Source organism: Lathyrus oleraceus, chromosome 3 (assembly GCF_024323335.1).
Source record: "Lathyrus oleraceus cultivar Zhongwan6 chromosome 3, CAAS_Psat_ZW6_1.0, whole genome shotgun sequence".
NCBI classification, from domain to species: Eukaryota; Viridiplantae; Streptophyta; class Magnoliopsida; order Fabales; family Fabaceae; genus Lathyrus; species Lathyrus oleraceus.
This window is the reverse complement of record NC_066581.1, coordinates 116,252,504-116,324,592: the sequence shown is the minus strand read 5'-3', so window position 1 is coordinate 116,324,592 and position 72,089 is coordinate 116,252,504. Positions and strand designations below refer to the sequence as shown.

The 72,089-nt window shown below is 37.4% G+C and overlaps 1 protein-coding gene across 1 annotated transcript; it reads left to right on the top strand.

The window, feature by feature from the left end:
• Positions 1-18,566: 18,566 nt before the first annotated feature.
• On the top strand, positions 18,567-19,178 carry LOC127129970 (uncharacterized). The gene has a single exon (XM_051059062.1). It carries the CDS (start codon positions 18,567-18,569, stop codon positions 19,176-19,178), a length of 612 nt encoding a protein of 203 aa, XP_050915019.1.
• The last annotated feature ends 52,911 nt before the right edge of the window (positions 19,179-72,089 follow it).

Genomic DNA, 72,089 nt, shown 5'->3' with positions numbered 1-72,089 from the left:
ATTTTGTTTGTGTATACTTTGCTTGTTTGTGTGGTCTTTGACCATTAATGTACATAATAATAATAATAAAAACCCTAAAAACGTTTGAGTGGACTGTTGGCTTGATCTTGGACAAATGGACTTAGAATTTAGGCAACCTTCATATGCTAATGGACTTGGCCAATGCCAACTTGTTGAAGAACCAAGTGCTTGAAATTTGAAATTCATCTGATACATCTCTAAAGATCTCTCTAGGATTCATCTGCAACATGATCATTGTGAAGTTGTTATTTTGAACCTGGGACTTGTGGAATTCATCTGTTACATGGGTTATTTTGGAAGAAGATCATGGAATGGATAAGCTTGGATGAGGTCATCTTTATTTGATGCCTTTTTCTTCAAGATAATATAATTGTTCATTTGTGTGTTACTTGATTCTAAAAGTCCAAGGGAATTCTGGGTTTCTATTGGCATTCTTGTCTATTGGATTGCTACCCATTTGGCCAGATCTTTTCAACTCTAAACTTTTAATTTTGTACATAGGGTAGTCTCTTCAGCTTCTCCCCTTTTCTTTAATTTCAAAATCTCTCCCTCCATTTTTTTAAAATCTTATTTGTATGAACTATTTTTGTTCTAAACTTTGACCACTTTTGCAAAAAGATAGAAATGTTGGCCTTATGCCATTGCATTTTCAAAATTCTTTTCTTAAATCAAACTTGTGAATAAACTTAACTATACTTGACTTAAAATTTCAAAAAACCAAAAAGAACTAACTCATTCAAATCATTTTAGGCCTTTGTGCCTTTAAAACTTAAATTTTATTAAAATCAATGCATCCACTTTGAAATTTGTATCACGAACTACGAGGTTTTGATCCCTCATTTTTATGTTGGTACGTAGGCACAAGTCCGAAGGTCTTGTCAAACACAAAAAATATAATTAATGAATTCTTTTCTCATCCCCCCATTCTATTTGTTTGTAAACATCACTTTGTACAAAATACATATGCACACAAAAAGGGCTCTCTAGGAGTACCTAGGACACTTTGGGTGCTAACACCTTCCCTCTATGTAACCAACCCCCTTAACTGTGATCTCTGACTTTTATTAGTTTTTATTTGAAAACTTCTTACTTTTTGGGTTTTGTTCGTACTTTTTCCCTTGGAAACAATAAAAGCACGGTGGCGACTCTTGTTATTTGATCTCTAGCTTGTCAATAACTTGATGGTCATGAATTTCCCGCTACACTTTGCTATGGAGGTACTTCATCCCCATACAAGTTCGGTGTCTATCCTCTCAATGGTAGAAATGTTGGCCCCTTAAGCAGACAGATTTTAACCTTTCTCCCTTCCCCACTGAGTTATTTCCTCGTGGATGATCATTATTTTAGTTTCCTCCCCAGTTGATTACCTGGATGGAATTACTCCCCTTGAGCTATATCCTCATTGGATTGAGTCTTGATTGACCTTTTATTTCTAGATCTTACCTAGATAGATGCTTTTGGTCCCCTGAGAGTCTATTAACCAGTAACTAGGAATATTCTTCTCATGTTTTTCACTTTTGCCCAATACCCGACAAGAGCAACTTTTTCTCCCCAGCGGATTCGTTTTCACGTTTCCCCAGGAAGTATATCCTTGATATGTTCATCCTAACCGATGATGGATATTTTCTTCCCTTGCTTGGGTCTATCCTTGATATGTCCATCCTAACCGATGACGAATATTCCCATCCTTGGTATTCTACCCAGTAAAAAGGTAGTTATAATCCCTATTTTGTTCCCCAGAGGGCTAATTCTTGATATGTTCATCCTAATCGATGAAGGATTTCCTCCTCTTTACGGTCTTCTACCCAGTAACCGGTAGTTGTAAATCCTGCTCTTCCCCTCAACAGAGTCTATCCTTGATATGTTCATCCTAACCGGTGACGTATTTTCTCTTTGATGGTCTTCTATCCAGTATTCGAAAGATCTAATTCCTACTTTTTGTTCAGTTGGTTTATCCTTGATATGTTCATCTTAACCAATGACGGGTATCCTCCTTAACAATTCCCAGGCAGAACTATCCTTGATATGTTCATCTTAACCGATGACGGATATTCTCATCTCTGGTCTTCTTCCCAGTAACTGGTAGTTGAAAATCCTATTTCTACAGTTTTCCCCAACAAGGTTATTCTTACCCAGTAACCGGTAATGAATATTCCCTTCTGGTAGTTCCCAGCGAGTCATCCTTGATATGTTCATCCTAACCGGTGACGGGTGTCCTCTCTGTCAGACTTTTATTATCTCCTTACCCAGTGACAGGTAGTGGATAATATATTTTTGCTCCTCCTGCGTTGAAGTTTATTTCTTCCCCAGTTGAGTTGAGTGCGAATTTCCTTAGTGAAATCACTTTTCCCTGCATTGATTCAAGAACTTCAGTTTTATCCTTATACTTCTGCGGATCTTAGGTCTCTCTGATTTCTTTTCCTTTGTGGCAACATTTCCCCATAGAGAATTTGCTTTTTACATTCATATCATATGCATCATGAGGTCTCTTAGGGACCAAAATTTTTTTATATATGTTATTATTTAAGCTCATTCTACTGAGTCGACACAAAGATTTTAACTTTCACCTCCTCAATTAGAATGTCCTTAAATAGGGGCAGCTATAAGACCCCAATTTTGACCCTAAGATCCCTCATGCAATTTCATCATATGCATTAGCATTGGGATTATACTTTTGCATCCTCCTTACCCCTCTTTCATTGGGTTTGTTTTAGGAGAGATCGCCAAGCACCATGTGATTGTTTCATACTTGTATTTTAGTATCTCACTAACCAAAATACCAAAAATATATCTTTGTATTTGCCTAACTCTTTTGTAGGTAGGGCATGATCATCAAAATTCATCAAGTTCACCCCTAGGGTTTGAGGTCCACATGGCTAAAAGCACAACCAAGGATTGATCCACAAATGGTTATATGCATCATATATGATTCCCCATGATCCCTACATGTTATATTGATCAAGTTTTCTTCAAGAGTTTGGAGGAAATTTGCCTTGGAAACCCTAGTTTTACTGGGTATCTTGAGTAACTTCTCCAACAAGTTATCTCACCAATTGATCAAATTTCTCAAGGTACACTTCAAAATTCATCATCTTATGCATATATGATCTACCACTATCCTAAAAAGCCAAGAGAATTGAAGGTTAGCAAGTTGGTTGATGGTGGTTGGCCAGATGAATTCATTTGATCAAAATTGGGTCTCCCTAGACCCTATCTCCTACAATTTTCACCATATGAAAATTATTCCAAGATAAAAGTTACTCTAAATGACATTCCAAACAACTATTATGTTGAGACCTAGAGCTAGTTTTGCTTGGAAAATCACTTTCTATCTTGAACCATTATAGGTCATTTTGTCTAAACCTAATTTGAAAGTCAACTTCCCAAGGACATAACTTACTCAATTTTTATGAGATGAAATATTTCCAAGTTTCAAAATCAAATTCAAGATGTCTACTTCAACTTTGATGTTTGGAGTGAGAGCTAATTCAACTTTTGTGAGCATGTGATATGAGGATACATTATAGGATATTTTTGACCTATACCATTGAACAAGTGATTTTCCTCAACTTCAAAAATGCATAACTCTATCATTCTAAATCCAAATAAGATGAAATTTGTGACACTTTTGAAGGTATTTAAAAGATATACAACTTTTATGAAGACAATTTTCTCATTTGAAGCTCACATAAAAAGTTAAGCAAGGTAGAATATTGAGATATATGACTTGACACTTAGAAAACATTTCAACATGTTGAAATTTCCAAACTTCCACCTCAAAATTCACCACGATCAAAGTTCCAAATGAAAAAGTGTCCAACATCAAAGTTGTTCCCCTTGATCTAAGATTTCCAAAGAAGCCAAGTTAATGCATTTTGGATAAAGTTTGCTAGGGCTACGCATGGCTTTAACAGCTATGCATGATTGGAAGAAATTAAATGCCAAAAATCACATTTCACATTGCCTTGACATCCAAGCCTCATTTGAAATTCAGAATGATTTTACATGGATCAAATTGGATTGCTTCATGGGCCTGTACACGCCCATGCAAGCTTGTGCATGAAATGTCCAAATTTAGCAATTTTTCAAGTGTACAAATATCAGTCCCAATTGCTATAAATACAGGCCCTTGGAGCTCAATTCAAACACACCTTGCGCGCCAGCTTTGCCCCCAAATTGAAACCCTCACCATTCAAAGGAAAACCTAAGAATTTTCAATTTGAAAATTGAGTTTGAATCTCACTGTTTGGAGATTCAGAAACTCAATGATCCAAATCTTTGTACCATTGCCAAACCTCTCCTGCAAGCTTCTCAAGTGTGATCAGTTCAAGGTTGAAGCAAGCAAGATCCATTTATACACAGCATTGAAGGTAAATTTCAGAAAACTTCTTCTCTTCGATTCTCACTCAATTCTCATCAATTCTCTTGGATCTTTGGTTGTCTGAAGTCCCACCAATGTAGGCAAGAAGATTGAGTTGCTTTGAGGTCAAATCGAAGCAACTCAGTTGTCACACCTCAAAATTCAACTCCTCATATATTTTTATATATTTGGAGTTAGTTGAAATTGAGGTCAGATTCATGCTCTACGCCATTTTTCTTTCAGATCATGTCCTCTTTTTTTATTTTGGTGATGGTTGAGGGTGGACCAGTCGGGTGAGGTCCACCGGAGAAGAAGACTGGAGCTCTGGCTCCGGCGGTGTGTTGGCACGTCTCCAGACCACAGGATCCATTTGAAATATTTTAATCTTAGGTGTTGGTTTTGATTACTACGCGTGTAGCACGCTTACTAAGTTCCACTATGGAACGCGCGTTTCCATCCACTTGATCTGCCACCTCAATTAATGAGGGAGATCAAGTGGCTCGCGTTTTTTTGATTTTTTGATTTTTGTTTTAATTCATTTGATTTTCATTTATTCATATTAATATTAATATTGATCCAAAAAATATGAGAGTTTCACCAAAAAAAATCCTCTTTCATATTCTGAATTAAAATTACTTTTTTTGATCATTATTAATATTTTTCATAATTTATTTGATTTTTTGATTATTTTTAATTGTTTAAAAATACTTTTATTTATGTCTTTAAAAATTCTGAAATTTTTTCTCCAAGGTCCTTTGACCTTGTTTGACCTATGAAAAATCTCATGGCCATTTCTTTGGTGTTTTGATGAGGTTTTAGGAATTTCACAAACCATATTTAATTTAAATGCTTTATTTTAGTATTTTTAAATTGAATAAATGTCAAATAATTGTGTTGACCTCTTGTGATGGTTTGTGTAAGTTTGACTTGTATTGTTGGGCCTTGGTCAAGGTTGATTTGACTTTGCTAGGTTAATATCATTGGATTTAGGGGATTGATGGAATGTATATTCCATCTCCCAAAATGAATGAATGATATTAACTTGGTAAAAGTCCTCCTTTGACCAATTTGAGTTATGATCCATTCCCCTCCCTCTTCATCTAATTCGCCTTCTTTATGCATCCATTTCATTTGGCCTGTGATATCTCTAAATCCTAAGGCTAGTTGATTGCAAAATCAACATAAGTATGGATGAGATTAGGCCACCTCTTTTGCATATTCTTTTTGTGTGTGGTATGTTTCATGAGCATAGTCCATTATACTATGTCTCTAACATGCATTAACACCAAAACTCTATTGCCTTGCCTCAAATAGTTGTGACTTCTACATAAGTCCAATTACAATTGCTTAACATAGCGCTAAATTTTTTACACAAAAGGCATAGCATTCTAGTTATTGAGATTGTAAGTCTCCCCTCTTTCATGGTATTGTGTGGAAACTTGGCCTTTTTTCCTTCCTTTGGAAGATGTCTTAGCTCAAGGATCTATGCTTGTGATAAGTGGGTTGAGTGTTCTCCAAAGAATGACTTAAAATAAAAAAAGCAAAACAATACTAACTTCTAACTCATTAGCAACTAACATTTAATTTCAAGTCATTTACTTTAATGCCATTTAATTTCAAGTCTATATTCATTTGTCATTATTCATACCATTCTAATTGTTTATGTTAATGCCATTTTCACTTTGTCCATTTGGACCATATTGTGTGATATATCTTGCTTGTGTATATTTTGTTTGTTTGTGTGGTCTTTGACCATTAATGTACATAATAATAACAAAAACCCTAAAAAACTTTTGTGTGAATTGTTGACTTGATCTTGGACAATTAGACTTAGAATTTAGGAAACATTCCTATGATAAAGGACTTGGCCAATGCCAACTTTTGTGAAACCAAGTGCTTGCAATTTGAAACTTCATCCGATACATCTTTGAAGATCCCTTTGAGTTCATCTGCAACATGATCATTGTGAAGCTGTTATTTTGAACCTGTGACTTATGGAATTCATCTGCTACATGGGCAAATTTGAAGGAGATCATGGAGTGGCTAAGGCTTGGATGGGGCTATCTTTATTTGATGCCTTGCTCTTCAAGATAATATTGTATGCATTTGTTTGTGGCTTGATTCTAATATCCAAGGGAATTTGGGGTTTCTATAAGACATTCTTGTCTATTGGATTGATACCCATTGGTCAGATCTTTTCAACTATTAACTTTTAATTTTGTGCTTAGGATTAGTCTCTTCATCGCCTCCCCATCTCTTTAATTTCAAAATATCTCCCTCTTTTTAAAAATTCTTCTTTGCTTGAACTAGTTTTGTTCTAAAACTTTGACCACTTTGCAAACTAGAAACTTTGGCCTTATGCCATTGCATTTTCAAACTTCTTTTCTTAATCAAACTTGTAAATAGACTTAATTATACTTGACCTAAACTTTCAAAAAAAGCCCAAAAGAACTAACTCATTCAAACCATTTTTACGCCTTTGTGCCTTTCAAACTTAATTTTTGTTAAAAACAATGCATCCACTTTGAAATTTATATCACGAACTACGAGGTTTTGATCCCTCATTTTTTATGTTGGTACGTAGTCACAAGACCGAAGGTCTTGTCAAACACAAAAATATAATTAATGAATTCTTTTCTCACCCCCCCCCCCCATTCTATTTGTTTGTAAACATCACTTTGTACACAATACATATGCACACAAAAAAGGGCTCCATAGGAGTACCTAGGACACTTTGGATGCTAACATCTTCTCTCTATATAACCAACCCCCTTACCTGTAATCTCTGACATTTTATTAGTTTTGATTTGAAAACTTCTTACTTTTGGGTTTTGTTCATACTTTTCCCTTTTCCCTTGGGTATAATTTGCGCGGTGGCGACTCTGGTTTTATTGATGTCTAGCTTATCCATAGCTTGATTATCATGAATTTACCACTACATTACTCCATTCTTTTACATGATTCATTGGGTATAATTTGCATGAATCTTTGTTAAAAATATGTGTTTTTTTTAACTCTTTTCACTGAGTAAATCGATTTACCCATGAAACAGTAGCACTGTTTTTTTGTAAATGGCACATCTGGTACTGAGTAAATCGATTTACCCATAATGTAAATCGATTTACCCATAAAATAGTGGCATTTTTTTGTGTTTGGCATATTTTGAACTGGGTAAATCCATTTACCCATGATTTAAATCGATTTACCCCTGAAACTTTTCTCTTTTTGTGCTTTCTGGCCGTATGGTAATCGATTTACCTATGAGGTAAATCGATTTACCCCTGCGTGTTTAGATTTTTTTTCTTTTCTTTTACTTTGGTTTGTCCAATCACATCCCTTCTCTCACCCATTTAACAAATTTTTTTTTCTCAAAACCTCACTTTAACCTAGCAGCCAGAATCTGCCTCCTTGGTGCTCTCACCTCAAAAATTTCATCTTCTCCAAATCACCCAAAACCTTCATTTTAGCTTATCTCCATCATCTCCTAACCTTTACTCATGGCATCAAAACTAAAAGGGAAAGCTGGAACTGCTGGAAAAGGGAAAGAAAAAGCCTCATCATCATCCATGGATGTTCAACATTGCTTCAAAGACCACACCCGAGAGGAATTAGAGAGGTATCAAAAGTATTATCAAAAGAAGATAGTTCAAACTCCAAAATACGGTGATCTCTCTTCCTTTCCTAAAGAATGCTTTAATTTTTAAGATAAATTAATTTCTCTAGGTTTAGGGGCTCTTATCACTTCTTCTTGACCTTATTATCCAGATTTAGTGAGAATGTTTTACTGTAACATGTGCATTGAGAATGGAAAATTTGTTACACATGTTAGAGGGAAAAAGATTGCCTTGACCCCTAAGAGACTTGGTCAAATTTTGGACATTCCCTCGGGTGGTCACATGTTATATGATCCGGAGGATGAAGTATGAAATGATTATAATAAAAGAGAATTTTATTTTGGATCGAGTAGGATATCGAAAGGAGAATTTCATGAAAAAAGGGTTGAATCACGTGGTGGGGAAGAACCACCAAAGGATTTTTGGAGTGCTGGAAGTTTTTTCATCAATGATAGATTGCTTCATTATTTCTTGGCTTATGTTATACTTCCTAGAAATTCAAATCATTGCACTGTTACCGATATGGAAATGCAAGCATTATATGTTATTAAGAATGACGTTACGCTTAATTGGTCACGTCTCATTCTTCACCATATGATGACTCACACCAACAAGCTTACTCTCTTCCTTATGCTTGGTTCATCACTCGTATTATGGAGTATTTTAATGTTGATTTTGATGATGTTGAGTATTGTCTTATGGATACAAGAAGTCACAAGATCTCTATCAAGAATGTCGACAAGCGGATAGGCTATTGGTATATAATCCGGAAACTAAGACAGTTATGTTTATTGGTGGCAATAATGAAGAAAATGAAGAGATTCCTCAATAAGGAGACAGTGGTGAAGATGTTCCTCCTCCAAATGTTCCTCCTCCAAGCGGTTTAAGTAATCAAGATCTCTTTAAATTCATGACAACTCAATTTGCCAACCTTAACACCTCCATCAATGACCAATGGATTTCGGCAAATAATAAAATTGCGCTAAATCATGAAGCCACCACCAATCGCATATACATTCTTTAAACTGACATGAATCAACACTTATCTTATCTCTACTCACATCTCAATATCCCTCCATATGATCCGAATAACCCAGCTGCTCCCGCTCCTATATATACGCCCATTCAACAATAATTTCCATACCAAGGCAACAACTATAACAACACCAACAATAATATGGATCAACCTTAGTGTTTTTTTCTTTATGTGTATTGTTCTGGTTATAGGTTGCTAATAGCACATTTGGTTTCATTATGTTTAATTATGTTTATTATTTGAACTATTTTGGTGTAAGGTACTTGGTACCACAACTTTGTTTGTTTTCATTATTTATGATTTCAATTTTGGAATGCATTTGAGGTTGTTTTATAAGTTATGCCGTATATTCTATTTTATCTTTGTCATGTTATTATCTTTCACCCATCTTTCCCTTCTTTTTGATAATGTCAAAGGGGGAGAAAGGTGTTATCAATTATGCTTGTATGCTTGTGAATTTCCTAAGGTACAAATGATACATATCTAATTCAAGATGATCAAGTCAACATGATCATAAGCTTCTCAAATTTAGGGGGAGTTATACATCTTAGGGGGAGAATTTTTCTTTTCCGAAAATTGCAACGCATTAAAGAGGATTATTTGTCATCATTTAAAAGAGGGAGAATGTGAAGTCAAGCTTCTCTATGATGAATGTATTTTGATGAAGACAAAACTCGAAACAACAAGAAGACAAAGATTTTACTCAATGATAAAGCATCTTGATTCAAGAAGTTAAGCTTTTCATTTCAAGAAGGTATAATGAGAATACTTACCTTCACTAAAGTCTTATATGCTCAAGTATTCATTCGTTTATTGCATAACTTTTCATAGTGCATGGAAAATGTCATAGAATCAAATTTCTCATTTTCAAACTGGGTGAATCGATTTACCTATAAGGGAAATCGATTTACCACTGAAGCTTACATATTTTTTAAATGCAAAGATTAATTTTTTCACTTAGGTAAATCGATTTACCACTTAGGGAAATCGATTTACCACTTGAGCATTACTTTTCTAGAAGCAAAATTTTAAGTTTTTGAACTAGGTAAATCAATTTACTTCTTAGGGAAATCGATTTACCATTGAAAGTTTTTGAAAAATTTTAAACATTGCAACAGGGAAATCGATTTACCCATTATGTAAATCGATTTACCACTGTGCGTTTCTGAAAAATCAGTGGCTTTTCAAACACCTCTTCATGCACCACTTTATGGAATCTTTTCAATTCATCTTTGACAATTGTTCATGATTCTTTCAGAACATTACCATATTTCATTTGAGGTGTTATGCACATATAAATTCATGATTTTTCAAATTCAAACTTCACCTCTTCCAATCAATCTCTTTGAGTTTTCAGAATTCACACTTATTGTTACAAACCTTCATTCAAGATATTTTCTGCATATTTTCATATCATTCAAACCAAAAAATACTTTAGCAATCTAACATCTTTGTGTTTGTGAATTATTGTCATTGGAAGAAAAGATCAAGTAAATTGATATATCACTTAGTGTGATCATTATACTACATACTTTACATTCAAAAACCATTGTTGTAATCCATATCTTATTTTTCAGAATTATTAAAAATAAGATCATTTGTTTTGTAAACACCTTGCTGTCCAGGATTGTTGGAAGCAAGAGAAGTTGAGTTTGAGAGGATTGTTATCATATCAACTTGGTGAATCACAAGAGGTTGTTCTTGGTGATTGTGTTTGTCTTGTACAAGTCATAACAGATAGTGAAATCTCTTTCATGTTGAAAGGGGACTAGAGTGCTCTCGATCTGTAAGGGGAACCAGGATATCTCTTCGTGTTCTTTACCTTTCCGCACTTTACCGTTCATCGCTTAACATAACCAGAAAAGAAAGAACAAAGTTTTTCATAAACCGAAAAAAGTTTTCAAAGATCCTAATTCACCCCCCCCCCCCCTCTTAGGCACTACTTAACTAACAGATTTTGCAGTCGATCCTGCAAGTAAACCTTAATAGGAGGCTAGAGATTGTTCGCGTAAAAACACGTGCGAACAAATTGGCACACCCGGTGGGACCCGTTATGTTAAGTATATGCAACTACGCAGTGGTAAAATGCTAACACCACATCCAAATCCAAACGAAGAACCATCTTCGGGAGGAAGTACAGTTGTGTCGCAAATAACTGATGTTGGTTCTGACACTGTGTCTGCAGTTTCGACTGCACATAGTGGACCAATATTGACACCATGTCATCCTGAGACTCTAAGGCCGACGATGATGGGAAGTTCAGGTCAATATATGCACAGTTTCACAGTGCTCATGCGTCGAACCTTAGGAATGCCAACCGAATTTATGGTAAGCATACATAATAGCAGTTCGACGTTTGGTAGCAGTTCGACATTTTGTGAAAATGCATTATCACCATTCTCACCATACCATGGGTTAGGACCTTTGGAAAACTAATTCAATCAACCCCCAGGTTTAGGTTTTCATCTCAGTCGATCCCAACTTTCACATCGAGCTCTATCGCAGTCATGAGACAGCAAATGGACGAAAGTAATCATGAAATGATCCATATGCTGACTCAGCAAATGGGTACCATACTTAGACCATTAATTCAAGATTCGAATCAGAGTTACCAATAACTGACAACTCAAATGACCCGAATAGGGGATTTCCTAAGGGCCTAGAGCATAAGTTCGACAGACTCCCCCACCTCGACCTCGACCGAAAACCCCAGTCCGACATGAGGAATTGTTCGATGAAATGATTGGCCAAGAACACCAGGTGGTCGAACCAATACCCATGGTGGCCCAACGGCCTCCCGTTGTGTTAGTCAGTAGAAATCAAGATCTCGACCATACGGTCAGGCTGGTTGGACAAGATGCAATGGTTGGGGAACAAAATTTAGAGGCCATTGTCGAACGAATCATGGTTCGAAATGGGGTAAACACATGCCTTCAAAGGCCTACGTATTCGTCTACATTACCAGACTTTGTTTTACAAACAGAATTACTTAGGGGATGGAAGGTTCCAAAATTCACCAAGTTCGTCGGAGATATTGTAGAGTCCATTGTCGAACATGTTGCCAAATATCAAACTGAAGCTGGTGACATAGCAAACAATAAGGACTTGAATGTGTTCACTTGGTTTCCCAAGTTCCCTCACAAAGAATGTGTTCACTTGGTTTACGATGCTACCTCCACAATTCGTCCATATGTGGACGCAATTAGAGAGATTGTTCCATGAACAGTTTTACATGGGACAGTCAAAAATAAGTTTGAAAGAACTGGCCAATGTCAAATGAAAGATCGTTGAGACAGTCGATCAATATCTCAACAGGTTTAGACTTTTAAAAGCAATATGCTTTACTCAAGTCCCTAAGCTCAAATTAGACAAAATAACTGCAAGTAGTTTAGACTATTCTATCAGGAAAAAGTTAGACACACAATATCTTAGGGATATGGCAAATGGCTGATAGAGTTTGACAGATTGAACACTTGAAAGCTAAAAAAACCAAAAACTGGTAGATACCATAAGAAAGAGAAAGTGTCTTATGTAGCAGATGACAAATACTCTTCTGATGATGAATAACTTTTCTATGAAAGTGAGGTTAATGTGGTTGTGCTCAAGCCAGAACCTCCTTACACGTGTAAATTATTGAAACCATCAAACAGGAAAAGTCCCGTCGAAATGGAGAAAACAGATAAATATGTTGCTAAAACTTACACTTTCTATGTGTCTAAATGTGACGAGATATTGGATTTGTTAGCTAAAGATGGTCAAATTATTATTCCTCAAGGCTTAAAAGATCCTCCATTAGAGCAGAAAAAGAAAAGGGGATTATGTAAGTTTCATAATTTTCTTGGTCATAAAACATCTCAATGTGTTCTTTTCAGGGATTTGGTGCATAAAGCTTTAAAGGAGGGCAGACTTCAATTTGGCGAAAGCCAAAGATGTAGGTAGACACAGATCCTTTGAAGGTCGAAGAAGCCTTATATTTCGAGCTTTTCGAATGCATGATGGTTGAGACTACTGATGGTCTCAATGAGTCTTTGGCTACTGAATCTTTTGAATGCATGATGGTTGAAACTACTTATGGTTTCAAAAAAAAGACTAAAGATGAATTAGAGCAGTTTATCCTCAAGCTAGAGAAGACTTGACTGATTTTCAGGAGAAAAGCAGAGTGAGTGGTCGAAGGTGATGCTATGTCTCAGGTACAATGCTATTTTTGATGAGAAAGTCGCTGAAAAACATGAAGCTGACAAGAAGAAGGAACTTGAAGAGGAAAAACCCAACATACCAAGGTTTGTGTTCGACAAAAGTGGGGCACCTCGTCGAAATGAAGAGTACAGAAGGCAATTCCAACAGCCTCGACCAAAGACCTTTCGTCCTTCGTCAGATATCCCACAAGAGAAATGGGTGGAACCTGTGAATCAAAAGGGGAGAAAAAGGCCAAAGTGGAAAGTGCTTGATTTGGAGAAAGAAGCAAATTTTGTGGTTTTTGTCATACCCCAATTTTGTCCAGGCATTTTAAAATTTTTGTAAATTTGATTTCATTTTCAATTTGCATCATATGCACAGCATGACATGCATTTCATCATGAATAATTCCTAAAATATCGGTCAGAATAAATTATTGAAAATACAGACAAATTGGTTAAACCATTTCTCAAGAACGTGTAAAATCAATGGGTAAAAAGTTTCAAAATCAAACTTGCGGACGCCAGTATTATTAATATACGATTCGCGTAGTTTAATCTGGTTTGCTCGTTATATTTTTTGACGACTTTTTCAGTTGCATTTTGACCCGCCTGAGCCTTTTAACCAGTGAAAATTTATTTCAAAATAAAAAGAAATGTTGTATTTTTTTCATTAAGTATATTTCGTGCTGATCATTTTAGTGCATCCAATTTATTTTTTCGAGCAAATTTTCGCCCGACTTTTATTCATTTTTAGTCGTTTTAATTTTGTTCTTTTGTCAAAATAATCAGGATATTTAAATAGAATTTTCCGTATTCTCATTTTATTTTTTATCATGTGTATTTAAAAAAGGATGCGAATTTTATTTGATTTGATGATTTAAATTGTTTTATGTCCATTAAATCATCTAGAAAGAACATGATAGAGAGTTTAAATTAATCAGTTTCCTTATTATTTATTCAATCATGATCATTTTCCATGTGCATTTTTATTGTCCAATGAATTAAATTTAAAGTGAATTAATAAAAAAGGAAGAAGGTGATATTGGGTTTGAATTGTATCCTCAATGTCTCTCATAGCAATAGATAAGGAAAATTGAAGAAATAATTTATCCTGCAAATAGGCAAAGGACACGCGGATCTCTCTCTCATTTTGGATAAAACTTGATTTCCTCTCACCAACAAAGGACACGCGTCCTGACTCCTCAAAGGAGGACTTCATTCCCAACGGCCATAGGGGGACCACCACTAAGGAGAATACTCTCTCTGTACGCTGGCAACGGAAAAAAGGGGGGAATGAAAAAGGAAATAAAAGGCCTCTCATCATGACTCTCTAAAAAACCGAAAAATAATAAAAGAAAAAGAGAGAAGAGTCTCCAAAAGGACTTTCTCTCTCACACACACACATTGAAGAAACGGTTTCCTTTTCACACAATCTCCATCGCCCTTCGTCACTCACGTCCTCTTCTCCGCCTCAACTCCACCCATCATCTCTCTCTGACGCATACATCCAACTCTCCGCCGGCGAAACACCATAACCTTTCCGCGTCAATATCACCCCTTCATTTCCTTCACCCACTCACCACCTTCCATCGCCGTCTCCACAACACTATCCCTCAACCAAATCGACACCGACGAGAACGCTCCACCATCACCTTCAACAAAACACCAGTCTCCGCCAGAATTCCGCCATAACTGCCGACACTCTAAACCCCCTAAACATCTCACTCAAACTCCTTCTGTAAAACCACCACCACGACAACACCGTCGTTAAACCACGCTCCCTACTTCTTTTTCAAAACCCACCACAAACCTCCACCGCCGCGGAACCCCAAAACCCAACTCCGCCTCTCACCGACCCCTCTTTCGATATCGACCGATATCACTACCTACTACTTCATCACCTTAAATCACTGCTTTCAAAACCATCTTTGGACCTTCTTCTCCCTCGTGGCCGCCACCAAAACAACAACGATGCGATAAATATGTGAAGAAAAAGAAGAAGAAAGAAATTCAAGACCGGAGAATATGAATCTACGCCGCTGAGAACCAAACGCGCCTACGTCTACGTCCGCCGTCGAGCCCCTCTGGTCACGTTATTCTTGCATCACCGTCATTATCCATGTTTGGTTGGTCTTCTTGTCTTATTTCTTTCTATACTTGATGTTCTAATGCATTTATTAATTTGTACGAAGAAGAGTAATGTATCTATGATGGCGTGTATGGTTCGTTTTCCTTTCCTGTATTTTAGTTTGTTCATGTTTTGATGCAACCTTATTTGTAAATGAGAGGAATATAAACAAATATAAATCTTTGATTTTGTGAGAGAGTTTGTTTATGAATTCTCATGTGAGAAGAGAGTTTTTGTTGTTGTGTGTTGTAAAAGAAGGAAAGGAATAAGCAATAAGTGTTGTTCTGCTTTACTCGGTTCACATTTTCGGTTGGTAGATAAATCAGTCTACTTCAACCTCTCTTTTCTTTAATAAGTTACTTTTTAATTGATTTTAAATTTTATTTTTGATATTCTGAAAATAGGCTTTGATTGAAGCTATCAATGTTAGATTACTGATTGAACTTTGGCCCATTAGCCTTTAGGCTTTATATACCGTAATGAACTTTGTAGTCTACGTGCCTAATGTTGATTGAATATCGCATATTTTGCATTGTGTTATGTCGGATTAAACTAACGGTTTCAAACATTGACTTTATGTCGATATACCGCCAAATTTCAGTATATCAATAGAATATTTCACCGCATTTCGATCCACATACAACACTCTAATTTCGTTGCCGCTATGTACAAACCGGTTTATGAGCACATCGTCGCCGATTTAGTTCGATCAATTATATCAACATCATCTCTTAATTATAACAAATTAATTAATTAAATTTTGTCTAATCAGTTAATTATCATTAATTAATTAATTATAATTAACTTGATTTATTTAATTTTAATTAAATAATTTTTATAATTAATCCTAATTAATTTAATTAATCGATTCAATCGAACTTTAATCAATTAATTTTGATAATTAAAAATTGATCGATTTCTTTCATTATCACCATTTTATAATCATTTCATCCTCACATCATTTCCAAACTAGACCAATTTAAATCATTTTTCAAATGAGTATAACTTCCAAAGAACATTTGTTTATAACTCAAACTTGGGATGAAAAAGAATATGGGAAGCGTTCGCTTCACTATTTCTCAAGGACTCGAACGATTGGCGCACGCCACATTGCTCGAATTCTTGTCACCCGGTTAAAACCGTACCAAATTCAAATTACTTTTCCAAATCAAATATAATTTCTAAAGACTTTATTTTTATAATCTAAAATTTGGATGAAAAAGATGGTAGGCGTTCGCCTCACCATCTCTCGAATAATTGAATGATTGGCGTCTGCCACATTGCTCAAATTATCGACTTTCAATTAAAACATTAATCGCATAATATTCAAAACATTTCTGCCAAATTAATATAATTTCTAAATATTTTTACAACTTAAGCTTTGGATGAAGAGAATGGGAGGCGTTCACTTCACCATCTCTCGAATATCGGAAACAATTGGCGCTCGCCATATTGCTCCAATTTTCGTCTTCCGATTAAAATACTTTAAATAAATTTGGATAAAGGAATAGGTGGCGCACGCCTCATTATTTCTAGAATAAGCAAGTGGGAGGCGCACGCCTCACCACCGCGCATATTTGATTTCCACAAACATCTTTAAAATAATAACTTAAACGAAAAAGGGAGTAGAAGGCGTTCGCCTTGTTATTCCTTAAAAGAATTGAACGATTGGTATGCACCACATTGCTCAATCTTTTGTCGTTCTTATAAAAAATATCAAACATATTAAATCTAATATCTCGCCCCCGCGCGATCAAAACCAATCAAGCAAAACATCTAACATATTAATTCAACTTGTCACCCCCGTGTGACCAAAACTCTTTTAAAAAAGAACATTGTTTAATCATTTCTAATGCGCACAACAAACTAGCGCTTAAGCCTCTGCCGAGAGTAGAGAAGCCAATGTTTAGCCTTTAGAATGTGATCTACACAGTCGTTCATAAAAGACACCAACCAAATTGTAGTTCCCCGAACTACAAATGCTCTGATTTCCTTATTGCACCATAAAGATACGTAGGCACGAGATTACGACATCTTGGCGAGCATACTAATAAAAACCTCACATTTCCCCTTCTGAGGTTACCATTCATCTCTCTTCTATATTTTAATCACTCGAAGAAAACAAGTAACATTCAACTAACATTCGAATAGCAAATTAGACCAAAAGGTTCCCGTTGAGGACAACGGACGTGAGGGGTGCTAATGTCTTCCCCTTGCGTAATCGACTCCCGAACCTGAATATGGTTGCGACGACCATTATTCTATTTTTCTAAAGGTTTTGTCGATATTTTCCTATTCCTTCATTGGAATAAATAAAGTTCGGTGGAGACTCTGTTCGAACTAAAAAAAAAATCGCGACCATCGCGAGGGATCGTGTTTTTCGAGATGCGACAGATGGTGACTCTGCGGGGGACCTTGCTCATAGCAAGAGAGAGTCAAGCCTAATTTAGTCCAATTTGCTATGAATGTTAAAATGATATTCCTTTCTTCCGCGTTGCTTCTCTGTATCTTATTATGTTGCTTGTATGTAATTTGTTGGGATACTATGATATGGGGCTTGATGTATGCTGTGAGATAAGCTTCATACCCAAGCTTTGAGAAGAACTTAGAACCCGAAGTTGTGTAGTATTGAACCGAGGGGTATACACCTCGTTGGAACAATACAAAGACTCCACCTAGAGTTGATCTGTTTGGAATTTCCATCACAATATGGTTAGCCTATTATTGTGAGGAAATTTTAAATACGACCCGTGACTCTAGGAACCTCGCCTTAAACCCAAGGTATGTTTTCATGATTGGTAATTGTGTAGTATTGAACCGAAGGGTCTACACCCTGTTCGAACAATATGAGAATCCCACTTAGATTAGATCAGTTCAAAACTCTCATCATGATGTGGCCAGCACACTATTGCGAGGAAGCTTTGAACGTGATCCGTGATTCTAAGTTCTTTCCTTGAAAACATAACTTTAGAGCCTACCTTTGGGATCGTTAGTAATCAGAAAAACCTATGCTTCTTCCTATTATCTTGAAGTACACGACGTATGAATGATCATGAGTATATGTATTCCCTTGCTGAAAAACATGGAAAATTTCATGCATTTGCATATCCTCAACATGAATTGCATATCATTTTCATGAACCATAAACAAAGAAACTTACACCATATTCTACCCTTTGTCCAGTAATGTTGACTACTCGACACCGGTACGAGACACGCCGCATTTACAAGATGACACTCGAACAACTTGAGGCAAACCAAGTTTCAGTGAGAACAAACATTGACTTTATGCAGGAAAAGATGGATCGTTTGCTTGAGACTATGTTGCTCTTAGCCCAGGAGGAAAAGGATGTTGAAACTAACATCGAAGCCAGAAGAGTTACTGCTCAGTTTGGATCGCCATCGCTTAGCATCCCTGGAGTAACTGACCTCGATGGTAATCATGCTCATCCTAAAGGAGCACCTATCCCTATTCCTATTCCAATGGTCAATGTGAATACCCCTAAACATTCTTCTGCATCTGCTCGACATGGATCCGTGAGGGGTAATGAGGATCAGTATGATGCTTTCTTCATGCCACAACCCACCAAACCTGTTGTTGGAGGCCTCCTAGACCTAGCTGTTGAAAGACTTCATGCTTTAGAAGAGAAACTCAAGTCCTTGGAGGTTCACACTACTCCCGATTTGGATGTTGTTGATATGTGTCTGGTGCCAGGCCTAGTGATTCCCCAAAAGTTCAAAGTTCCGGATTTTGACAAATACAAAGGGGTTAGCTGCCATAGAACTCACCTCAGAGCGTACTGTTGCAAGATGCGGCCCACATCAGCAATGACCAACTCTTGATTCATTACTTCCAAGATAGCCTTAGTGGGGCATCCTTGGAGGGGTATATACAGCTAGAAAGAGAGCAAGTCCAGTCATGGAGAGATCTCGCTGAAGCCTTTCTCAGACATTACCAATACAATACTGACCTGACACCCAATCGCACCCAGCTGCAAAACATGACTCAACGTAACAACGAGTCATTCAAAGAATACGTCCAGCGGTGGAAAGAGCTTGTAGCTCGTGCGCAACCTCCCCTCCTTGATAAAGAATTGATTGATATGTTTATGGGGACTCTTCATACTTAATACATGGAGAAAATGATGGGATCCAGCTTCCCAACTTTCGCTGAGCTTGTTTCTATGGGGAAACGAATTGAGAGCCAAGTCAGATAAGGAAAGTTGCCTTGCACCGTCAACGCTTCAAGTGGAATGAAGAAATCATATCTTAACCTCTCGAAGAAGCCAGAGGTCAGGCCAATGCCATAATGGGAAGAGGGGGACATAGAGCACATCCATATGTTCCCATACCTTACCATCAGGTTACCGCTGTCGTACCAACACCATATCAACAACCATATCAGCATCCATATCAGCATCCATATCATCAATCATATCAGCAGCCGTATCAGCAGCTAACTTACCAACATCAACACCAAAATCAACAGCAACATGCTCTACAACAACGTTCGTCTAACCAGTAGAGGGTAAGGAGGCCAGAAAGACATTTTGATCCTTTGTCGGTACCATACAGCAAGATCCTTCCCTACCCGCTAAAGGGTGGATCAATCACGTTGAAAGAGCTAGCGCCTGCGACTCCACCCTATCCACCAGGCTATGACGCCAATGCTCATTGCGAGTATCATATGGGTGCCCCAGAGCACATAGTGGATAATTGTAAGCCCTTGAAACACAAAGTTCAAGACTTGATTGATAGTAAGGCAGTTTCTTTCACGCCAGTTAGGCCAAATGTTGCGACAAATCCCATGCTGGCGCATGTAGAGCAGTAAGTGAATTTCGTCAAAGGGATTGCTGAAGATGAGCTCCATACCAGCCTGAACAAGCAAGACAATTCCTAACGAAGCTAGCTTGACAACAAATCAAGAGGAAGGCCCGTTTCCTTGAATGAAGGCAATCATTATGCCATTTTTTTTACCATTTCGCATTCTTGTAATTTGTTCTTGTTTGTCTAAGTACTGTTTGCGTTAAACATTGTTATTTGTATTTGGTTTTATTAATGGAATAATTATGCATATTTTGAATTAATATTTTCATATTCACTCATTTATTGCATTTGCAAAGCACAAACACATACTTTTTCACTTCACCTTCTTTATCACACTATTATTAGCAAATATTGGAAGGAGGATGACGAAAGCAAAATACTCATAATTGTTGATTGTATGCTTTTGGATAAAACCTTACTAAGGATGTACAGGCATTATTTCGAATCCCCAAACATAGGAGAGATAAGGACTTAATCCCTAGTCAACCACTTCTAGCCTAGAAGTAGGAGTTTCTTTCAGATCTACAAACCCTTACGCTTAACCTGGGGCAGGGTAGTGTTCAGTTGAACTGACTACGCATTCAAATTACAAGAGGAAATATCCCATGTGAGGGTCAACCACATGATATTTTTTGCACACATCCTGAAGTATCAAAGGAACCATACAAAATCCAAAATTTATGTCGGTTGTTCTTCAATGATTAATGAATTGGCAGTCATAATTTTCCAAAAATCAAAGAAAAAGCCCACTAAGTCGAGCACCCTAAAAGGAGACTTAGGCAAAAACTGGGGCAATCCCGATAGATTAAATCTTCAAAAGATGGTCCATGCAAAAGTTATGGATCAAAACAAAAATTAAAAGAGACAATGAAAGTCCTCAATAAAACAAAACAAGATTCGGTGACCACCATACCAAAATCAAAAGGGTCACCTACATCCATGAAGAGCAAAATAAGATGACTATCATTTCAAGAGATCTTACACTGCTGAACTCTCGTAAAAATAAAGTGTGTGTTGAATTAACTGAATGTAGGATTGGAGATCATCGTGAAGAAGGGGTGGGCTAAAATAAACTATGAGCCTTATATCTTTTTGTTTCAATAACCATGAACCAAGCCGCGTTACAACCCTTAAAAGACCTAATTGAAGTAAGGTTTATTCTGAAAGCATACTACAACAAGGTTGCATAAACTGACTCCTAGAGATTTGCTAATATTCTGTTCTCACTGTATCACTCACACACTAGCTAAAATCAAACATCGCGTTTGGACTCATGGTCCACTTGTCACACACTACCACATCACTCCCAAATGAATGATTGTTTTTCAAAACATGCATAACTATTGCATTAAAATCACCGTTTCTTAACTGAACAATTCTTAATTGCAAGTCAATACTTGACATCAAGGAAGTTCCAACAAAGGGCAGTTCGAGAGGTACTTGATCATTGGTGCCAACACAAATCAAAACCACCTCATTATCTTATGGATCAAGGACAGGTGATCTAATGATTATGTTGACCTAAGAGTTTACCAGCATAAGACAAAGTCTCCAGGCAGCAGTTGACCATGGAGGAAAAACACTTCAATACTCAATTCGTCTGGGGCAAGTCCCTCGAAAACTCAGTCAGAGGAAATTACCCCCAAGAGTACAGTGAAAACCAACTCCTAAAGATCAGTCGATTAAAGAGAACCGTTTTAAGAACCGGTTAATCGGGGGCAAGCCATTGCAAGATTTAGACGTTGACGGAAACAGACTCAGACTACGTCATGGGATAATCACTCCTAAAGGTTTCCTTTTGATAAGATCTCCTTTAAACACCCTACATACTAGGGCAAGACAAGCTGCAAGGGGCAAGTTCTTTCCATATCTTCAAGTCGATTAGGAAGACTGTGTCAGACACTAGTAACTGTTGGAATTCACAACAAAATGTCAATAGTTCATGCTAGTGCAAAATCATATATTGACAAGATCCCTTAGGGCATATCAGAGGCATAATCATCATGCATTGATCATGTCGCTATGCTCAGTTACAGGCCATCCAGACCCCTCAAAAGAAGAAGTCAAGATCGTCTCAGGGGCAAAGATACAATGTATCAGCAAGAAATCAAATTGGGGGCACCGAGAGTATCCACATCCGTTGTTTGATCATCACATCATCAACTTCCGAGTGTCGAGAAGTCAGACCCTTCCACCAACCAACAGTTCAACCCATATTGACAGTTACCAGACAAACCAAAGTCCACCTTGCTGGCATTCTCATAAAAGCCAATACAACCAGGATTGGAATACATAAGAGACATCGCCTTTGAAAAAGGAAGGCCAATCCCAAATAACCAGTCATTTTTGCATTCAAACATGCATCACCCCATACATAACATTTCAAAATACAAGTATGCCATGCATCATTGCATGCATATCATTTATGCACATAAACATGAATCAGGATCTAGGGTTAATCATGAGTATCCAGGTCAATCCTCGGTTAAGTCACTGGTATTTTCTTTGAGAGAGTTCATGTCCTGTATTGTTGGGTGTTCCCCATTGAGTTGCATCCTTTAACCTTTTGTTTTTGAGATGTTACTCTCATTTGAGTCAATGATTTCTTTAAATAAATTCTTGCCTTGTTTGTTTCTCATTGAGCGCTCCTCAGTGAGTTATTTCCTTTAAACCTTGTGTTGAGGAAATTACATCTTTCCAGAGAATATTTTTTCTACAACCTTTTGTTGTTGATATTCCCAAGCAAGTCTTACCCATTGATGTTCTAATACTACCCAATAAGTCTGTTCTATCGACCTTTTGTTGATAGCCTTAAAAAGTTTGTTTTATTGACCTCTTGTTAATAGCTTTATTACCAAACAAGTGTGTTATATTGAACTTGTGTCGGTAGTTTTTATTTTCCAACGGGTTTTCTTACTATCATCCTTTTGATGGAAGTTACTCAATCAATAACATTGACCATCATCCTTTTGGTGATGGACATCATCCTTTTGGTGATAGAAATCTTTGAGTTCGTTGGACCAACCATCATCCTCCGATAATGATAATTTTGGGTTATTGTGTCTAAATATAATCCTTTTGGTGATGACCAATTTTTAAAGTTATGATTTTACCTTCATCCTTTTGGTGATGGTGATCATTGAAGTGGTTGTGACTTATTATCATCCTTTTGGTAATAACAAGTGTTGTTTAACCTTACCTTCATCCTTTTGGTGATGGTGGTCATCGAAGTTATTGTGACTTAGTATCATCCTTTTGGTGGTAACAAGTTATGTTGTTTGATCTTACCTTCACCCTTTTGGTGACGGTGATCATTGAAGTTATTGACTTGTTATCATCCTTTTGGTGGTAACAAGTTTTGTTGTTTGATTTTACCGTCATCCTTTTGGTGTTGGTGATCCTTGAATTTTTGGCCTAACCTTCATCCTTTTGGTGAATGGCGACCTCTGAAATTATTCAAGCTTATTGTCATCCTTTTGGTGGTAACAAGTTTTGTTTTTGATCTAACCTTCATCCTTTTGGTGAATGGCGACCTCTGAAATTATTACAGCTTACCGATATCCTTTTGGTGTTGGCGATCCTTGTGGTGATTGGAGATCTTTGTCCTTATAGTTTAACCATCATCATTTTGTTGATGGTGATCTTTGTTATTACATCTAATCATCATCCTTTTGGTGATGGTGTCCAGTTTGATCTAAACATCATCCTTTTGGTGATAGCGATTGTTGAGTTTGGTTTAAGCTATCATCCTTTCGGTGATTGCGATATTTGGAAAGTTCAATCTTACTGTCATCCTTTTGGTGTCAGTGATATTTGAAGTTATTATGACTTAGTATCATCCTTTTGGTGGTAATGAGTTTTGAGGTTATGATCTTTACCTTCATCCTTTTGGTGACGGTGATCATTGAAGTTATTGAATTATTATCATCCTTTTGGTGGTAACAAGTTTTGTGGTTTGATCTTGCCTTCATCCTTTTGGTGATGGTGATCATTGAAGTTATTGACTTATTATCATCCTTTTGGTGGTAACAAGTTTTATGGTTTGATCTTGCCTTCATCCTTTTGGTGACGATGATCGTTGAAATTATTGACTTATTATCATCCTTTTGGTGGTAACAAGTTTTGTTGTTTAATCTTACCTTCATCCTTTTGGTGACGGTGATCATTGAATTTATTGACTTATTATCATCCTTTTGGTGGTAACAAGTTTTATTTGATCTCACCTTCATCCTTTTGGTGATGGAGATCATTGAGGTTGTTGTGACTTATTATCATCCTTGTGGTAATAACAAGTTTTGTTTAATATCACCTTCATCCTTTTGGTGATAGCAAGTTTGGTTATTAATCTTACCATCATCCTTTTGGTGATGGCTACCTTTGAAGCTTGGTTAAACCATCATCCTTTTGGTAATGACGATCCTGGAAATCGTGGTGAACTACTATCATCCTTTTGGTGGTGGCAATTTTTATTCTACTGTCATCCTTTTTATGCCAGAAACCTTTTCAGTTTTAGTCTCACCATTGCCCTTATGTCAATAACGACCTTTGCAAGATTTAAGTGTCCACTCGAGGGTTGACGTTGATTTGATGCCCTACCCATAATACCTTGGTGCTTTAAGAACTCGTTACATTTTCTTTTTGCATCTTTCCATTGCATTTCAAAGGATAAAATTCGAGTATTTTCGTATTTAATTATCTTCCACCACGAATGTATGAAGGTTGTTGTCATTCTTACCTTCTAGTTTAAGTTAATTAAATATGGGCAGCTGTCATACCCCAATTTTGTCCAGGCATTTTAAAATTTTCATAAATTTGATTTCATTTTCAATTTGCATCATATGCACAGAATGACATGCATTTCATCATGAATAATACCTAAAATATCGGTCGGAATAAATTTTTAAAAATACAGACAAATTGGTTAAACCATTTCTCAAGAACGTGCAAAATCAAAGGGTAAAAAGTTTCAAAATCAAACTTGCGGAGACCAGTATTATTAATCTACGATTCACGTAGTTTAATCTGGTTTGCTCGTTATATTTTTTGACGACTTTTTCAGTCGCAATTTGACCCGCCCGAGCCTTTTAACCGATGAAAAATTATTTCAAAATCAAAAGAAATGCTATATTTTTTTCAATAAGTATATTTCGTACTGATCATTTTAGTGCGTATGATTTATTTTTTCGAGCAAATTTTCGCCCGACTTTTATTCATTTTTAGTCATTTTAATTTTGTTCTTTTGTCAAAATAATCAAGATATTTAAATAGAATTTTCCGCATTCTCATTTAATTTTTTATCATGTGTATTTAAAAAAGGATGTGAATTTTATTTAATTTGATGATTAAATTGTTTTAAGTCCATTAAATCATCTAGAAAGAACATGATAAAGAGTTTAAATTAATCAGTTTCCTTATTATTTATTCAATCATGATCATTTTCCATGTGCATTTTTATTGTCCAATGAATTAAATTTAAAGTGAATTAATAAAAAAGGAAGAAGGTGATATTGGGTTTGAATTGTATCCTCAACGTCTTCATAGCAATAGATAAGGAAAATTAAAGAAATAATTTATCCTGCCAATAACCAAAGGACACGCGGATCTCTCTCTCATTTTGGATAAAACTTGATTTCCTATCACCAATAAAGGACACGCGTCCTGACTCCTCAAAGGAGGATTTCGTTCCCAACGGCCATGGGGGGACCACCACTGAGGAGAATACTCTCTCTGTACGTTGGAAACGGAATAAATGGGGAAATGAAAAAGGAAATAAAAGGCCTCTCATCATGACTCTCTCAAAAAAAAAAAGAAGAGTCTCCAAAAGGACTCTCTCTCTCACATTGAAGAAACGGTTTCCTTTTCACACAATCTCCACCGCCCTTCGTCACTCACGTCCTCTTCTCCGCCTCAACTCCACCCATCATCTCCCTCTAGCGCACACATCCAACTCTCCACCGGTGAAACACCATAACCCCGCCGCGTCAAGGTCTCCCCTTCATTTCCTTCACCCACTCACCACCTTCCATCACCGTCTCCATAACATCATCCCTCAACCAAATCGACATCGGCGAGAATGCTCCATCATCACCTTCAACAAAACACCAGCCTCCGCCGAAATTCTGCCATAACCGCCGACACTTTGAACCCCCTCAACATCTCACTCAAACTCCTTCCATAAAACCACCACCATGATAACACCTCCGTTAACCCATGCTCCCTTCTTCTTTTTCAAAACCCACCACAAACCTCCGCCGTCGCGGAACCCCAAAACCCAACTCCTCCTCTCACCGACCCCTCTTTCTATATCGACCGATATCACTACCTACTACTCCATCACCTTAAATCACCGCTTTTAAAACCATATTTGGACCCTCTTCCCCCTCGTGGCCGCCACCAAAACAACAATGATGCGATGAACCCGTTAAGAAAAATAAGAAGAAATAAATTCAAGACCGAAGAATATGAATCTACGCCGCTGAGAACCAAACGTGCCTACATCTACGTCCGCTGTCGAGCCCCTCTGGTCACGTTATTCTTGCATCACCGTTATTTTCCGTGTTTGGTTGGTCTTCTTATCTTATTTCTTTCTATACTTGATGTTCTAATGCATTTATCAATTTGTGTGATGAAGAGTAATGTATCTATGATGGCGTGTATGGTTCGTTTTCCTTTCCTGTATTTTAGTTTGTTCATGTTTTGATGCAACCTTATTTGTAAATGAGAGAAATATAAACAAATATAAATCTTTAATTTTGTGGGAGATGTTGTTTATGAATTCTCATGTGAGAAGAGAGTTTTTGTTGTTGTATGTTGTAAAAGAAGGAAAGGAATAAGCAATAAGTGTTGTTCTGCTTTACTCGGTTCACATTTTCGGTTGGTAGATAAATCAGTCTACTTCAACCTCTCTTTTCTTTAATAAGTTACTTTTTAATTGATTTTAAATTTTATTTTTGATATTCTGAAAATGGGCTTTGATTGAAGCTATCAATGTTAGATTACTGATTGAACTTTGGCCCATTAGCCTTTAGGCTTTATATACCGTAATGAACTTTGTAGTCTATGTGCCTAATGTTGATTGGATATCACATATTTTGCATTGTGTTATGTCAGATTAAATTAACGGTTTCAAACATTCACTTTATGTCGATATACCGCCAATATTCAGTATATCAATAGAACATTTCACCATGTTTCGATCCATATAAGACACTCTAATTCCGTTGTCGCTATTGTAGCGGTAAATTCATGATCATCAAGTTATGGATAAGCTAGACATCAAATAACAAGAGTTGCCACCGCGCTTTTATTGTTTCCAAGGGAAAAGGGAAAAAGTATGAACAAAACCCAAAAGTAAGAAGTTTTCAAATCAAAACTAATAAAATATAAGAGATTACAGGTAAGGGGGTTGGTTACATAGAGGGAAGGTGTTGGCACCCAAAGTGTCCTAGGTACTCCTAGAGAGCCCTTTTTGTGTGCATATGTATTTGGTACAAAAATGATGTTTACAAACAAATAGAATGAGGAGATGAGAAAAGAATTCATTAATTATATTTTTGTGTTTGACAAGACCTTCGGACTTGTGCCTACGTACCAACATAAAAATGAGGGATCAAAACCTCGTAGTTTGTTATACAAATTTCAAAGTGGATGCATTGCTTTTAACAAAATTAAGTTTGAAAGGCACAAAAGCCTAAAAATGGTTTGAATGAGTTAGTTCTTTTTTGCTTTTCTGAAAGTTTAAGTCAAGTGTGGTTAAGTTTATTTACAAATTTGATTTAAGAAAATAAGTTTGAAAATGCAATGGCATAAGGCCAAAGTTACTACCTTTTTGCAAAGTGGTCAAAGTTTAGAACAAAACAAGTTCAAACAAAGAAGATTTTTAAAAGGGAGGGAGAGATTTTTAAATTAAAGAAATGGGGAGGAGATGAAGAGACTAATCCTATGCACAAAATTAAAAGTTAAGAGTTGAAAAGATCTGACCAATGGGTAGCAATCCAATAGACAAGAATGTCAATAGAAACCCAGATTCCCTTGGACATTTAGAATCAAGCAACACACAAATGCACAATTATATTATCTTGAAGAGAAAGGCATCAAATAAAGATAGCCACATATAAGCTTTAGCCGTTCCATGATCTTCTTCAAATTAGCCCATGTAACAGATGAATTCCACAAGTCACTGGTTCAAAATAACAGCTCCACAATGATCATGTTGCAGATGAACTCAGAGGGATCTTGAATGATGTAACAAATGAAGTCTCAAATTGCAATCACTTGGTTTCATAGAAAGTTGGCATTGGCCAAGTCCTTTAGCATAGAAATGTTGCCTAAATTCTAAGTCCATATGTCCAAGATCAAGCCAACAGTCCATACAAAAGTTTTTTAGGGTTTTTGTTGTTATTATGTACATTAATGGTCAAAGACCACACAAACAAGCAAAGCATACACAAACAAGATATATCACACAATATGGTCCAAACGGACAAAGTGAAAATTTCATTAACATAAACAATTAGAATGGTATGAATAATGGAAAATGAATAAAGACTAAAATTAAATGACATTGAAGTAAATGGCTTGAAATTAAAAGTTAATTGTTAATGAGTTAGAAGTTAGTATTGTTTTGCTTTTGCTTTTGCTTTTCATTTTAAGTCATTCTTTGGAGAACACTCAACCCACTTATCACAAGCATGGATCCTTGAGCCAAGACATCTTCCAAAAGGAAGGAAAAAAGGCCAAGTTTCCATACAATACCATGAAAGAGGAGAGATTTACAATCTCACTGACTAGAATGTTATGCCTTTTATGTCACAAATTTAGCGATATGTTAAGCAATCGTAATTGGACTTATGTAGAAGTCACAACTATTTGAGGCTGGGAAATAGAATTTTGGTGTTAATGCATGTTAGAAACATAGTATAATGGACTATGCTCATGAAACATACCACACACAAAGAATATGCAAAGAGGTGGCCTAATCTCATCCATACTTATATTGATTTTTCAATCAACTAGCCTTAAAACTTTGAGATATCATAGGTCAAATGAGATGAATGCATAAAGAAGGAGAATGAGATGAAGAGGGAGGGGAATAGATCAAAACTCAAATTGGTCAAAGGAGGAATTTTACCAAATTCATATCATCCATTCATTTTAGGTGATGGAATGTACATTCCATCAATCCCCTAAATCCAATGATATTAACTTGACAAAGTCAAATCAACCTTGACCAAGGCCCAACAGCAAGAGTCAAACTCAAACAAATCATCACAATTTGTCAACACAATTAATTGGCATTTATTCAAATTAAAAAGACTAAAATAATACATTTAAATTAAATATGGTTTGTCAAATTTCTAAAACCTCATCAAAACACCAAAGAAATGGCCATGAGATTTATCATAGGTCAAACAAAGTCAAAGGATCTTGGAGAATTTTTTTTAGAACTTTTAAAGACTTAAAAGTATTTTTAAACAATTAAAAATAATCACAAAATCAATTAAATCATGAAAAATATTAATAATGATCCAAAAGAAAATTTTAATTCAAAATATGAATGAGGAAATTATTTGAATTTTTTTGGTGAAACACACATATTTTTTGGATCAGTATTAAAGTTAATATGAATTAATGAAAATAAAAGGATTAAAATGAAAATCATAAAATAGCAAAAAACGTGGACCACTTGATCTCCCTCATTAATTGAAGTGGCAAATCAAATGGTCATCAGCGCGCATTCCACAATAGACACTAGTCAATGCGCTGTAGGGATGGTATGCAAAACCAATGCACGAGATTAAAACATTTGAAAAGGATCCTGTGGTCTGGAGAGATGCCAACACATCGTCGGAGCCAGAGCTCCAGTCTTCTTCTCTAGTGGACCTCACCGGACTGGTCCACCCTCAACCATCACCAAAATAAAAAAGGAGGACATGATCTGAAAGAAAAAATGGCGTAGAGCACGAATCTGACCACAATTTTAACTAACTCCACATATATAGAAATATATGAGGAGTTGAATTTTGAGGTGTGTCAACTGAGTTGCTTCGATTTGACCTCTAAGCAACTCAATCTTCTTGCCTACATTGGTAGGACTTCAGACAACCAAAGATCCAAGAGAATTGAGTAGAATTGAGTGAGAATCGAAGAGATGAAGTTTTCTGAAAATTACCTTCAATGTTATGCAGTTCTTGATGTTGCTTGCTCCAAACACGATCTGGTCACACTTGAGAAGCTAGCAGGAAGTGATTAGAGAGGTTGCAAGGCTTTGGATCCTGGAGTTATTGAATCTCCAACAGTTGAGATTCAAACTCAAATTTCAAATTGAAATTTCTCAGGTTTTCCTTTAGAATGAGAGGGTTTGGATCCTGGCGTGCAAATTGAAGCTAGCAGGAAGTGATTAGAGAGGTTGCAAGGCTTTGGATCCTGGCGCGCAAAGTGTTATTCAAATGAGCTCAGAGGCCTTCTATTTATAGCCAAAGGGAACGATATTTGCACACTTCAAAATTTGTCCAAAAATGGCTATGTGAATGGCACGAGTGCATGGGCATGTACAGGCCCATGATCCAATGCATTAAGGTCCAAAATGATTCCAATTGAAGTCTGAATGAAGCTTGAATGGCAAGGCATTGTGAACTGAAGTTTGTGCAATTAATTCTTTCCAATGATGCAGCCCTGTTAAAGCCATGTGCATACCTAGCAAACCTCATCCAAAATGCATCAACTTGGGTTCTTTGGAAAGCTTGGATCAAGGGGAACAAGTTTGATGTTGAAAATTTTTTCATTTGGATCTTGGAACATGGAGAATTTTGAGGTGGAAGTTTGGAAATTTCAACATGTTGAAAAAATTTCTAAGTGTCAAGCCATATATCTCAATATTCCACCTTGCTTAACTTTTTATTTGAGCTTAAAATGAAACACATGTCTTTATAAAAATTGTAGATCTTTCAAAGACCTCCAAAATGGTCACCAATTTCATGTTATTTGGATTTAGAATGATAGAGTTATGCATCTTTGAACTTTGGAAAAATCACCTGTTCAATGGTATAGGTCAAAAATGACCTATAATGTATCCTCATATCACATGCTCATAAAAGTTGAATTTTCTTTCACTCCAAACACAAAGGTTGAAGTAGACATCTTGAATTTTATTGTGCAACTTGGAAATCTTTCATATCATAAAAATTGAGCAAGTTATGGCCTTGGGAAGTTGACTTTCAAATTAGGGTTTAGACAAAATGACATATAATGTTTCAACATAGAAAATGATTTTCAAAGAAAAACTAGCTCTAGGTCTCAACATGAAAGTTGTTTGTACTGTCATTTAGAGTAAATTTTATATTGGAATAATTTTCATATGGTGAAAATTGTAGGAGATAGGGTCTAGGGAGACCCAGTTTTGATCAGATGAATTCATTTGGCCAACCACCATCAACCAACTTGCTAACATTCAATTCTTTGGACTTTCTTGGTTCATGGTAGATCATATATGCATAATATGATGAATTTTGAAGTGTCCCTTGAGAAATTTGATCAATTGGTGAGATATCTTGTTGGAGAAGTTACTCAAGATACCGAGTCAAACTAGGGTTTCCAAGGCAAATCACTTCCAAACTCTTGAAGAACACTTGATCAACATAACATGTAGGAATCAATGGAACTCATATATGATGCTCATATCCATTATTGAATCAATTCATGGTTGTTCTTTTTGTCATGAGGGTCTCAAACCCTATATATGAACTTGATAAATTAATGGTGATCATGCCCTACCTACAAAAGAGTTAGGCAACTACAAAGACATATTTTTGGTTTTTTGGTTAGTAAAATGATAAAATATAAGTATGATACACTCACATAGTGCTTGGTGATCTCTCCCAAAATAAACCCAATGAAAGAGGTGTAAAGATGATGCCAAAGTATGATCCCAATGCTAATGCTTATGATGAAATTGCATGAGGGATCTTAGGGTCAAAATTGGGGTCTTACAGCTGCCCCTATTTAAAGACATTCTAACTGAGGAGGCGAAGGTTAAAATCTTCATGTCGACTCAGTATAATGGGCTTAAATAACAACATAGAAACAAATTTTGGTCCCTAAGAGACCTCATGATGCATATGATATGAATGCAAAAGCTAATGCTCTATGGGGAAATATTGCCACAAAGGAAAAGAAGTCAGAGAGACCTAAAGTCCGCAGGAGTATAATGCATTCCGCAAGGAAAACTCATTGGGGAGAGAGAGACTCTGGGGAAAAAAGGAATTATGCGTAGGCCAGGCTACGACTTAAAACTGCAGGGGGGACTAGAGGAATTCCATAATGGAAAGACTCAGTCGGGGAACAACAACATCTGCAGGGGATACGAGTAAGTCATGATAAAACTGAAGTACTTGAATCATGCAGGAAAAATGATTTCACTAAGGAAATGCACACTCAACTCGATTGGGGAAGAAATAAACTTGCACACAGGAGGAGCAGAAATATATTATCTACTACCTGTTATTGGGTGAAGAGATAATAAAGATCTGACAGAGAGGACACCTGTCATCGGTAGGATGAACATATCAAGGATGACTCGCTGAGAATGGCCAGGAGGGAATATGCATTACTGGTTACTGGGTAAGAATAGCCTTGCTGGGGAAAACTGCAGAAAAATAGGACTTACAACTACCGGTTACTGGGCAGAAGACCAAAGGTGAGAATATTCATCATCGGTTAGGATGAACATATCAAGGATAGACTCAACAGGGAAGAGAATCCGTTATCGGTTAAGATGAACATATCAAGGATGAACTTGCCTGTGACTGTCAAGGAGGATATCCGTCATTGGTTAAGATGAACATGTCAAGGATAAACCAACTGAACAAAAATAGGAATTACATCTATCGAATGCTGGATAGAAGACCATCAAAGAGAAAATCTGCCACCGGTTAGGATGAACATATCAAGGATAGACTCTGTGAGGGGAGAAAATAGGAATTACATCTATCAGTTACTGGATAGAATACCATCGAAGAGAAAATCCTACACCAGTTAGGGTGAACGTATCAAGGATAAACTCTGCGGGAGAAAGTAGGGTTTACAAATACCGGTTACTGGGTAGAATGCCATCGAAGAGAAAATCTGTCACCGGTTAGGGTGAACATATCAAGGATAAACTCTCTCGGGAACACAATAGGGATTACAACTACCTTTTTACTGGGTAGAACACCACAAATGAGAATATTCATCATCGGCTAAGATGAACATATCAAGGATAGACTCAGGCAGGGGAGAGAAAGATATCCGTCATCGGTTAGGATGAACATATCAAGGATATACTTCCTGGGGAATCAGAAACAAATGAATCCACTGGGAACTCTACTGCTGGGAAAACAAGGGTACTTATGTCGGGTATCGGGCAAGAAGTAACAAACTGCAAACTAAGAAGAATATTACTAGTTACTGGGTAATAAACTCTTAGGAGACTCAAAGCATCTTTCTAGGCATGATCTAGAAAGAAACAGTCAATCAGGACTCAACCCAATTAGGATATAACCCAAGGGGAGTGATTCCATCCAGATAAACAATTAGGGAGGAAACTGAAGTAATAATCATCCACGAGGAAACAACTCAGTGGGGAAGAGGAGAATGGTTAAAGTCTTTCTGTCTAAAGGGCTGACGCTCTACAATTGAGGGAGGACAGACACTGATGTTCGTATGGGGATAAAGTCCCGCCATACAGAGAATGAGAAACTCAAATCGACAAATCAATAATATATGATGGTGCCAATATGCAATTATGAAATTATATGAATCAATGTGTATATGTGTATATATATATATATATATATATATATATATATATATATATATATATATATATATATATATATATATATATATATATATATATATATGAATATGCTGACAAAACGATCACAAAGGATACAAAGGTGTCGCAAAGAATTTGAATCATCAGTACAATCCTCGGTCAATCCACAAAAAGAGGGACACAACTGCTGGAGAACAGAGAAATCAACAAACCAAAGGCTCAAATCTAGACGAGGGAGGAGATCTGCTGAGGAGAGGAGAAGTTATTGAGTCTGCAACATATGGGCCTTCATAATTAGGAGTCCATTTTCCCCTAGAATCTGGTTAGAATAACAAGATCTTCTTGAGCACAAGATCACCTTCTCTGAACACACGAGGTCTGACCTTCTTATCAAAAGCTTTCTTCATCCTCTGCTGATATAACTGACCATGACACATGGCAGTCAATCTTTTCTCTTCAATCAAATTCAGTTGGTCAAACCTAGTCTGACACCATTCAGCCTCAGTCAACTTGGCTTCCATGAGCACATGCAATGAAGGAATCTCAACCTCTACAGGGAGCACTGCTTCCATACCATATACAAGAGAAAAAGGGGTTGCCCCTGTTGAAGTGCGGATGGATGTACGATACCCATGCAAAGCGAACGGGAGCAGCTCATGCCAATCCTTATATGTGATAACCATCTTCTGAATAGTCTTCTTAATGTTCTTATGTGCAGCTTCAACAGTCCCATTCATCTTAGGTCTGTAGGGAGAAACATTATGATGTGCAATCTTAAAGTCTTTGCAAAAAGCTTCTACCATATTGTTATTCAAGTTCGATCCATTATCGATAATGATCTTACTTGGCACACCATAACGGCATATGATATGATTCTTGATAAACCTTACAACAAATTGCTTGGTTACATTTGCATATGATGCCGCTTCAACCCATTTTGTGAAGTAGTCAATTGCCACTAAAATGAAACGATATCCATTCGAAGCTTTGGGCTCAATCATCCCAATCATATCAATTCCTCACATGAAGAAGGGCCATGGGGAAGAAATAACATTTAATAATGTCGGAGGAACATGAATCTTATCAACATATATTTGACACTTGTGGCACTTCTTCACAAATTTGCAACAGTCAGATTCCATTGTCAGTCAATAGTAACCTGCTCGCAACATCTTCTTTGTCATTGCATGTCCATTGGAATGAGTACCAAAGGAACCTTCATGCACTTCAGTCATCAACAAGTCTGCTTCGTGTCTATCCACGCATCTGAGCAAAACCATGTCGAAGTTTCTCTTGTACAGTATATCACCATTCAAGTAGAAATTACTGGCTAATCTTCTCAAAGTCTTTTTATCTTTCAAAGATACCCCAGGCGGGTAAATCTGACTTTGGAGGAAACACTTGATGTCGTAATACCATGGCTTCTCGTCTCTGATCTCTTCAACAACAAATACATGAGTTGGCCTATCAAGACGCATCACAGTCAAATTGGGAACTTCATTCCAATACTTCACCATAATCATTGACGCCAATGTTGCAAGAGCATCTGCCATCCGGTTCTCATCTCGAGGGATATGATGAAACTCAACCTTTGTAAAGAAAGTTGAAATCCTCCTTGCATAATCTCTATATGGTATCAAACTAGGTTGATTTTTCTCATACTCACCTTTGATCTGATTCACAACCAAAGTTGAATCTCCAAAGACATCCAAATACTTGATTCTGAGATTCATGGCCTCCTCAAGCCCCATAATGCAAGCTTCATATTCTACCGTATTATTTGTACACTTGAAAGTCAACCTAGCTGTAAATGATAGATGCGTGCCTTGAGGAGTAATGATCACTGTGAAGGTGAGAAAAACAAGAAAGGGGGGGTTTGAATTGTTTGGAAAAATAAGCGCTTTTTCAAAAAGAAAAACACACAATGATTTTATACTGGTTCGCTTATAACACAAAGCTACTCCAGTCCACCCGGCCAAGGTGATTTCGCCTTCAACAAGGACTTAATCCACTAATCTTGAAAGATTACAAACAACGTCTAAGAGAAAAATCTCTTAGTCCTCTCAAGTATACAGACTACACAGAGTCACTTGAGGAAATCAACAAACAAATAAATGAAAGATTAATGTAATCTAGAATGCTTCTAAGAAAGCAGATATTACAATAGTAAGAACAAGAGTTTTTCACGTAATAAGCAAAAGCTTCGTGAAGATCTTAGAGAGCAAGAGTGTTTTTCTTGAGTGTTGATGTTTCAGTATAATTTTGGCTTGTTGGCTAATACTTGTGTGTAGTGTACTGAATGTTGATTTGCAATCCTTTATATAGATCAATGAGGTAGTAGTTGAAACTGATGAGTAATAAGATGAATTTACGCCATAACATAAACAGCTTCTGCAGGATAACTTTTTCTCCTTGAAATGACTACTTACCACATATAGTATCTTCTTTATTGAAATTGGAGATTAACGTCTCTTTCTGTTTTAGGAAATCCATTTGCAAATCTTTTCTTGACTTAAACGTTACTCTTTCATGATTAGCAATTCCATGCTCAGAGTATTTGTGTTTCTGGAGAAACTTGGAATCTTGCTTCTGATGTTGATCTCTTGTGAGTTCAGATAGTTTCTTCAGATAGCGCTGATAACTTCTGGAGCTTAGAGATAGCATTGTTCAGAGTCAGAACTTCTAGAGCTTACTTCTTGTTCAGATGCTTCTGATACTTTGCTGTTTTGCTCAGAGTTAGACTTTCTTGAACGTGTCTCCACTTCAGATGCTTCTGATCATTTGATAATTTGTATCTGATCTGGTTTTGTATCTGATGACATCATCAGATTTCTTCCTTCTTTCTTTAGAATCCTGCACACTGAGAAACTTTTCGTTAGGGTGCCATTTTTGGTTTCATCCTTTGTTATCATCAAAATCAAGGAATCTGTTGTAGAACAATTTTTGTTCTTACAATCTCCCCCTTTTTGATGATGACAAAACAATCTTAATTAGCAGATGAAACATATAAAATATCAGATCAGATAGACAGAAGCTCCCCCTGAGATAGTGCTAGGGAGTTCAGAAGTTCTTACCAGAGCTTCTAAGTAAAGAGGTTTCTTGATATCTTCTGCAGTTGCTTAAGTCCAGGTTAGATAAGTTTATTTTTAAGAAAAATATGTTTGCAGAATGCTTAAGGTATTTAGACAATATTTTCATCAGAGCTATTAATTACTTCTCCCCCTTTTTGTCAGAATCAAAAAGACATAGTAAAAAAAATAATTGAAGAGAAAAACATTGTATTAAAATAGAAGCACAAAGGCAAAAAGGAGCAAGAAAACATCAGATTCAGAGAAAATAAAAACAACAGGCAAGCAAAAAAATAAATCCTAAGTGCCTAAGGGTTCGGAGGCGGAGGCATTCTCTGAAGCAACATTGCAAGCATGCTCTGGATGTTGTCGTTGACAGTATCTTGCTTGTCCATTCTGGCCCGGAGTTCATTCTGATCTTGCTTGAGTTCTTTCAGAGTCTGAAGAACCATAGGGATCACAGAAGAGGACTCCCCCAGAGTCAGAGCCTGCTGAGCTTCAGCTTCAGCAGCAGCTTGTGCTTCTGCATCCGCCAGAGCCTTAGCTTCATCTTCCTTTTCCCTTAGGATTTCAGCTTGACGAGCTTTTTCTTCTTCTTCCAGTCTTCTTGCTTCTTCTTCAGCTTCCTTTGCCAATCTCTCTTCCTCTAGCCTTCTAGCTTCAGCTTCTCTGGCTAATCTCTCTTGGAGTCTTGCCTCAGCATCTCTGATGTAGCCATTTCTGACTTGTTCAGAGATACTCTTCAGCCTAAAAGACTCAGAGGTCATCCAGCCAATGACTCTGTTCCAGTGTGTCCTTACAGATTTAGGATCATCACTGATTTCAGAGTTAGTGGTCAGAGACTTGACCTTTTGTACTGAAGCTTCTGCTACCTGCATGATGGCTTCCTCAAGGGTAGGTGTAGAAAGTTCAGGTTCAGGTTCAGGTTCAGAGGTATGAGGTGGAGAGTTTGGAGGGCTGAGATTTAATGTGTGAGGTTCAGATTCTGATTCAGGTTGGGGTTCAGATTTTGCTTCTAGTTGAGGTTCAGATGTTTGGGGTGAAGCGTAAAGAGGGTTTAAATCTAAGGGTTCAGTTTCAGCTTCAGGTGCAGGTGAGATGTTTGGTGGGGTGATATCAGAGGTGTGGGGTTCAGAGGGTTGAGTTTCAGAAGGTATGGTGGTTGTTTGTTGTGGTGGTGAAGTTATTTCAGGTTTTGTTGGTTGTTGTGAAGCGAATTTTTGAGCATAAATTTGAGCTATGGTTGGGGAGTCAGGGTCAGAATATTCTGGGTCAGAAGAGATAGAAACATAAGGGGGTGAGTCTGGTGCTGAGGATGATGAAGATGAAGTGCTTTGGTGGGTTTGTGCAGGTTTAGAGGGAGGTATGAAAGTACGGGCGATATTTAAAACTGGTGAAGGTTGGGAGGTTCTGGTGGTTGAAGGTGGGATTTCAGAGGTAGTAAAAATAGGTTGTGAAGAGAGAGGGTTAGAAGAAGCCATCAGAGGATTAGTGGTAACAGAAGGAACAGACGTACCAGTAGATATATTCAGAGGAGCTGAGGATTTGCTTCCAGAAGCTTCTCCAAGTCTGGCCTTCTTTGCCGGAGGTGCTATCTTCTTCTCAGAGAGACCTCTCTTGTATCTGACGAAGTCTTCCTCTGAATCCAGACAGTCGTCGAGGCTGAAGTCAGAGATGTCAACACCATCATCCAGCAGACGCTGAAGATAGATAGCAACAGCATCTCTGGGTTCATTTTTGAAGAACCTGGCAAGGCCATGAGGCATCTTCCTCTGATCTTTCAAACAATCCCAGGATGTATCCAGAGTGGGTCTGACTTGAATCTTCTTAATTATCCCCATACTCTTGAGATTTCTGGCATTCAGAGGCTTCCCAACATCTATTGCCAGATCTAGCATCAGCTTGGCCTTCTCCAGATGATCCACCAGCCCATTCTCAATGAAGACATCAGATAACAATCTTCCCAGAGGGATGTAGGATCTGGGCTTCATGTTGTTTCTGGTTTCTCTGACAGAATCTCTCAGATATCTGAAAAGGAGAGCAGGGAGGCAGATCTTTACACCCTTCTGAATGCAGTACAGAATGCATTTCTGGTCTGCATTGATGTAGTCAGAGGAGTTAGAGGCTGGACGGTGGTGAATAGTTCCCAGAATAATCTTCAGCCACACTCTGAGGTTCTGATGCAGCTCTTTGTTCTTTGAAGGATTTCCTTCAATGTTGGGTTTGAAGATTGTTGGGTTGATTACATCAGTAATGCGCTTTGACCTAGGAGGGATGTTGTAAATCCTTTTTCCTCCACTTCTTTCCATGTTCAACAGGGAGGCAATTGACCTTTCAGTAATAACAATCTTCACCCCCAGAACATAGGATACGATGAAGTGGTCATCTGCATCTGCAAATCTCCAGAACTCCTTGATGAGAAGAGGGTAAACAGGACCATAAAGCCTTTGGAAATAGTTTTCCCATCCTTGTTTACGAAGCTCTTCAGTAAGATCAACGCCATTTCTCTTCAAGTTGTCGAAATCAACTAGTGATTCACACAACACGTCCAATCCTTCAAAAGGGGTTGAAAGGTTAATATGGCGTTCACGGTCAAGAACATGGGGTTCTTTGTAAATAGGGGTTATGGTGACGCCTGTAACCGTTGGTGTTGGAATGCTTGAGGTTTGAGCAGTAGAACTTGATTCCATTTCTTGAGAGAAGTTAAAGACTTGTTGTTGTTGAGCGTCCATGGTGAAGGAGAAGATGAAGATTGATGAAGATGAAGAACTTGCAGAGAATGCTTCAGAGAGGGTTTAGGGTTTTAGAGTGAGTGAGAGTGATAAGTGTGTGAAATGTGAGAAAAGTGTTTATATACTCTAAGTGAAACACATGCAAAACGACACATTAAATTGCGTTAGCACAACGCTCAAGTAAGCACGCTTGGGGGGAAAATGATTACAGCTAATTAATGAATGTCTAATCCCACAGTACGCACACTGCTCAAGGAGATTTCAAACGTTCTGACCTTTGAATTTCTTTTGACAGCTGTCTAGAAGTTCTAGGGTTAGACGCTTAGTGCTCCACGTGTTGATGTATCTGATCTTCAGGAATATCAAAGGATAGGTTTCTGAAGATTTCTAACTCAGATATCTTCTTAACTTGGTAGAAGTATCAGAGTCAGAGGCAGAAATACATTTGTTTACATCAGAGTCTCATTTTACTTTTTCAGAGCCACACTTCATTCAGGGCAATTTTTAATGTTCAGATGTTCTAAGATAAAAAGAAATCTATCTTCAGCTAGAGGCTTAGTAAAGATATCTGCCCATTGATGTTCAGTATCAATGAACTTCAATGTTACTATCCCTTTCTGAACATAGTCTCTGATAAAATGATGTTTTATTTCAATGTGTTTGGCTCTGGAATGTAGAATGGGATTCTTACTTAAACAAATAGCAGCAGTATTATCACAAAAGATAGGAATGTTACTCTCAAAGATTTGCAAATCTTCTAACTGATGCTTCATCCAGAGCATCTGAGTTGTGCACAGTGACGCTGAGATATATTCTGCTTCTGCAGTTGATAGAGCAATTGTTGATTGTCTTTTGCTAGCCCAGGATATCAGATTGTTTCCCAGAAGCTGGCAATTTCCAGAGGTGCTTTTTCGTTCTATTCTATCTCCTGCATAATCTGCATCACAATAACCCGAGAGTCTATACTCTGATGTTTTCTCATACATCAGGCCCAGGTTAGGAGTTCCTTTCAGATACTTAAGAATTCTCTTAACTGCTGTTAAATGAGATTCTCTAGGATCTGATTGGAATCTGGCACAAAGACAGACACTAAAGAGAATATCAGGACGAGTAGCAGTCAGATAGAGAAGAGAGCCTATCATACCTCGATAGAGCTTCTGACAAACCTTGTTGCTTACCTCTTCCTTTTCCAGAATGCAAGTTGGGTGCATGGGAGTTTTTGCAGAGTTGCATTCAGTCATGTCAAACTTCTTCAGAACGTCTTTAATATATTTACTTTGATGGACGTACGTGACTTCTGGAGTTTGATTAATTTGAATTCCCAGAAAGAACTTTAGTTCTTGCATTAAACTCATCTCAAATTCTGCCTGCATTAACTTAGAAAATTCTTGGCAAACAGAGATATTAGCAAAACCAAAAATAATATCATCAACATAAATCTGGCATATCATGAGATCATTATTAAGGTTTTTACAGAAGAGTGTAGAATCAACTTTCCCTCTGATAAAATTTTGTTCCAAAAGAAAATTGCTTAATCGTTCATACCAAGCTCTGGGAGCTTGTTTAAGTCCATATAAGGATTTCTTAAGTTTAAAAACATGTTCTGGAAAATTTGAATTTTCAAAACCTGGAGTTTGATTGACATACACTTCTTCTGAAATATAACCATTAAGAAATGCACTCTTGACATCCATTTGATATAATTTGATAGAGTGATTAATAGTAAAAGATACAAGAAGACGAATAGATTCTAACCTTGCGACTGGAGCAAAGGTTTCATTATAGTCAATACCTTCTTGTTGACTGTAACCTTGAGCTACCAGTCGAGCTTTGTTTCTGACAACTTCTCCTTTCTCGTTCAGCTTGTTTCTGAAAACCCATCTGGTTCCAATGACATGAGTGCCTCTGGGTTTAGGAACGAGATCCCAGACATCATTCTTTGAGAATTGATCCAATTCTTCTTGCATAGCTGCCACCCAGTCGTTATCCTGAAGTGCTTCATCCCAAGACGTAGGCTCAATCAGAGATACTAGTCCTAGAGGAGTATCTTCAGAAGTCCTGAAGGTAGATCTGGTTCTGACAGGTTCGTCCTTGTTTCCCAGAATCAAATCTTCAGATACATTGATACGACTTTTGACTTTCTTTGGGATTTCTGGAGATTTAATTTCTTCAGAGTTCTGAGTGACAGTTGCTTATGGAGTTTTATCAGATTCTACAAGAGTGATTTCCAAATCTGCAAACTTTTCAACTAGCTTTGACTTTTCAGGGTCAAGCTTATCATCAAATCTGACATGAATTGATTCTTCCACAATTTTGGTTTCTGTGTTGTATACTCTGTAGCCCTTAGAGCGTTCTGAGTATCCTAACATAATACCTTTCTGTGCTTTGGAATCAAACTTGTTCAGATGTTCTTTAGTATTTAATATAAAGCAAGAACATCCAAAAGGATGAAAATATGAAATGTTTGGTTTTCTTCCTTTACACAGTTCATAGGGAGTCTTTTCTAGAATAGGTCTTATAGAGATTCTATTCTGAATGTAACACGCTGTATTTACAGCTTCTGCCCAAAAGTGCTTTGTTACATTAGTTTCATTGATCATGGTTCTGGCCATCTCTTGGAGTGTCCTATTCTTCCTCTCTACAACTCCATTTTGTTGTGGAGTTCTAGGGCAGGAGAAATCATGGGATATTCCATTAGAATTAAATAATTCCTCAAAATCTTTGTTTTCAAATTCTCCACCATGATCACTTCTGACTCTAATAATTTTAGAGTCAAATTCTTTTTGCACTTTGGAACAGAAACTGGTGAATACAGAGTGAGACTCACTCTTGTGCTTTAGGAATTTTACCCATGTCCAGCGACTGTAATCATCAACAATGACTAGTCCATACTTCTTTCCATTAACTGATGCTGTTTTCACAGGACCAAATAAGTCAATGTGAAGAAGTTCCAGAGGCTTAGAGGTAGAAACAACATTTTTCTTTTTAAAAGATGTTTTTGAAAATTTTCCTTTCTGACAAGCTTCACACAGAGCATCTGAAGAAAACTTCAGTTTAGGTAGGCCTCTGACTAACTCGAGTTTAGTTAGCTGAGAAAGTTTCCTCATGCTAATGTGGCCCAAGCGTCTATGCCATACCCATTGCTCTTCGTGAACTGACATTAGACATTTAACATTTTGATCTTTTAAATCAGAAAGATTTATTTTGTAAATGTTGTTTTTCCTCTTGCCTGTGAAAAGGACAGAGCCATCGTTCTGATTAATGGCTTTACATGTTTTTTGATTGAAGATTACATCATAACCGTTATCACTTAATTGACTTATGGATAACAAGTTATGCATTAATCCTTCTACATAAAGAACATCAGAAATAGAGGGAAGAGTACCATTACCAATAGTTCCGGAGCCTCTGATCCTTCCTTTCTGATCTCCTCCGAAGCCTACAAATCCAGCATCTTTAAGTTCCAGACTTTGGAACATAGACTTTCTTCCCGTCATGTGTCGCGAGCATCCAGAGTCCAGGTACCATGACTGGTGTCTGAACTTTGCTGCATAGGATATCTGCAACATACACAATCTTATCTTTTGGTACCCAGAATCTCTTGGGTTCTTTCAGATTAGTTTTCCCAGAGTTTCTTATAACTTTGGGTTTTCTAGCATTTTTAAAAAAAATTTCTTGTGTGTGTGTGTAATGATATGAAAAGGGAGACTTAAGTTGGTTACTGGTAGAAGTTTTATCTTCTTTAGAATCATACCCAATTCCCTTTTTATTGTTCTGACTAACTCCATAAATCATGGATGCCATAATACTCCTATCTATCCCATTTTTCAGAAATTCTTGAAAGGCTTCTTCGTATTTATAAATTATTGCATTTGAAGTTTGTGGAGTTTGAGATAACGCTTCTTCTAATTCTAAGCTTTTTCTTTTTGCTCCATCTCTTTCTAATGTTAACAATTTTATTGTATCTTCTTGTGCTAGAATTGTCATCTCAAGCTCTCTACATTCTTCAAATTTTGCTTTAAGACAGCCTTTGATGTTTTTAAACTTTTGTTTTAATTTCTGATATGAGCTTAGAGTTTCTGACAAGCATGATTCTAAATCAGAACGAGAAAGTTCAGAAAATACCTCTTCAGATTCTTCATCTGAGCTGCTGGATGTGGTAGCCATAAGTGCTACGTTGGCCTGTTCATCAGAGTCAGATTCTGATGATCCAGATTCACTATCATCCCAGGTGGCCATTAATCCTTTCTTTGTTCTGAAGGTATTTTTCTTGAAGCTTTCTTTTCTAGAGTTGTCTTTCTTCAGCTTGGGGCATTCATTTCTGTAATGACCTGTTTCTTTACATTCATAACAGGTAATATCTTTGTTAGCTTTACCTTTTGAAGTTGACTCTGATCGATCCCCTCTGGGTCTTGGTCTTCTGAAGTTGTTGTTCCTCTTTTTCCAGAGTTGCTTGACTCTTCTGGTTAGTAGGGACAACTCTTCTTCATCATCAGAGTCTTTTGGTTCAGAATCGTCAGTATCTTCAGTTTCTGCCTGGAGAGCTTTGGTTCTATCAGGTTTCCGTCTTTCAGATCTGGACTTTAGCGCTACGGACTTGTTCTTTTTCTGAGGCTCATCCTCCTCTAGTTCTATCTCATGGCTTCTGAGAGAACTAACAAGTTCTTCAAGGCTGATATTGTTCAGATCCTTTGACAGCTTCAGAGCAGTAACCATAGGTCTCCATTTCTTTGGCAGACTTCTGACTATCTTCTTAACATGATCTGCAGTCGTGTATCCTTTGTCTAGCACTTTAAGACCTGCAATAAGAGTTTGAAATCTAGAAAACATAGCCTCTATAGCTTCGTCATCTTCCATTTTGAAGGCTTCATATTTCTGGATAAGCGCCAGAGCCTTCGTCTCCTTGACTTGGGAGTTTCCTTCATGGGTCATCTTCAGAGAATCAAGTATATCTTTGGTTGTCTCTCTGTTGGTGATCTTTTCATATTCGTTGTATGATATAGCATTTAGAAGTATTGTTCTGGCCTTGTGATGATTTTTGAAGATACGTTTCTGATCTTCTGACATCTTGTTTCTGGGAACTTCAGCTCCATTTTCTAAGACTGGAGGTGTATATCCATCTGTGACTATGTCCCAGAGGTCAGCATCATAACCCAGAAAGAAACTTTCGATTCTATCTTTCCAGTAATCAAATTTCTCTCCATCAAAAACAGGAGGCTTAGCATTGTAAGAATCTCTTTCATTTGAGTGGGCCATTGTTTTTCTCGTACTGGATCTCTCTACACGGTTAAGTGTTTGATTAGAAAATCAATAACAGAGCCGGAGCTCTGATACCAATTGAAGGTGAGAAAAACAAGAAAGGGGGGGTTTGAATTGTTTGGAAAAATAAGCGCTTTTTCAAAAAGAAAAACACACAATGATTTTATACTGGTTCGCTTATAACACAAAGCTACTCCAGTCCACCCGGCCAAGGTGATTTCGCCTTCAACAAGGACTTAATCCACTAATCTTGAAAGATTACAAACAACGTCTAAGAGAAAAATATCTTAGTCCTCTCAAGTATACAGACTACACAGAGTCACTTGAGGAAATCAACAAACAAATAAATGAAAGATTAATGTAATCTAGAATGCTTCTAAGAAAGCAGATATTACAATAGTAAGAACAAGAGTTTTTCACGTAATAAGCAAAAGCTTCGTGAAGATCTTAGAGAGCAAGAGTGTTTTTCTTGAGTGTTGATGTTTCAGTATAATTTTGGCTTGTTGGCTAATACTTGTGTGTAGTGTACTGAATGTTGATTTGCAATCCTTTATATAGATCAATGAGGTAGTAGTTGAAACTGATGAGTAATAAGATGAATTTACGCCATAACATAAACAGCTTCTGCAGGATAACTTTTTCTCCTTGAAATGACTACTTACCACATATAGTATCTTCTTTATTGAAATTGGAGATTAACGTCTCTTTCTGTTTTAGGAAATCCATTTGCAAATCTTTTCTTGACTTAAACGTTACTCTTTCATGATTAGCAATTCCATGCTCAGAGTATTTGTGTTTCTGGAGAAACTTGGAATCTTGCTTCTGATGTTGATCTCTTGTGAGTTCAGATAGTTTCTTCAGATAGTGCTGATAACTTCTGGAGCTTAGAGATAGCATTGTTCAGAGTCAGAACTTCTAGAGCTTACTTCTTGTTCAGATGCTTCTGATACTTTGCTGTTTTGCTCAGAGTTAGACTTTCTTGAACGTGTCTCCACTTCAGATGCTTCTGATCATTTGATAATTTGTATCTAATCTGGTTTTGTATCTGATGACATCATCAGATTTCTTCCTTCTTTCTTTAGAATCCTGCACACTTAGAAACTTTTCGTTAGGGTGCCATTTTTGGTTTCATCCTTTGTTATCATCAAAATCAAGGAATCTGTTGTAGAACAATTTTTGTTCTTACACACTGCCCCAATGCCATTACCATATTGATTAACAGCTCCATCAAATACCATGCCCTAACGAGAACCAGGTTTTGGCCATTCTTCAAGCAATGGTTCATCACAATCTTTCATTTTCAAGTACAAAATCTCTTCATCAGGGAAATCATACTGCACTGACTTGTAATCTTCAATTGGTTGGTGAGCCAAATGGTCAGCCAAGATACTACCTTTGATCGCTTTCTAAGATCGGTATTCAATATCATGCTCTAATAGCAACATCTGCCAACGGGAAATCCTCCCAGTTAAAGCAGGCTTCTCAAATATATACTTAATCGTATCCATTTTGGATATCAATCAAGTGGTATGATTCAACATATATTGACGCAGACGCTTAGCAGCCCAAGCCAATGTGCGACAAGTCTTCTCAAGCATAGAATACCGAGTCTCAGAGTCGGTGAACTTCTTACTGAGGTAGTAAATTGCAAATTCTTTCTTTCCAATCTCATCTTGCTGACCTAGAACACAACCCATGCTATCTTCAAGCATAGTCAAATACATGATCAATGGTCTTCCTTCAATAGGTGGAGACAAAATCGAAGGCTCAAGTAGATATTCTTTGATACTGTCAAAAGCTTTTTGGCAGTCTTTGGTCCAATCACAAGACTGATCTTTCTAAAGAAGCTTGAATATAGGTGCACATGTGGCGGTCATGTGGGAAATGAATTTGGAGATATAATTTAAGCGACCGAGAAAACCTATGACTTGCTTCTCAGTTTGGGGCGTCGGCATCTCTTGTATTGCTTTGACCTTGGCAGGATCAACTTCAATACCCTTCTCGCTGACAATAAAGCCCAACAACTTACCAGAACGAACACCAAAAGTACACTTATTGGGATTCAAGTGGAGTTTATACTTCCTCAAACGCTAGAATAGCTTCAACAAATGCTCAACATGTTCCTCTTCATCAATTGATTTAGCAATCATGTCATCGACATATACTTCAATCTCTTTATGCATCATATCATGAAAAAGAGTAGTCATTGCTCTTTGGTAAGTTGCACCAGCATTCTTTAGACCGAAAGGCATCACTCTATAACAGAATATTCCCCAAGGTGTAATGAATATGGTCTTCTCCATATCTTCGGGTGCCATCTTGACCTGTTTATATCCAGAAAATCCATCCATAAACGAAAAGACTTTGAATTTAGCAGTATTGTCTACCAACGTATCAATATGTGGTAGAGGGAAATCATCTTTCGGACTGGCTTTATTCAAATCTCTATAGTCGACACACATGCGTACTTTCCCATCTTTCTTCAGTACAGGCACAATATTGGCCACCCATTGCGGATACTCAGTGGTCACAAAGAAACCAGCGTCAATTTTCTTTTGCACTTCCTCTTTAATCTTCACATCCATATCAGGATGCGTTCTTCTCAACTTCAGCTTGACTGGCGGACATTCTGGCTTCAACGGCAATCTATGCTCCACAATCTCAGAATCCAAACCAGCCATGTCTTGATAGGACCAGGCAAACACATCTGAATACTCTCGAAGAAGATCAATCAACCCCTTCTTGACATCTGGACACAGTCGAGATCCAATCTTGACTTCCTTCACATCATCCTCAGAACCCAAGTTGACTAGCTCAATCTGCTCTTCAAACGGTTGAATGGTCTTTTCATCTTGCTCAAGAAGACGAGATAATTCATCACTCACTTCTATATCACTTTCCTTCTCGGCTTCAAACACAGGGAATTCAAAATTTGGAGAGGGAGAAGGATCATTGTATTCAATAGGGTTAGGAACCGACCTGCATAATGATTTGATATTTTGATTTTAGAGAAGTGAATTTGTGACCAAATATTATGCAGATGGACAATTATGTTGTTTATTTATGTTTTTTATGATTACCATTTTCAGAATAAAGTAAAAAATAAAAACAAAATATCATAGATGTGGGTGAATAGAATTAATTTTATTAATGATCAATCTGAAAATGCCCAAACAATATTCTCTTCTCCCTTAGGCATAGGAGAAGGATTTTTAAAACATATAAAAGCAATTACTTAGATCGACACAAAATAATAGGAATATCAACAGCAGTCCAATTGTTGCAAGCCTTTCCATGCGTCACAAAATTGGTGCAGTCTTCCTCTTCGTCATCCTCTAGCACGGCAGCTAAGTGTTGTTCATTGCCAAGAATGAACCCTCCGCTACGGAAGCTAAGTTGCATATCTTCAGACCTTGCAATTGACGAACCTTTCTGGAACCCCAAACCGGGTTTGCCTTTGTTGTCAGAGACCTCTACCATGCGCCCCCACTGATCAACATTGCCTTCTTCCACAATCTTCTTGGCATCTTTCAATGAGGACATAGGTGCCCCAACTCTCTTTTCAACAGCAATAGATAAGGCCTGGAACGGACCTCATCCTTAGCTTCAACATAAGAGAAAGATGATAGGTGGCTAACCAACGGCGCCTTCTCCCCACCAATAATCACAAGCTTTCCATTCTTCACAAATTTAAGTTTCTGATGCAAAGTGGAGGTAACATCTCCTGCCTCACGGATCCATGGCCTTCCCAACAAGCAACTGTAGGCCGGGTGGATATCCATTACTTGAAAAGTAATCTAAAAATCACTCGGACCTATCTTAACCAGAAGGTCCACTTCACCAATAACTATTTTGCGCGAACCATAAAAAGCTTTGACGATTACACTGCTATACCTCATAGGCGCTCCTTGGTATGATAACTTTGACAGAGTTGACTTCGGCAGCACATTCAATGATGACCCGGTGTCAACAAGCACATTTGACAAAGCATCTTCTTTGCAATTCATAGAAATGTGTAAAGCCAGATTATGATTTCTGCCCTCCTCAGGGAGTTCTTCATCATAGAAGCTATGATTGTTGCAGGAAGTGATGTTAGCCGCGATATGATCGAATTGATCCACTATAACATCATGTTCTACAAAAGCTTGTTCCAGAACTCTTTGTAGTGCTTCTCTGTGCGCTTCAGAATTCATGAGTAGAGACAACACTGAGATTTTTAAGGGGGTTTAGAGCAGCTGCTCCACCACATTGAATTCACTTCTCTTGATTAACCGAAGTACTTCATCATCATCGTTAGCCTTCAAATCAATAGATTCACCAGACTTACCCTTTGAAGTACCAACTGGATCTACAACAGGCACTTCCACCTTCTTTCCAACAACTGATTCTTCCTTATCCTTTGGGAACACCGGCCCAAACACTCGACCATTACGGGTCACCTTGGTAACATCAGCAATGCTCACCACAGAGCTAGTCATAGGCAACAAGACCTCTTGACCACCTTCTATCATTGTAGTATTATACTAATACGGCACAACTTTATCAGATGAATACGGGACTGGGCCCGCTAACCGTATAACCAACGGCGATACTGATTTATTGTTGACATTGTTATTGTTGCTGCTGTCGTACTGAATTACCAATCTCTCTGGCTGCTTGAAAATGGGCACTATGACATTTACATCGTCATCCACATGACGAGATTGAACAATTTAAATCATGCCTTCATCCATCAACCGCTGGATGTCCGTTTTCACAACTTCACAATCCCTCGGGTTAATACTATAGATAACACAACTGTCATGGTCATGTCCACAATCACTCACCAAACAAATGTCCTTATGCATCTGTACCAAGGACCTCCGGATAAAACGAACATCAAAAACTTTAAATTCGCCAGGGCAACCATCCACCATATTCGCCAGGGCAATGGATTTGCTTTCACATTCGGTGCACTGGCCTCGAAGGACACCATTCCACTCTTCATCAGCTTCTGAACCTCATACTTGAGTGGATAACAATTCTCGATATCATGTATGGGTGCTCCTTGATGAAAAGTACAGCGGAGCTCAGGCTTATACCACCATGGAAGTGGTTCTGGAATTTACGATGGGTTTCTTGGTTGGATTAGGTTCTTGAGAACCAAAGACGGGTATAATTCTGCATAAGACATAGGGATTGGGTCGAAAGAGACCTTCTTCCTCTCAAAGTTTTGTTATTGATGATTGTTGGTATTGTTGTTGTTGTAGGTTTTTGTTCGTTGTTGCGGTTGTTGTTGTTGATGTTGTGGTTGTTATTAAACTGGTGTTGATTGTTGATTAGAAAATACAGAGATAATTGAAGATACTTGATGATGATGTTGACGGGATGGTTGATTCCTTCTGATATAAGGCCTCCTCTGCCTCCCACTGCCTATTGCATTTGCTTCACTGTCCTTTTTCTTCCCAAAATTGCTACCATATCTCTTACTCAAAGATGCTTCATCTTTCGACAAACGTCCCTCTCAGACTCCTTCCTCAAGCCTCATCCCCATGTTTACCATTTCGGTAAAGTCAATGGGGGCACTAGCAATCATTCGTTCATAATAAAATGAACTCAGAGTTTTAAGAAAGATCTTTGTCATCTCTTTTTCCTCCAAAGGAGGAGTGATCTGGGCAGCCAATTCCCTTCATCTCTGTGTATACTCTTTGAATGTCTCCTTATCCTTCTAAGACATAGACCTCAGTTGGTCTCTATCAGGCGCCATGTACATGTTGTACTTATGTTGCTTGAAAAAAGCCTCTCCCAAGTCATTGAAAGTACGAACGTTTGCACTGTTTAATCCCATATACCATCTGAGCGCAGCACCGGTCAGACTATGTTGGAAGTAGTGAATCAACAGTTGATCATTATCGATCTGAGTAGACATCTTGCGAGCATACATCACTAGATGACTGAGCGAACAAGTGTTCCCTTTATACTTTTCAAAGTCAAGCACTTTGAACTTCACCGAGATCTTCACAATGGGCACCAAACATAAGTCAACAGCACTCTCCAAACAAGTCCTTACCCATTAGCGTCTTCAATTCCTTGTGCAGCTCAAGAAACTGATCCTTCATTTCATCCATTTTCTCATAAACATTCGGATCCTCAAACGGCTCGGAATGATAAATGGTGTCCTCTACACGAGGTAAGGTGTGCACAACGGAAGGTGGCACAGACATGACCGGGCTAGATGCCGGCATGGAAGCAAAAGTAGACGCAAATTCTTCAGGCATAAAGTTCGGCGAATTCCCCACGGGAATTAGGCAGGCATAGTGGGTGCAAAATGAACGGTAGCAGCAGGCATGGTAGAAGTAGCCACCTCTGAAATAACGGTCCTCTGAGGAGGAGGAGTTGTAGGCATTGGAGAAGCTTGGCTCTGAGCAGCAAGAACTGACTCCATCATGGCAGTTCGGCGGGCGATCTCGTCCTTCAGCTCTTTGTTCTCTTGCTCTAGATGCTCCATAATTTTGAGATGATTGGTGCGGGTGTTGTACCGATGAGACATCTGACAAAAGAGAAACCTGCTTATGCAAATGATGAATGAAATGCAATGCTTGTTTATTTATTTTTGTTTTCAAGGAACTTACTATATCATTTGCAAATATATATATATATATATATATATATATATATATATATATATATATATATATCAACAATTTATAATAATTTTTATATGACCAAAAAGCTCTTTCATTTATATAATTGGAAGGATTACACTGAGTACAATTTCAGAAACCAAATGAAAAATACAAGAGAAAAGGAGACTAGTCATCCTAAGGATCCCTAATAACAACGTCAGAAGACCTAACTGAAGGCGCGTACTTCCTTCGAATGCGTTGAATCTCGGTATCACAAGAAGCCTTCATCTGAGTCTTCTCGAGGACAAGCTGATCAACAATCTTCTTCCAAGCAACGGAAGGCTGAGGCATGCTAGAAGATGAAACATTTGGCTCTCTCTGTCTCTTCGCCACTCGGTCTTCAAGTAGCTCAATGAGTGCATCTTTGTCCTTAAACTCCAACTGCAATTCTCTATGCTTCTTGCTCAAAGCACGGAAATGCTCTTCCCACATATCTTTCTCTTGCTTCATCTTGACGAGTGCGTCTTCCAACTCCTCTGCATCTTGGTTAGGGAGAGTTGATGGCTCAACCACAACCATAGACATAGGTCTTTCACAAGGATAAGGCATCTTCAACTCCAAAGCTCTCTTCTTCACCCAAAGAGTGTAAGCTTCCAAAGCTACACAATTGCACGGACCAAACTTGGATCTTCCCTTCCTATGCACATTATGCCAAGCATGCACAATCTTCTGCTTCAAATGTTGGGGATCTTTACCCTCTTGATAGAAAAAGACCTTCTAACAAAGTATTATTAGGTTTGTCTCTTAAGGGGAACCCAAGTTGACGACGAGCCAGAGCAAGGTTGTAGTTAATTCCTCCTTGTGTACCAAAGAGAGGCACATTAGAAATTCACCACAACTATCAATAATCTCCAAACTGCTCAAAGACGGATCATACTAAACTATATCATCATTAGTGAGAGATAAGTCTCTGAGACCATCGCAGACATTGTTTGTTCTCCACAAAAGCAGGTGTCTGAGGCAAGTGCGAAATAAACCACTTGTACAGAAGAGGAATGCAACAGACAATAGTTCCACCATCCTTAGAATTCCTTAGATGCAAAGAGAAATACATATCACACAACTAAGTAGGCACAGGATTCCCAATCAAGAAAAGTCTAATAGCGTTAACATCAACAAAACCGTCAATGTTAGGGAACAAAGTTAATCCATAGATGAGTAACACAAAGATAGCTTCAAAAGCGTCCATACTACCGACTTGAGCAAAAGCAGTAGCTTCCTTGATGAGGAAATCAGATGGAAACCTAAACAATCCTCCTTTCTTCACCCAATGAGCCTCTATCTCATACTTCTTCAAGTGAAGACCTTCAGCAATAAGATTAGATCGGGGAATCTTCTCCAATCCACTAAAAGGCACTCTACTAGAAAGAGGTATCCCCAAAAGATGAGAATACTCCTCCAAGGTAGGCACAAGCTGAAAATTTGGGAAAGTGAAACAACGGTAGAGAGGATTATAGAACTGCACTAGCACACTCAAAAGTCCTTCAACCACATCAGTAGACAAGATGGACAGCAGCTTCCCATGACGTTGTTTAAAGTCCAAGGGATCTAATACAAAAGATGCTAGCTTCCTTAACTCTTTCAAGTCGGGACATCTGAAACTGTACTTCTTAGTGTTCCTTCGTCCATAATCCATGGTCTGAAAATATTTGCAAATAATACCTCAGTTCCTTGAAATTTTCGTGTGATGAATGTTATGATGCGCATGAATGCATGAATGCAACAATCACAAATAAGGGATCACACACAAGGCAAACAAACAAAGGTCAATGGATGAATCAAGTCATTGTCAAGATCAATCATCCATTTTCGTGGATTATGGTTTACACCTTATCAACACCCAAGTTCCATTGATATTGATAAGACTTGATTGGATCAACCAAGAATCAAGGATTTGTTGTAAGTCACGAGCATCGAGTCTGGGTAAAAACCATCCCAAAGGAATGAACTAAGGATAAAAACCTGTAGATCATGTTCTAAAAAGTTCCCAGAGTCTTAATTCCATCTATCGGATATTATAGGTTAAGATGATTGAATCATCGACCCATAATATTCTCAAGAGAAACTCGTCTGAGTGTAGTATCATGTAACAACTGTTATCAAGTCTACACTTGAACAGTTCCCACACTATATCCTAAATAGGCCAAGAAGGGGTAAATGTTATACGGTCCTCAGCTTCTCGGACCCAAATTAGAGATAGTAACGCCTAACCACAAATACTTGTGTGACATTTCCAAATCGAAAAGGGTCTCCACTGAGCAGATGGATCTCAAGCCAACTTGTTAAGGACTACTCCACACAAGTCGAACATGACTATATCATCCTCCTATCTTAATTGCACTCAAGTTCGGGTTAGAACTTATCTCACCACTCAGAGATCACCAAGCACAACAAACAGATTATATCACACATACATATATACAAACATCACATATATATAAATATATACACACAAAAAGTAGGCTAAACCCACTGGAGACTACTCCCCAATAGAGTCGCCACTTAATTTCTATAGCGGTAAATTCATGATCATCAAGCTATGGATAAGCTAGACATCAAATGATAAGAGTCGACACCGCGCTTTTATTATTTCCAAGGGAAAAGGGAAAAAGTACGAACAAAACCCAAAAGTAAGAAGTTTTCAAATCAAAACTAATAAAATGTCAGAGATTACAGGTAAGGGGGTTGGTTACACAGAGGGAAGGTGTTAGCACTCAAAGTGTACTAGGTACTCCTAGGGAGCCCTTTTGTGTGCATATGTATTTGGTACAAAAATGATGTTTACAAACAAATAGAAAGGGGGGATGATAAACGAATTCATTAATTATATTTTTGTGTTTGACAAGACCTTCAGACTTGTGCCTACGTACCAACATAAAAATGCGGGATCAAAACCTCGTAGTTCATGATACAAATTTCAAAGTGGATGCATTACTTTTAACAAAATTAAGTTTGAAAGGAACAAAGGCCTAAAAATGGTTTGAATGAGTTAGTTCTTTTTTGCTTTTCTGAAAGTTTAAGTCAAGTGTAGTTAAGTTTATTTACAAATTTGATTTAAGAAAAGAAGTTTGAAAATGCAATGGCATAAGGCCAAAGTTTCTACCTTTTTGCAAAGTGGTCAAAGTTTAGAACAAAACAAGTTCAAACAAAGAAGATTTTTAAAAGGGAGGGAGACATTTTGAAATTAAAGAAATGGGGAGGAGATGAAGAGACTAATCCTATGCACAAAATTATAAGTTAAGAGTTGAAAAGATCTGACAAATGGGTAGCAATCCAATAGACAAGAATGTCAATAGAAACCCAGATTCCCTTGGACATTTAGAATCAAGCAACACACAAATGCATAATTATATTATCTTGAAGAGCAAGGCATCAAATAAAGATAGTCACATCCAAGTTTTAGCCACTCCATGATCTTCTCCAAATTAGCCCATGTAACAGATTAATTTCACAAGTCACAGGTTCAAAATATCAGCTTCACAATGATCATGTTGCAGATGAATTCAGAGGGGTCTTGAATGATGTATCAAATGAAGTTTCAAATTGCAATCACTTAGTTTCACAGAAAGTTGGCATTAGCCAAGTCCTTTAGCATAGGAATGTTGCCTAAATTCTAAGTCCATTTGTCCAAGATCAAGCCAACAGTCCACACAAAAGTTTCTTAGGATTTTTGTTGTTATTATGTACATTAATGGTCAAAGACCACACAAACAAGCAAAGCATACACAAACAAGATATATCACACAATATGGTCCAAACGGACAAAGTGAAAATTGCATTAACATAAACAATTAGAATGATATGAATAATGGCAAATGAATAAAGACTAAAATTAAATGATATTGAAGTAAATGGCTTGAAATTAAAAGTTAATTGTTAATGAGTTAGAAGTTAGTATTGTTTTGCTTTTGCTTTTCATTTTAAGTCATTCTTTGGAGAACACTCAACACACTTATCACAAGCATGGATCCTTGAACCAAGACATCTCCCAAAAGGAAGGAAAAAAGGTCAAGTTTCCGCACAATACCATGAAAGAGGGGAGACTTAAAATCTCACTAACTAGAATGTTATGCCTTTTATGTCACAAATTTAGCGCTATGTTAAGCAATCGTAATTGGACTTATGTAGAAGTCACAACTATTTGAGGCTGGGCAATAGAATTTTGGTGTTAATGCATGTTAGAGACATAGTATAATGGACTATGCTCATGAAACATACCACACACAAAAAGAATATGCAAAAAAGGTGGCCTAATCTCATCCATACTTATGTTGATTTTTCAATCAACTAGCCTTAGGACTTTGAGATATCATAGGCCAAATGAGATGAATTCATAAAGAATGGGAATGAGATGAAGATGGAGGGGAATAGATCAAAACTCAAATTGGCCAAAGGAGGACTTTTACCAAGTTAATATCATCCATTCATTTTGGGAGATGGAATGTACATTCCATCAATCCCCTAAATCCAATGATATTAACTTGACAAAGTCAAATCAACCTTGACCAAGGCCCAACAACAAGAGTCAAACTCAAACAAATCATCACAATTGGTCAACACAATTAATTGGCATTTATTCAAATTAAAAAGACTACAATAATATATTTAAATTAAATATGGTTTGTCAAATTCCTAAAATCTCGTCAAAACACCAAAGAAATGGCCATGATATTTATCATAGATCAAACAGAGTCAAAGGACCTTGGAGAATTTTTTTTAGAATTTTTAAAGACTTAAAAGTATTTTTAAACAATTAAAAATAATCACAAAATCAATTAAATCATGAAAAATATTAATAATGATCCAAAAAATAATTTTAATTCAAAATATGAAAGAGGAAATTATTTGAATTTTTTTGGTGAAAGTCTCATATTTTTTGGATCAGTATTAAAATTAATATGAATTAATGAAAATAAAAGGATTAAAGTGAAAATCAGAAAATAGTAAAAAACGTGGACCACTTGATCTCCCTCATTAATTGAGGTGGCAGATCAAGTGGTCCTTAGTGCGCGTTCCACAATGGACACTAGTCAATGCACTGCAGGGATGGTATGCAAAACCAAGGCACGAGATTAAAACATTTGAAAAGGATCATGTGGTCTGGAGAGATGCCAACACATCGCCGGAGCCAGAGCTCCGGTCTTCTTCTCCGGTGGATCTCACCGGACTGGTCCACCCTCAATCATCACCAAAATAAAAAAGGAGGACATGTCTGAAAGAAAAAATGGCGTAGAGCACGAATCTGACCTCAATTTTAACTAACTCCACATATATAGAAATATATGAGGAGTTGAATTTTGAGGTGTGTCAACTGAGTTGCTTCGATTTAACCTCTAAGCAACTCAATTTTCTTGCCTACATTGATAGGACTTCAGACAACCAAAGATCCAAGAGAATTAAGTAGAAATGAGTGAGAATCGAAGAGATGAAGTTTTCTGAAAATTACCTGCAATGCTACGCAGTTCTTGATGTTGCTTGCTCCAAACACGATCTGATCACACTTGAGAAGCTAGCAGGAAGTGATTAGAGAGGTTGCAAGGCTTTGAATCCTGGAGTTCTTCAATCTCCAACAGTTGAGATTCACACTCAAATTTCAAATTGAAATTTCTCTGGTTTTCCTTTAAAATGAGAGGGTTTCAATGGGGGGCAAAGCTGGCGTGCAAAGTTTATGCAATTGATTCTTTCCAATGATGCGGCCCTATTAAAGCCATGCGCATACCTAGAAAACCTCATCCAAAATGCATGAACTTAGGTTATTTGGAAAGATTGGATCAAGGGGAACAAGTTTGATGTTGAACACTTTTCCATTTGGAGCTTGGAACATGGAGAATTTTAAGGGGGGAGTTTGGAAATTTCAACATGTTGACAAATTTTCTAAGTATCAAGCCGTATATCTCAATATTCCACCTTGCTTAACTTTTTATGTGAGCTTCAAATGAAACACATGTCTGTATCAAAGTTGTAGATCTTTCAAAGACCTCCAAAATGGTCACCAATTTTTATGTCATTTGGATTTATAATGATAGAGTTATGCATCTTTGAAGTTTGGAAAAATCACTTGTTCAATGGTATAGGTCAAAAATGACCTATAATGTATCCTCGTATCACATGCTCATAAAAGTTGAATTTTCTTTCACTCCAAACATCAAAGCTGAATTAGACATCTTGAATTTTATTGTAAAACTTTGAAATCTTTCATATCATAAAAATTGAGCAAGTTATAGCCTTGGGAAGTTGACTTTCAAATTAGGGTTTAGACAAAATGACCTATAATGTTTCAACATAGAAAATGATTTTCCAAGCAAAACTAGCTCTAGTTCTCAACATGAAAGTTGTTTGTAATGTCATTTAGAGTAAATTTTCTATTGGAATAATTTTCATATGGTGAAAATTGTAGGAGATAGGGTCTAGGGAGACCCAGTTTTGATCGGATGAATTCATCTGGCCAACCACCATCAACCAACTTGCTAACCTTCAATTCTTTGGACTTTCTTGGTTCATGGTAGATCATATATGCATAAGATGATGAATTTTAAAGTGTCCCATGAGAAATTTGATCAATTGGTGAGATATCTTGTTGGAGAAGTTACTCAAGATACCGAGTCAAACTAGGGTTTCCAAGGCAAATCACTTCCAAACTCTTGAAGAACACTTGATCAACATAACATGTAGGGATCAATAGAACTCATATATGATGCTCATAACCATTCTTGAATCAATTCATGGTTGTTCTCTTTGTCATGATGGTCTCAAACCCTAGATATGAACTTGATAAATCAATGGTGATCATGCCCTACCTACAAAAGAGTTAGGCAACTACAAAGACATATTTTTGGTATTTTGGTTAGTAAAATGATAAAATATAAGTATGATAAACTCACATAGTGCTTGGTGATCTCTCCCAAAGCAAACCCAATGAAAGAGGGGTAAGGAGGATGCCAAGGTATGATCCCAATGCTAATGCTTATGATGAAATTGCATGAGGGATCTTAGGGTCAAAATTGGGGTCTTACATCTGCCCCTATTTAAGGACATTCTAACTGAGGAGGCTAAGGTTTAAATCTTCATGTGAACTCAGTATAATGGGCTTAAATAACAACATAGAAACAAATTTTGGTCTCTAAGAGACCTCATGATGCATATGATATGAATGCAAAAGCTAATGCCCTGTGGGGAAATATTGCCACAAAGGAAAAGAAATCAGAGAGACCGAAAGTCCGCAGGAGTATAATGCATTTCGTAAGGAAAACTCACTGGGGAGACAGAGACTCTGGGGGGGAAAAGAAATTATGTGTAGGCCAGGCTACGACTTAAAACTGTTGGGGGACTAGAGGAATTCCATAATGGAAAGACTCAGCCGGGGAACAACAACATTTGCAGGGTATACGAGTAAGTCAGGATAAAACTGAAGTACTTGAATCATGCAGGAAAAACGATTTCACTAAGGAAATGCACACTCAACTCGACTGGGGAAGGAATAAACTTCCACACAGGAGGAGCAAAAATCTATTATCTACTACCTGTTACTAGGTGAGTAGATAATGAAGATCTAACAGAGAAGACACCCGTCATCGGTTAGGGTGAACATATCAAGGATAAACTCTGCGGGAGAAAGTATGGTTTACAACTACCGATTACTGGGTAGAATACCATCGAAGAGAAAATCCATCAACGGTTAGGGTGAACATATCAAGGATAAACTCTCTGGGGAACACAATAGGGATTACAACTACCTTTTTACTGGGTAGAACACCATAAATGAGAATATCCGTCATCGGCTAAGGTGAACATATCAAGGATAGACTCAGGCAGGGGAGAGAAAGATATCTGTCATCGGTTAAGATGAACATATCAAGGATATACTTCCTGGGGAATCAGAAACAAATGAATCCACTGGTAACTCTACTGCTGGGAAAACAGGGGTACTTACGCCAGGTATCGGGCAAGAAATAACAAACTGCAAACTAAGAAGAATATTACCAGTTACTGGGTAATAAACTCTTAGGAGACTCAAAGCATCTCTCTAGGCATGATCTAGAAAGAAACAGTCAATCAAGACTCAACCCAATGAGGATATAACTCAAGGGGAGTGATTCCATCCAGATAAACAACTGGGGAGGAAACTGAAGTAATAATCATCCACGAGAAAATAACTCAGTGGGGAAGAGGAGAAAGGTTAAAGTCTTTCTGCCTAAAGGACTGATGCTCTACAATTGAGGGAGGACAGATACCGAGGTTCGTATGGGGATAAAGTCCCGCCATACAGAGAATGAGAATCTCAAATCGACAAATCAATCAAATATGATGGTTCCAATGTGCAATTATGAAATTATATGAATGTATGTGTATATGTATATATATGATGATTATGCTGACAAAACGATTACAAAGGATACAAAGGTGTCGCAAAGAATTTGAATCAACAGTACAATCCTCGATCAATCCATAAAAAGAGGGAGACAACTGCTGGAGAATAGAGAAATCAACAAACCAAAGGCTCAAATCTAGACGAGGGAGGAGATCTGCTGAGGAGAGGAGAAGTTATCAAGTTTGTAGGGAATTTTTGGTTAACACCATATCAAATGGGAGACAACCATGCAGAAGATAAACACAAATAGCCGCTCAGAAACCAGGAGGAAACTCTGACCGGGAGTAAGTCGGGTGATCACTGGTGGAGGGAACCAATGCGATCTACTGGGGAAAACATCTTACTTTGCTGAAGATCAACCCTGTCGGGGAAACACAAACCCCGTTGGGGAACACAGAAACTATGCCGAGGAAATAACACGCCACAAGATACTGAATCAACCAATTCAGCAGGGATGGTATGCAAAACCAAGGCACGAGATTAAAACATTTGAAAATGATCCTGTGGTCTGGAGAGATGCCAACACATCGCCGGAGCCAGAGCTCCGGTCTTCTTCTCCGGTGGATCTCACCGGACTGGTCCACCCTCAACCATCACCAAAATAAAAAAGGAGGACATGTCTGAAAGAAAAAATGGCGTAGAGCACGAATCTGACCTCAATTTTAACTAACTTCACATATATAGAAATATATGAGGAGTTGAATTTTAAGGTGTGTCAACTGAGTTGCTTCGATTTGACCTCTAAGCAACTCAATCTTTTTGCCTACATTGGTAGGACTTCAGACAACCAAAGATCCAAGAGAATTGAGTAGAATTGAATGAGAATCGAAGAGGTAGTGTTTTCTGAAAATTACCTTCAATGCTATGCAGTTCTTGATGTTGCTTGCTCCAAACACGATCTGATCACACTTGAGAAGCTAGCAAGAAGTGATTAGAGAGGTTGCAAGGCTTTGGATCCTGGAGTTCTTGAATCTCCAACAGTTGAGATTCAAACTCAAATTTCAAACTGAAATTTCTCAGGTTTTCCTTTAGAATGAGAGGGTTTAAATGGGGGGAAAAGCTGGCGCGCAAAGTGTTGTTCAAATGAGCTCGGAGGCCTTCTATTTATAGCCAAAGGGAATGATATTTGCACACTTCAAAATCTGTCCAAAATTGGCAATATGAATGGCACGAGTGTATGGGCATGTACAGGCCCATGATGCAATGCATTAAGGTCCAAAATGATTCCAATTGAAGTCTGAATGAAGCTTGAATGGCAAGGCATTGTGAATTGAAGTTTGTGCAATTGATTTTTTTCCAATGATGCAGCCATGTTAAAGCCATGCGCAGACCTAACAAACCTCATCCAAAATTCATGAACTTGGGTTCTTTGGAAAGCTTGGATCAAGGGGAACAAGTTTTATGTTGAACACTTTTTCATTTGGAGCTTGGAACATGGAGAATTTTAAGGTGGGAGTTTGGAAATTTCAACATGTTGAAAATTTTTCTAAGTGTCAAGCCATATATCTTAATATTCCACCTTGCTTAACTTTTTATGTGAGCTTCAAATGAAACAAATGTATTCATAAAAGTTGTAGCTCTTTCAAAGACCTCCAAAGTGGTCACCAATTTCATGTCATTTGTATTTAGAATGATAGAGTTATGCATTTCTGAAGTTTGGAAAAATCACTTGTTCAATGGTATAGGTAAAAAATGACCTATAATGTATCCTCATATCAAATGCTCATAAAACTTGAATTTGCTTTCAATCCAAACATAAAAGTTGAAGTATACATCTTGAATTTAATTTTTAAACTTGTAAATATTTCATCTCATAAAAATTGAGCAAGTTATGGCATTGGGAAGTTAACTTTCAAATTAGGGTTTAGACAAAATGACCTATAATGTTTCAACATAGAAAATGATTTTCCAAGCAAAACTAGCTCTAGGTCTCAACATGAAAGTTGTTTGTAATGTCATTTAGAGTAACGTTTCTCTTGGAATCATTTTCATATGGTGAATATTGTAGGAGATAGGGTCTAGGGAGACCCTGTTTTGATTAGATGAATTCATCTGGCCAACCACCATCAACCAACTTGCTAACCTTCAATTCTTTGGAATTTCTTGGTTCATGGTAGATCATATATGCATAATATGATGAATTTTAAAGTGTCCCTTGAGAAATTTGATCAATTGGTGAGATAGCTTGTTGGAGAAGTTACTCAAGATACCTAGTCAAACTAGGGTTTCCAAGGCAAATCACTTCCAAACTCTTGAAGAACACTTGATCAACATAACATGTAGGAATAAATGGAACTCATATATGATGCTCATAACCATTCTTGAATCAATTCATGGTTGTGCTCTTTGTCATGAGGGTCTCAAACCCTAGATATGAACTTGATAAATCAATGGTGATCATGCCCTACCTACAAAAGAGTTAGGCAACTACAAAGACATATTTTTGATATTTCGGTTAGTAAAATGATAAAATATAAGTATGATACACTCACATAGTGCTTGGTGATCTCTCCCAAAACAAACCCAATGAAAGAGGGGTAAGGAGGATGTCAAGGTATGATCCCAATGCTAATGCTTATGATGAAATTGCATGAGGGATCTTAGGGTCAAAATTGGGGTCTTACAGCTATGTACAAATCGGTTTATGAGCACATCATCACCGATTTAATTCGATCAATTATATCAACATCATCCTTTAATTCTTTCTCTCTTAGTTATGACAAATTAATTAATTAAATTTTGTCTAATCAGTTAATTATCATTAATTAATTTTAATTAACTTGATCTATTTAATTTTAATTAAATAATTTTGATAATTAATCCTAATTAATTTAATTAATCGATTCAATCGAACTTTAATCAATTAATTTTGATAATTAAAAATTGATCGATTTCTTCCATTATCACCATTTCATAATCATTTCATCCTCACATCATTTCCAAACTAGACCAATTTAAATAATTTTTCAAATGAAAATAACTTCCAAAGAACATTCTGTTATAACTTAAACTTGGGATGAAAAAGAATATGGGAAGCGTTCGCTTCACTATTTCTCAAGGACTCGAACGATTGGTGCACGCCACATTGCTTGAATTCTTGTCACCCGGTTAAAACCGTACCAAATCCAAATACAAATTCAAATTACTTTTCCAAATCAAATATAATTTCTAAAGACTTTATTTTTATAATCTAAACTTTGGATGAAAAAGATGGGAGGCGTTCGCCTCACCATCTCTCGAATAATTGAATGATTGGCATCCGCCACATTGCTCAAATTATCGACTTTCAATTAAAACATTAATCACACAATATTCAAAACATTTCTGCCAAATTAATATAATTTCTAAATATTTTTACAATTTAAGCTTTGGATGAAGATAATGGGAGGCGTTCGCTTCACCCTCTCTCGAATATCGGAAACGATTGACGCTCACCATATTGCTCCAATTTTCGTCTTCTGATTAAAATGCTTTAAATAAATTTGGATAAAGGAATAGGTGACGCACGCCTCATTATTTCTAGAATAAGAAAGTGGGAGGTACACACCTCACCACCGCGCATACTCGATTTCCACAGACAACTTTCAAATAATAACTTAAACGAAAAAGGGAGTAGAAGGCGTTCGCTTTGTTATTCCTCGAAAGAATTGAACGGTTGGTATACACCATATTTCTCAATCTTTTGTCGTTCTTATAAAAAATACCAAACATATTAAACCTAATTTCCCTCCCCCGCGCGATCAAAACCAATCAAACAAAATATCTAACATATTAATTCAACTTGTCACCCCCGTGTGACCAAAACTCTTTTCAAAAAGAACATTGTTTAATCCTTTCTAATGCACGCAACAAACTAGCGCTTAAGCCTCCGTCGAGAGTAGACAAGCCAACGTTTAGCCTTTAGAACGCGATCTACACAGTCGTTCATAAAAGACACCAACCAAACTGTAGTTCCCCGAACTACGAATGCTCTGATTTCCTTATTACACCATAAGGATACGTAGGCACGAGATTGCGAGATCTTGGCGAGCACACTAATAAAAAAACCTCCCATTTCCCCTTTTGAGGTTACCATTCATCTCTCTTCTATATTTTAATCACTCGAAGAAAACAAGTAACATTCAACTAACATTCAAATAGTAAATTAGACTAAAAGGTTCCCGTTGAGGACAACGGACGTGAGGGGTGTTAATACCTTCCCCTTGCGTAATTGACTCCCGAACCCGAATATGGTTGCGACGACCATTATTCTATTTTTCTAAAGGTTTTATCGATATTTTCCTATTCCTTCATTGGAATAAATAAAGTTTGGTGGCGACTCTGTTCGAACTAAATTTTTTTCCGCGACCATCACGAGGGATCGCGTTTTTCGAGATGCGACAATTTCCCCTGATCACAAAGGGAAAAACCCTATGACAAGAACACAATGGAGGCGTTATCATAGAAACAAGAAAGTTGGGAAAGAGGCTTCGACTTCAAAAATGAAACCTGTCGAAACCCATGGGCAGAAAATACAATATCTAAAAGGAATGTGGGTTGAAAAATGGAAAATCATGGCGAACTAGACAATGGCCATAACCATGGAATCTTTAGGAGAGAAAGAAATAATATCAATCCAAAGCACAAAATGCACATATCTGGTCGAGGATAAGAAAGAACCTAAATACACTCCTTAGTCGAATGAGGAGGAACCTGAATATTCTCCTCAGTCGGATGAGGAATAACTTGAGTATTCCCCCCAGTCTGATGAAGAATACAATTTGTCACCAGATGACGATATATATGATGATACTAACGATGATACTTATGGTAAAGATTTCATCATCAACTGTGCATCGTGTCGGTATTGTCTGCTGAATATGATATGGTATCGGAAGTCTCTGAAGCAGACGAGGATATCGTACTAGATGAAAATGCTGAAGACAAACCATTATGCTACAATGTTATGAACAGTGGCATGGTGGAGGAACAAAAGGCTATGTTTTAAAAGCCTAGTCCAGAAATGATGTATCATTTGAAACTATTGTTCATAAGGGCAAAGGTCGACGGAGTAGTAGTGAATAAAGTGTTCGTAGATGGAGGAGCAGCTGTTAACTTAATGCCTCATACTTTGTTTAAGAAAATGGGAAAATATGATGCTGATCTCCGACAACACATCATGGTTTTATCTAATTATGAAGGAAAATCCAGTAACATTCTTGGGGTTATCCAAGTCTAATTAGTTGTTCGTATAACTATACGATCAACGCTTTTCATGGTGATAAACTCTAAAGTGAATTTCAACTTGCTCTTAGGACGAGAATGGATCCATGGAATAGGGGCAGTGCCATCAACATTACACCAAAGGTTAATTATCTGGAGGAAATATGGCATTGTTGAGAATATCGAAGTTGATCAGAGTTAATACAAGATCGACGAAGCCAAGGGTGCGGAGAAATCCTTCGACCAACATTTGGTGAATATATCACACCTTGTGATAATGAATTAAGATCCTACACTTTTGTCAACACATGTCATGTCCTGACTTTAGATCCTGATTGTGGATTTATCTTGGATGTTGAAGAGGCAATGGAGCCTAAAATGGTAAATCCACCTACGGGGTGACCTGCAGTCGACGAAGATGACCATTGAGAAAGACCCATTAAATGAGTTGCACATAATGCAAGCGCAAGACCCACTCGAGGAGATAGGGTCATAACAAGACCAACTTATATAAACACTAAAGTTGGGTCGAAGATGAAGGCTAAACTGATCAAAGTATTGAAAAAGTACAAAGATTGTTTTGCCTGGGATTATGGTGAAATGCCTGGACTAAATCAAAGTGTAGTAGAACATTGATTGCCTATTCAACCAGGAAAATGGCCAGTAAAACAACATCCTTGACGATTTGCTCCAGAAATCACATTGAAGATTAAGCAGGAGATCGAGAGACTGCTCAAAAGTCGGTTCATCAAAACTGCAAGGTACGTTGAATGGTTAGCCAACATAGTACCTATTATCAAGAAAAGTGGAACACTTAGAGTCTGTATAGATTTTAGAGACTTAAACAATGCAACTCCAAAAGATTACTATTTGATGCCAGTGGCAAAAGTGCTAGTTGATTCAGCCGTAGGTTTTGAATACTTGAGTATGCTTGATGGTTATTCTGACTATAATCAGATTCTCATAGCAGAAGATGATGTTCCCAAGACGGCGCTTCGATGCCTTGGAGCTTTCGGAACATACGAATGGGTTGTGATGCCGTTTGGTTTAAAAAACTCCAGAGCAACCTATCAAAGAGCCATGAATGCCATATTCCATGATTTTATTGAAAAATTTATGCAGGTATACATTGATGATATTGTGATAAAGTCTTCATCTGAAGATGGTCATTTAGACCATCTTCGACGCATATTTGAGAGGATGAGAAAATATGGATTAAAAATGAATCCATTAAAATGTGATTTTGGTGTACATGCAGGAGACTTCTTGGGTTTCGTGATGCACAAAAAAGGCATCGAGATCAACCAAAACAAAACAAAAGCAATTGTGGATCTCAATCCTCCCTCGACAAAGAAGCAACTCCAGTCTCTGTTAGGGAAGATAAACTTCTTGAAAAGATTTATATCAAATCTAAGTGGCAAGACGAAGGTTTTCTCGTCATTGCTCAAGATCAAGAAGGAAAGTGATTTTCATTGGGAACGAGAGCAACATGAGGCTTTCAACGCCATCAAAAAGTACCTTACAAAACCTCCCATTTTATTGCCACCTAGTATGAATAAGAATATGAGGTTATATATTGTTACGTCGGATACGACCATAGGGAGTATGTTAGCACAAGAGGATGACAGTGGTGTCGAAAGACCCATATATTACCTCAGTCAAATTTTAATAGATGTTGAAACTAGGTACAATATGATTGAAAAAATGTGCCTATGCTTGTACTTCTCATGTATGAAATTAAAGAAATATATAAAATCAGTTGATGTTTATGTTTCATCTCATTTTGATGTTATTAAACATATGTTGTCTAGATCTATTCTACATAGTCGAATTGAGAAATGGGCACTAGCATTAACTAAATTTTCTTTAACATATATGCCTTTGAGGGCTATGAAAGGCCAAATAGTGGCAGATTTGATTGTAGACCATGCAATAGTCGAACCATCAATAAACATGGTCGACACGAACCCATGGAGGTTATACTTCGATAGGTCAAGTCACAAAAATAGAACATGTGTTGGGATCTTAATATTATCCCCATAAGGCATTCCGACGAAGTTCAAATGTAAAGTCGACAGAAACTATTTCAATAATGAAGCAAAATACGAAGCCCTAAGCACTAGCCTCAAAATCTTGAGGGACTTAGGAGCCAAGAAGGTCGATATAAAGGGTGATTCTGAGCTAGTGATCAAATAAATTACACGAGAATATAGGTGCATTAAAGAAAATCTGATGATGTATTTCGCAATGGCGAAACGCCTATTAGAGTGCTTCAGGGTTGTCACTATCACACATGTTCATAGAATTAAGAAGCTAACGATTTAGCACAAATTGCACCTGGGTATAAAGTATCGAAAGATAGGCTTAAGGAATTTATTGAGGCGGAAAAAAATATGGTGTTAAACGTCTCGCCGTCACCCAAAATGGCAAACCCAAAAACTGTGTGGGGGGGCGCAAATGTCTTAAGTAAATTTTTTGAAAATTTTGAAAGACATGAAGTTTTTGCCATTGACAATTTGTCGCAGTCAGATTGGAAAAAACCAATTGTGGAGTACTTAGTGAAGCTAGCGGAAATATACCCGAACGTATCACACGCTCGAACATACATTAGAGTCGCCATCGAACTTTATTTATTCCCGAAGGAAAGGGAAAACATCGATAGAACTCGGGGGAAAGATATATGCTAGGTAAGGAAGTCAGTTATGTAAGGGGAAGGTATTAGCACCCCTAACATCCATGGTACTCCATGGGAACTGTTTTGATTGTTCTCGCTCGAAAAAGTATGATATCTAAAGATTACTCGCAAAAGAATGGGAAAAGGAAAAGAAATAGATAAAGTGCTCGGTGAGGATTAAGGCCCTCATGCCTACATATCCTTATAGTGCAATAAGGAATTCAGATCTTCGTAGTTCAAAGAACTAGTGGTGGAAGATGAAAAGAAGTGTGATCAAAGTGTGGTCTGAACCAAAGAATACTGTTTTGAACTCCAACAAGGGTGAAAACATGAACCCAAGAGTAAACAGGTATGAACCAACAAGTGAGGGCCTACAACACGGTATCACTGTATTGGAACAACCGAAAAAGAATGAATTAAGTGTTTGGGTACAAGCCAAACAACTCTTGATTCATAAAGGGATACAAGATGGAGCACAAAGAGGTAGTGTGTTTGGCTCAAAGAATACTGGTATATCACATGGAGTGAATGAAGGTAGAACATGAACGCAACATGGAAATGAATGGAATGAAGCGACCAAGGTCATAGAATTGAGTATTTGGTGATAAGTGACTGAAGAAATATTGTTTGAAACCGAAAGGTGAAAGTGTATTTGAATCGATAAGAGAAATCAGATTTGTGCCATAGAGGGAAATGATGTTAACCGATACGTGGAATAGCATGGCTGCCACTACAGGGTATTTAGCCAAAAAAAAGAAGGAACTAAGTGTTTGGGCACAGTCCCAAACAACTCTAGGTAGAAATGTAGACTTTTCGCTAGGCGTCCTAAACGGGTGTATATGGAATCCCAAAAGAAAGTGTGTTTCGATGTCAAAGAATTAGTATGTCACTGGGTGAACGGTTTATGATCGAAGGTAGGTAATGGATCATGAAAGATATGAATGGTGCCCTAAGGCGGAAGAAGGAATAATTAGAAGTATGCTCACTAAGGATTCGCATCCTCGTGCCTATGTATTCTCATTATGCAATGAGAAAATCAAAGCAATCGTAGTTCATGGAACCACGAGAATAGAGAGAGATAAGGGTGATGAAAAGTAAAACTTGTACCAACAGAATGGTATCAAGGGAACCCACAAATGGATGGAACTTGGAATCGAAGAGTAAACAGGCATTTACCAGTACGTGAGCTAGCATGGCTACCGCTATAGGGTAAAGCCAAAAACAAAGACTGAATTAAGTGTTTGGTTGCAGTCGCAAACAACTCCTGATTCGCAAGACGGACTACCGCTATATCGTCCTAAAAGGGTATAGGCGGGGCCCAAAAGAAATTATTATTATGTACAAGGAACAATATATCACTGGATGAGGAACAAACAGTTCGAGATCAACAAAGGGCATTATCTTGGACCCAAGAAAGAGATAAACTCTGAATCGAAGAGCAAGGTATGCGTTTACCAGTACGTGGGATAACATGGCTACCGCTATAGGGTAAAGCCAAAAACAAAGACTGAATTAAGTGTTTGGGCATAGTCCCAAACAACTCTCGATTGATGAGGTGGATTGCCGCTAAATCGTCCTAAAAGGATGTAGAAAGAGTCCAAGGAGAGGTATAATTGATCTCAATAAGATGGTATTGATTGAACGAATAAAGAATGATTGATTGATAAATAGGGTAGCTCGCGAAGAAACTGGGTTCTCCTGCCTACGTATCCTTATAGTGCAATAAGAAACTCAGAGCTTTCATAGTTCAACCCACTAGGATTGAAAGGGATATGATTAAAAAGGCAAGAGGAGATGATAGAATGATTGAATGAAAGAGTGGAATAGACTTGATAGTTACTTGATAAGAATCACACTAAATTCTATGAGTAAAGGTGGATACAATAAGCAACGGGTCAAACGTCTCGCACCCAAAGATATCCAGAATTAGTGTAGGAAAGCTCCAGTCTCATTCCTTCCTTACTACTTAAGGCTCATTGCATGTAATTCTCATCCCAACTTTCAAGTGGAGAAAGGTGAATATTTGTTATTTCTTGTGTTGATGAAGACCTTATCAATCGTTCGATTCGAATTGCACTAAAGTCTATGAATAAAGGTGACTATGATGAGCGTTGGGTTATTCATCCCATACCCAAAGATATTCAGAATGGGGGGAGGGATTCTCTAGTCTTATTCCTTCTCCATTTCTTAAGGCTCGTATCGTATAACTTGAATCATAATTGATAAGTTATTGATGTGGTCCTTTGTTTGTTGCATGGTGCTTTATGAAGAGAGAGACTTGTCAATCATATGATTAGGATTGTGCTAAAGTCTATGAACAGAGGTGAATACGATGAGCGATGAGTCATTCTTCCCATACCCAAAGATATTCAGAATGGGGGTAGGAATTCTCCAGTCCCATTCCTTCTCTATTACTTAAGACTCATGGCACACAACTTGGCTCATGATTAACAAGTGTTGAGTTTGACCTTTGTAGTGCTTGAATAGTAGTCATGTATTGTATTAACTTGAATTGCTTGAACTCTTTGATCTTGATCTTTGAATCTTGATTGAAGTTGGAGATCCAGTGTCTAGCACATCTTGAGCACAAGGACTTGCTTTATCAAATGATAAAGGGTCTTTTGATCACTTGACTAAGCTTAGGGAATTGAGCATAATCAAAGGATTTAGTCAATCAAATCGTACTTTGATCAACTTAATCAGTGGGAAAATTTTAGTTGAAGTGAATACAGCTACCTAAAGGGTTAAAGGTTATTGGAATTATTTTTACAATACCTAAAACTAGGGAAAGCATGCAAAATTGGACTATTTCTAATTCTAGGGGTAAAACAGTCATTTCACAATTTCATGAACATTGGATCAAATTTCTATTCATGAAAATTCTAATTAATTCTCAATCTAATTCTAAACTATATCTAACTATTCTAAAATTTAACTCTAATTAAAAATCAATTCTTCTCAAACAATTCCAATTATTAATCCATTCTAATTTCTAAAACTCAATTATTCAGATTCTAAAATTAATCCCAAGATTTTAATATTTCCAAAAATTCTATCTTAATATAACCTAATTAGTATTCTAAACTTAATCCTAATTAACCTAATTTGCACTTAATGTTCTAAATTTGATTCTAATCAACCTACACTATTTAGTCTAATCACCAATTAAATTCCAATCGCTAATTAACTTCTAAGGATCCTAATCAAATCCCAAATTGATTTTAATACCTAATTAAAGTCCTAAAACTAATTAACGAACATGTTAATCTAAAATCTAATATTTCTAATTAACCTAACCTGATTATCTAAAATTTAATTAGTTTCCAATTAACAAAACAACCAAGAAAAACAAACTAGCAATGCAAAAAAAACTGGAATTGGGCTTGATCAGTGGGGTGCCGAGAGCAACCCTCTTGGGCCTTGGAAAAGGCCCACTACCAATCTAAGCCATGGAAATAGGGGTGTGGAAGCAAAGTAGGGTGTGAATGACACCACGTTTGAGCCAGAAAGCCCAAGACTAGACAAGGCCAAATGATCACCAAACAATGCTGAAAATGGATCCCATGTTAATCACGCTCCCGCTCAGGTGAAATTCAAAACGTAGCAACTCCCTCCAATGTAACTCATTCTCTCCTCCGCCACGCCGGAGGTCACTGTAGTGGGGTATTCGTTACCTTTAGATTTATTGACTAAATCAAAAGTAAATCATATAATTCGAGTCGCCACCGTAATTCTATTTATCCAAAGGAAAGGTTAGAAAGCGAACAAAAACCGAGAAGTTTTATCAAATCAAAAACTAATAAAAATGTCAGAGATCTGGGTAAGGGGGTTGGTTATGCAAGGGGAAGGTTTTAAGCACCTAAAACATCCTTAGTACTCTAAGGGATCCCTTTTTACAAATGTTGTAAGGTAGGTTGGTATTTGTGAAAATATTTGTGCAAACATGATTAGGGAGATGAGAAAAGAATATATAAGTTATTTACAATTTTGTGTTTGAATGGATAAACCCATTGCTTACGTACCATCTTAAAAAGGTAGGATCAAAACCTCGTAGTTCGGGGTAAAAATCTCAAAAGAAGTTGGTGAATTGATTGGTCAAAAGCCTTAAGGTCTTTTATTATCAAAGGGAGAAAACTCAACCTAAAA

Bases quoted from the DNA above. Each gene is read 5' to 3' on its own strand.
- LOC127129970 (XM_051059062.1), top strand. From the start codon at position 18,567: ATGACACTCGAACAACTTGAGGCAAACCAAGTTTCAGTGAGAACAAAC.